Genomic DNA, 72,089 nt, shown 5'->3' with positions numbered 1-72,089 from the left:
TCGTTTGCGCACGACGAAATCAGTCGTTTACCTGAAAATAGATAACTCGTTTGCGCACAACGACATATTCACACACATAACACGTGTAAACATATTTCGTCACAGACTGCAGTACAAATTATCAAATATATTATCTTAATATTATCTTATAATCGACCGTGTAGACTGTATATTATATAAATTTGAATTTTCTAAAAAACTTTTAGTAAAGTTTCAGTAGGTATGGACTATGGATATAGACGGTACAGTGGTGACTAGTGTGTTGACGACGTAAACTTTAATATGGACGTAGAAATTTCTAATATTTTTGAATCTCGGTGAGGAAAACGATGTTTTAATATTGATGATTATAAATTTAGTGAATACCATGTTTTAATGAGTAGATTTTCAAATTTTAGATGCACTAATAAAAAATGTCCTGTGAATGTTATTGTTAGTACGAGTAAATCAAACAAAATAATAAAAGTAACCAACTATCATAATCACAAGTATAATAATTGATGATAATAAGGAAACGAGTTCTGATACTAAGGATTTTCGTCGCAGGTAGCCAAAATATATGTGCGCAATTGAGTTGTGCACTTTTGCGCAAACGAGTTGTATAAAAGATAAATGTGTGCAAATGATTTGTAGCCGAAAGATCCTTCTCAGTTTTAAAAAGAGTCAAGAATTACCAGTAAACAAATTATCTAATGAAAATATGTCATAGTTGTCTCTAATATCTATTGTAAATATTTCCCTAAAAAGTATAGGTTGAAATGATATTATTAAAGAGTTTGCTGCACAAAAAGCTAAAAAATAGTTGTAAATGTTTTATATTGAATAAATTTGTATTAAAACGTTTATATTTAGTACCTACTAAGGTCTATAAATTTAAAAACCACCGGTGTTACAGTATGTTTATAAATATAAATTAATTAAACAATATTAACTATGTTGTTGTTGTATACATGGGTACATACATATATACAAATATATATATATATATATATATATATTGGTTTGTGGAGGGGGTTGAAGGGCGGAATTTTAAAATCTGCCCCCACGCGGAAAATTTGTTAACCCAACACTGGTTTTATGTGTTAAATAAATAAAGGATCGTATGAACCCATCTACTGATTGATCAAATGTTTAGCGATTATTCATGCTACACGACATTAGACGAATGTATTGTATAGTACAATAATTAGAATAAAAAATGAAGCTATAACCAAACATCCAATCTTTTCCACGATTCTCATCATAGACCTATGTATTAAATAAATGTTATAAAATCATTGATGTGCCCAGTTATGTGATTATACGAGTATCATCTTTATGACGGTCGATGAAATAATTAATCCTACGCAATACATATATGTATCACTCAAATATTTTGCGAACAAAAAGAAGTCTCCGTCACATAAATTATAACGTTTTCTTTTTGAGAAGCATATAGAAAATATTTAAAAATGAATAAATAATGAGTAGTAATTTTAAATTCCATGTTTTTTTTTTTTTTTTTATAGCAAATTTCAAAAATTGGTGGTCACTTCAATGTCAGCTTCATAACTCAATGTTAAAAATGAATCAATGAAAACTTACATAATGTATCTATAATCTACTTTGATGGATACAAATTGTGAGAAACAGTTGATTTATATAATTTTTCTTCAAATTGAAAGTAAAATTTGATGATCAACAAATTGTATATTTTCAATTTTTATAACTTGAACATTTCCTATACTCATTAGTAATTATTTATAATTTGTAGACATTTAATCTTGAATTGACAAATGTATGCGTTTATAATTGTGTTATTTTATTAGATAAACAATAAAAAAATTAAATATTATTAACAAATATGTTTATCATATAGTTTTAAGTGCACTTATATACAGGGTGATTAGAAATTCTTGTTGCTAACGTATCTATGATTGTATAAGAACCGTTTGAGATTTCTATTTGTTCGTAACGAAGATTCACGATCGCTCTGTAGATATCTATACAAATTATACACATTACACACATTTTTTTTATAGATATATATAACATATATTATGTATATAATACATATCATACATAATATAGGTATGTATAAGTAAAGAATAGTTTTGTCATTTCATTTTTTTTCTTTTCATACGACTTACTATTTTATGTTTAAGCTGAAAACGTGTAAAACATTTGATAGTATGAAACATTGATAATGACAGAGTTTAATCGTTATAATATTAGCTGTAATTGTTATCGTCATTTTTTAATTAATTTTCAATACATTTTTTAAAATCTACATTATGACATATTATTTTTATAGATAAGAAGAAACTAGACGCAATCTTCTTGCGAGTGCAAGTTGATTCTATGACCTCTAAACCCGTTTACTTGGTACTGATTTAAATTTGGTTGTAAGCTTTATCATCTTAAACTATATGTATGTATTTATTTTTTTATGAAACAAAAAAAACATTGTACTATTTACGAAACTTAGAAGCAAATTTAAGTATTATCAACATACTTTGTATAATTTTTAAAATTAATTAATTTTTTTTTTAATTTATACAATATTTTTTTATTTGTTTTTATTTTTATTTGAACTAGGAAAATATAAATTTATAAATATTTAATTACAAAAATATATGTACAATCACATATTTAAATATATGTTACTATTTAAGTTGTATTATGTCGTATCGTACTTAAATTTATCTAAAAACATAATTTAAAACTAATTATTACAATATGCCAAAAACCAACTATTATATCTTATTTTAAAATTCATGCATAGATTACAGTTAAAAATATTAGACCAACATTTGGCATAAAATCATAATGTTGTTAGCATAATATTTTATAGAACTTGAATATTTTGTATAAACATAACTACTACCGTGTCTATATTTTATGATACTTCGTACATATAATAACTCAACATCTTAAATTGCTTCAAACAATATAATACCTAATATTCATTATGTTAACATAAACAAAATTATTTGTTTACTTTACTCGATAAAACTATTTTACAACCAATACAATAATCTTTCTTTCAAAGAAAATCATTAAAATTTATAACATTCATAACTTTTTTTTTATGCTTTTATTTAATAATTTGAATATTTTTACTCTTATTTTAAATTATTTAAGATAAACAAAATTAATTTTGTTTATTTGTTGTGTTAACCATTTCAATTTGAAAAGTATTTCTTTAAAAATTACAAGTGGAAAACAATTTTTAATGAAACATATGCTCTTGATATTACGTGAACTTTTTTACTGAAATATTATTGTTTATATTATTATTTGTTGTTTATTTTAGCTAGGATAAAAATAGCTTAGTAATATAATATAAAAAATAATTTACTCATGAATCAGACATTTGTACGCAGTCTTCGTATTTACATATCAAACTCATAATTACAAGTTATAACCGTAACACTATTTTAACATAGTGTTTTCCGTTTACAATTTTAACTTATGAATTTAATTTTTACTTAATATTTTATTTTTTAACCATATTATACAACCAAACATTATAATTATCCATTATCGTACTAACCAATTCTAATACAGCAAATGTTGAAATGATGAAATACGACACAAATTATAAATGTAATATGTAATAACACTTAAACATTAATAATATAAATATCTATAATATAGTATTAGCTACTAGCTAGACATAATTAATAATTAATACATTGCAATAATTTTTACTAATTATATTATAATATTGTATTTAGTATTGCATTGGTAATTTGTCAGATGATATAATTTATAATAATTAATAATATAACTACTAGATAAATTGTTTCTGTGTACAGTAAAAAAACTAACTGAAATAACTCACAAATGACTAAATGAGTATTAATTTCGAACATGTAGTTTGACGTTTTGTTATAATGTTTAATTCAATAACGACATAATGCATATTATTATACGTTTATATGTCAATATAGAGTCGGAAAGGTACTAACCATGGTTATTGGTTATACATGCATACATTGGGTAATAATATACAAATACAATCCACCGTATTTATTTATTATTCGTCATTATACAAGTGTTTCGCATTTCACTGCCCGGACGTTTTTACCGTAAAACCCCATGTAATAAATATTATAATTTGTTATCAGACCGATCATCGGCGAAAAACATTGAAATGTCCGCGTTTATACATCTATGTATACGGTGCAAGTAATATAATTTGGCAATTCCATACTGCTGGTTTAAGATATCTGCTTCTGGATTACTATTTAAACGGATGGACATCAACTTGTTTGCCGAAACTCCGGAATAGTATATTATCAACACTTTTTTGGCCCATCATGAAGTTCGAAAGAGTTTCCTGTGGAAAGGCATCGGCACATAATAAGATCAATGATTTCAAAACACGTCGAAATCGTTACATCGCGGCAATCGTCATATAGCCATCAGCATCCACGTATTATATTGCTTTGCTGCAGGAAGTATAACATTAAAGTATATTTCTACCTTTATAGATTCGAACTACAAAAATGAATTTAAACACTGCACATACAATAATATATAATGGTATATAATGGTGGGTATAAAGTATAATATCTACACGAAAGTAATAATAATATGAAAAAATATTAAAGATTATTGCCCAAAGTCGCGTACTCTTATCGAGTGAATCATCGGAAAATATGTTTACAATTGATACATTTGCATATCGAATGTACTGCAATACACCTATATGGCTGTATATCACACACCTGTGGGATATGCCGGGGGAAAGACCAGGAGTCAACGATACAAACATACATATATTATTATGCCCTATCTAAAAACATATTATTCATTGTTTTTTTTTCTAATATTTTTTTTTTTTTGCCAATGGCAGTTTAAATTTTTTAACCGCAGAATTATTAATGAAAATACAACAGTATAACACATCGATGGCGTACAGTGATCGTTACTTTTGATTATTGTTTTACAAATAGGTTCGACGATTTTGGTATACGCGATCGAATGTTTTCGAATAAATTGTTTATGAAAAAACATAAATAATTACATTATTTATTATTACTTCATGTGGCCGCCGAGCGTGTGTTATTTTTTATTATTATTATTATTATTATTATTACACAAATGCATCAACGGCACATTTGTCAACAGCGTCTGTCTTTTATCGCATATTGAAAAATTGAAAAATATTAAACAATAACAATTATTCCGTATGTATATAGGGGGACACGGCCACTGTGTAAATCGTTATCGTGTATAGATTAAATAACGATTTATTACGTTGGCCGTATGTTAGCAAAAAAAATATACATGTATAGGTACGAGTTTATATTTACAGAACGTAATAGTAACAATAAAATAAAATACCACGTCTAACGACTAAATTGGATATATATTGCACTCGGTTTGTTATGAATTATTGTTACCATATTTATGGAAATTCATGTGGTATTAATAAAAAGCTACAGTATTAATTGCAATTCTTATATATTTCTTCACAGCTCAGTAATTACATATATAAATAAAAAATATTAACTTATGACTTAAAAGAAAATGTGGAGTATTTTTTGAATTCACGCATAATTTATTTTGTTTTTCAGAATCATCGATCTTTACCAGTTGTTGACCAATCGGACAGCATCTTGGAGATTGCTGCTCGGTATCGGTACGTTTCGATATTATATTTATGAACGAATAGGAAGGAAACGATATTCATTTTAAAAATAAGATCCCACCTCAACCTTAGGGTCCTAGTTATTTGCTTCTGCACACATACAAACACTGAGCATTTCTTACAATTTAAAGACGAGATCGCACAAACCGATGTGTTTAATCCGCTTTAGCGATGTGTATTTTAGCGACCTAAAACGCTCAATATATTGTTTGTTTTTACTAAATATTAGTGTTGGATTATGCAGCATAAACAATAAACAGTAACAGTTTTGAAATAAAACTTAACGTAATCATATCTTATCTGTATAGGGTGGTGTAAACTTGACAACTGATTGATGACAACCCAAACCTTTTATTGTGCAATATTTATAGAATTTTAATGAAATCATACCATTTATTTCACCACCTAGCATTTAGTACTTACACGCATGTACAAAAGCCTGGGGGAAAAATAAGTGATCGGGTTTGAACATTGTAATTGTATATGTTCATTACAACATGCAATATGAACGACTACAAGAGTATTAATATTTACTTCAAGAGTAATATTTAATCATTAGAAAAAAAATATAAATATTTATCAAGAAAATGTTTCAATAAACATTGAATCAATTATATTATAAAGCTAAATATTAATTATTTATAAAATAATAAAATATTAAATAAAAATTAAAAATTAGTAAATGGTTAATAATAATAATGGTAAATACTCGTAAATTAATAAATAAATAAATAAACAAATAGTTTATATTTAGAAATAAATGAATACATTTTAGCCTGGAATATTATTATATTTGTAAAGTACGACTGGTTTCAAATTAAAAATTCATTATCGGGTGAAAAGTCAATAAAATCATGACTAAGGATAAGCATTTATTTATTTCTATGTTAAATATTCGTTTAACTTTTATTAAAAATTGTATTTAAAAAAAATTGTTACGGGCCATATTCAATACCTTTGCGGGTCGGGCACATCTGATCTATCATCATTGTTATTAGAGGTCAATAATAGAAAATTGGAAACAATGGATAAATATGGTTATAAGTCCAGTGTGATTTCTTAATATCGACGGTTAGGGTTATTATAATAAATAGGATTTAATTTGCACTAAAAAGCTATACTAAGCGAAATGTTTTCGTGATAAATAATAACATTTTACTAGAATGGCCAATTGAAATTATATTTCTCGGAAACGGACGGCTGTTCTCTGTTCACTGCTATATTGTTAACAGGTACTATAAATTTCGCATATCAAATATTCGTTACTCGAACAAATTCGTACTTCGAACTTATAAAGATAGTAAATTTATCATAGCTCATGAATAAATGTTCCACAATGTTTAAGAACACGTTTAGTTTATACGTTTTGATAATTCGAACGAACGCGTCGGTACATAATATTATGTGATTATTATATAACACGAATCGTCGCCGACCGTACACCGATCGTAAGGGGGTAGGGCAGAGCCAAATTAAACATTTGTGAGCCCCTAGGCAATTAAAATGTTGGGCCCTACAGTATAATTTTTTATATACATTTTTAACATTACTATCCAATAATTAAAATAAACAGTTTTAGTAATAACCAACTATTATTTATAAACAAAATCGTATTTATTGAATTTTTTTATTTGCAAAAAAAATCAATTATTATATTATTTCTATTTTTTTCAAAATAATTGTATTATTATTATTGCCTATAACGCTTACAACTTAATATATATATTATATTTAATAATGAATTTTGTCCCGTAAATTCGTAAATAAAATACATGTATTATTAAATAAAAAAATAAATATTTTCCCGTTTTCACAGGGCCCCTTAAATGAGTGAGGTCTTAAGGGGGGCGCCTACTCCGCCTAATGGGTAATCCGGCTCTGGGGTAGGGGATAGGAGGAAATAATATATTAATAAATATAACGTGTGACATATATCCTATGCAACTATCGTATACAGACTAGCTGACCCTATGCGATTGCAGATGAACCGCGGTAGCCGACCCGGTCCACCAGAAGAGTCGAACTGTACAACAGCTTCCGTTAACATGAAGAACGAAGAGACGTTGCAGAGCCACCAGCAGCGCAACATGTTAGCCGAGGCGATAGCGTCGCTACCGCCCGTGCCACAGAACCTGTCGGCGATCGCCCTCTTCCATCAGCTGCCCATATTGTACCAGCAGCACTACCAGCACATGTTGCAATCCCGGATCCTGCCGTACCTGCAGGAATCGTTGAGATTGCAGAGTACCGCAAACATTATCGACAAGCCGCAGCTGTCAACGGTAAGCGCGACATCCGATGGACGACTCATTGTGGTCCATTCTCTACGGATTTTTGACTCGTTTCAACCGTCCCTATATCACCTATGTCTATATAAGTAAAAACAAAGTAGTCCTAGAAAACGTTATCTGTAAAAAATAATAAAATCGCAACTTTTTGCAACATTTGTAAAAGTTGCGATTTTATTTTTTCATATCCAGTTGCAATTTTATTAAATTTGTACATACCTGATGATGAAGTTTAAATTCGAAATAGGCCATGCTTTACAAATATAATAACACTCCAAGCTAAGCTTTTATTTATTTATTTATTTATATGTATGTAAACTATTTGTTTATTTATTTAAAATGTAACAGTTATTTTAAACATAATTATTCTCTAACCCCCCCCCCCAAAAAATCATTTGTTGTCTATGACCTTGACTACGTTGTTGATGACGGTTCCACTGCACAATCGAATATTTTGGCGACTGCTTATGTCCCGAGAAAATAAATTTTATCGCAGTATGAATTTTAATCTTATTATCATCCTATGAACGTTCCAAAATAAAATTCCATTCGCGTTACATGGTTACATTCAAACATCAAAACATGTTACAAATAACATTCAATACATGTTAGCAAATGACAAAAATTCATTTAAAATAAACTTTAATTATTTTTTAAATACTTCTTTTTATTTCGAGCTATTTATTTATTTTTTTTTTTTGTAATTAATTAGATTAAACCATTAATTTTATAAAATTAAAAGTTTTACCTTATACATAAGAAAATAAAAAGTATACATTAATTACATCAAGTACCACATTATTGTTATTATATTTTAATATACACTCTTCTTATATTGTGAATTTCTGTCATCTGTCCTCTAACAATACTAACATAAATACTGAATAAGTATAAAAAAAAAGCATTATAAAGGAAATATTAAAAAAAAAACAAAAAACAAATATGAACTGAATGATATTTTGTATCTTGTGGTATATCGGACTCAATCAGCTAAAACTGTTACGAATAAAGCATCATTATTGTAATGCTTTGGCTATTTTTTATACATCCTGTTTGGAAGAAGTTAGAAAAAAATATTATTATGTGAAAATTATGCTAGTAATATTTAAATTTATATTTACTTTTTGGTACAAAAAAAATTATAGAACCACACAATTTAATAAAAACACCTATTCTTCATATCACGGTCTAAGACCAATGTATAGCAAATTATTATTAAAAATTTTAGCGGTTATCGAATTATATTTAACATACCATTTTATCGACAAAAATCGAGCAACTCTCTTAATGGTTTTGAATTCGAAATAAATAATTTTTTGCCACGAATTAAATTTAACGAATACATTTATATCATCAAACAACATACAGTCGTAAACTGGGGTGGCAAGGGGGGATTTTCCCTCCTAGAATAAATTAGTAGGACCAGTGCCCCCTCTGATATTTAACATACCTTGTTTTAAAATAAGTACAGAACAGCTGGTTATAGTTATTACTGTACAGTTTTCTTTTTTAAATCTTAATTTTCAATTTTAGCTTATCTAACATAATGAATAATATTATATGTATAATATATTATATGTAGGTAGTAATGCGGCGTTTATGTTTAGAAGTTATAAAATATTAAAAATGTCTATGCATTGTCTATATAGTAATAATGACGAGCACCTAATACTAATATATAACAAAAGGTAATGTTAACATATATTTACAAGTAAGTAATGTAAGGTTAACTATGTAGACTAATTGATGTGTAACTATATATTTGCACCCCCCCCCCTAATAAATGTTCAAGTTCCGCCCACGAAACGACATTTTATACCGGTAAAAATAATCGGATAAAATTTGCTAATGCGCGTGTATTATACACTGCAGATGCCGACGGTTAGTCCGTTCGACCAGCCGTCTTCGGAACAGAACGCCGTGTCGGCCGCAGCGGTGGCGGCCGCGGACATGGCGGCCGCCGGATGCAACGAGAAGCCGCCGTACTCGTACATAGCGCTGATCGCCATGGCCATCACGTCCACGCCCAACCAGCGGATGACGCTCAGCGAGATATACAATTACATCACAGAAAAGTTCCCGTACTACCGTCGGAACAGACAGGGCTGGCAGAACTCCATCCGGCACAACTTGAGCCTGAACGACTGTTTCATCAAGATACCCAGGGGTCGGACCGGCATGGATGACAACATGGGCGGTGGCAAGGGTAGCTACTGGACGCTGGACCCGGTGGCCGCGGCTGACATGTTCGAACGGGGCAACTACAGACGGAGACGGATGCGTCGGCATAGACCGTACCAGCAGCACAACCACCATCATCAGACGGTAAGACGGACAATTCATTAAACTCATGTTCACTGCGTGACCGGCGATTTTGGATCGTCGTCAGGGGTAGGTCTCCTTGGGGCTACGATCAAGGGCGCTTTGTAAGGAATAAAGGCGAAAAGTACACTTAGGGCTAACTTCACCCTTAAGTTGTGTTTTGACTGTTGATACGCATCCGCATTACGCGCATCATTCACTCTTACCAATCTCAAGTACGTCCAATAATCTCTTCGGTTTACTCCGTTTTTCTCAAAAACCGTCCGAATCGTATAGACTTATTCGCTATCATTATTTATCAGCAGCTAATGTTACTGCTAAAAATCTTATAAAGCACTTTTTACACTATATACATGAAGATCTAATATTTTGTTTTCCACGGTTTATCTGAATTTCGAATTATATCTTTACGTAAATGAACTAGTTATTTTTTTTCGACGCCACTAAAATCAGGATTTTGATAGCTGCACTTCCTCCTCGTATACATGATAATTTAATAAATAATAACTTTGTATTTTTCTCTGATGAGAGTAGACCCAACCAGACATTAAGTCGCTACTACAGCAACCACAGGTACCTCACCACCATCATCACCATCATTTTGCGGTGTACCCCGAGTTCCAATTGTCCACCAGAAATGCGATAGCCGCCGAATCATTGACAGATAAACAGCACGCGGTCGCAGACACGGTGTCCTCGCACAACTTGGCGTTCCACATCGAAAACCTGATACAGAAAAAGCACCATGTAGGCGAGCTCTCCCAAGAAGAGATTGTATCCTCCAGTAGCGTGCATAACAACAACGACTCGTCGCATCCGGGCGACGAACAGCTGATAGTCGAGTCTAAGCCCAAATTGATCATCATCAACGACGAAGACGACAGCAACAACAGCGGTGGCAGCAGACATTAGAAATCCTATAACAGTGCATGTATAAATTATAATTTTGTAATTACAATATAATAATAATAATAATAATAATAATAATAATTAAGTAGGTACACGGGTACATGCACTTGGCCGAATGTACAACATGTGACGTCATGTGCAATGAAACTGTATAGTACTCTACGAGTTCTCAATACGTATGTGTGCGTGAGTGTGGACGACGTGTGTTTATCTTTGGTCGAGAAAAACGATATCGCACCAGCTAGTATTAATTTCGTAATAAAAATATATATAATGTTATTGTTATTATTATTATTATAAATATGCTGTGAATCGTTTATGGTTTTATTTCTCTTTGTACAAAATTTTTATCGAGCTGTGTATTATGATGTTGACGAAACATGAACTCAGAACTGTAATACGTTACATTATTATATTATACTATTTGATTGTATACCTATTTGTGTCCACGTGTATGTATTATAACTCGTGTAATTAACGTCGATTTAATACACACACGCATTTATAAATGTTTAATTGATGCCAACGTCGATGTAACATTATATATTTCTTTGACAACCACCTATCGACTTACTTCGAAATAATAATAATAATAATAATAAGATAAATAGGCAATATGCGTATAATATATTCTACAATGTTATACTTTTGGATTCCACCTGGTCGCGGATTCCGATCTCGTCATTTGAATATACGAGTACCATGTATAAGCCACTAGTTAGTGGTGTAGGTACATCAAATAAGTATTCTGTGTTAAAAATAATTTGAGAATTTTTTAAAAAACTTTCGTCGTGTACATAATTTGCACTCATTTCTATGTCCATAAGTAACACTCATTACTCATATTCTTTATCGGATGTCAGTTGTTTTTCAATCGAAAAATCATTGATTTCGTTTATTATATCAACCTAAACAGTATATAATTACATACATGTGTATGTAATATTATATAGGTAGATACAAAATGTTTTTTTTTTTTTTGATTTCACAAATGTATCTTGCGTACTAAATAATTATAATTTATAGCATATTATAATACACTAATATTATATTAGTCATTACGTGAAACCAGACTATTTTTTATTTTATTTTAACACGTGTTTCTACTAAAAATTAACATACCTAAATCACAATCCAAAAACATACGTCTAAACTTTGGAAAACGTGTTTAAATTAAAATCATGTTTATATTACAGTAGTTCTTAAATATTATATACCTTATACCTAAGTCTAGTCAGAAACATTGTTTTATAATTGTATTATTATGATCATGATTTATGTGATATTAAATATATTTTTATAAAATGATCCATAGTTAAAAAAAAAAAAATATGTCTTTTAAAACATATTGTTCAGCATGAGCATCGAATTATGAATAGTCTATAAATTTTCATTTAAATAATAAATCATAAATAGGTACTAGCTTGTATAATAAACAGAAAACACATTTTATTGTAGGTAGGAATAAAAAAAAAATTATTTATCAATAAAATTGTAAATTAGTGTAATATTTTTAATTACATTAATATTTTAAAATAAAATATCATGGTGACAAATGGAAGAAAATGTTTTAATTTAATGAAAAGAAATATCAAAAATCGATATTTAAAGGGAACCTAACCAGTTTATTCGATAACTCAGCAGCGTTAATTTTTTAGTTTATGATAGCCAAAATGTATGTCCTGACATAAGCGATTCTAGTTAATCTTGGATAATCATTAATAATATTCAACTTCATACCAAATTATTGCTGATACCAATTCAAAATACTCTTGGATTATCTTTCACTCTGAAATATCCATATCTTGATGAGTTAGGAAACAAGTAAACTTAAAAAAGTATTTACCTCTGGCTTAATTTTAAGTACAGTCAACTCTCGATTATTCAAACCTTCAATAATTTGAAACTTCAGTTATTCAAAGTAAATGCATGGTTCCTTGAAAATCATGAGGTAATTCAAATAAAAATAATGCATTTAAGTACATTAGATAAATCGAAATTAAATTTTGGGAAACTTGCAACTAACACGTGACAATTCAAAGTATCATACGTTAAACACTCTGCAATTCGAAGTATATTCAGCAAATTTATTCTATCGATATTCTTATAATTTTTTTGTTAAAAAATTACTATACAATCGTGTAGAAATTTAACATAATATTTTCAATAACTATAGAATTAATATTGTAAGAACCTTATCGTATTATTTCTTAATTGTCACTAATCGTAATATATCTTTTCGATGGCCATCAGTCAAATGTAGTTTTATTTTAGTTTCGTTTGGTCTATTATAAAATTCTTGTATTGAATCTAATTCAAAAAATACTATTGAAAAAATTAAACTAAATTCATTGAAGCAGAAAACCATTACAGATTTCTTCAAAAAATAATAATTTTATTTAGTTAGTATAATTATATAATTTAATATATAATATTATAGTATATAATTTACATTTTAAAAATAATAAATAACTAATACCACCTAATTTGCTGAAATAAATAATAATTATGAACAAAATTTTTTTCTAAACTCAGTAATTCAATTTTTTTTTTTTTTTTGCTCACTCGTTGCTTCAAACTACTCACAATTAAAATTCTCGGTAATATAACATTTTTCAACAGTCCCGTCAACTTTGAATTATCAAGACTCGACTGTATCTACTATAATAACCTACCATAATAGCTATTCAAAGTATATTTTTTTGTTTAATATAACACTACAAAACGAGACATTTTGGAGAAATAATAGAAAACCATTTTAATTAGTACAATAACTGTTAAAATATATCATTCATAGAAAGCAATTTATTTATGTTATGGTAATAAATTAAATTAAATTACATTTTATATTTTAAAATCTATAAGTGGGTTATTTAGATTTCAATCAAAAATTTGAAATGATTCAAAAATAAATATTAACGAGTCATAAATTAATTTGATTATTTTCATATATACATTTAATTAACATGATATGCCAAAGATAAATGTAGTAAATAGTTTCCTCAGAACAATGCATAAATTAAAAATCTACAATGGTTTTGAATTATAATTTATGAGATAAGGTTTATTAAATGATGTAAATAAATAAATAGCAAAAATTGACGTTGATCTTTTTATTTAAGATTCTTTTTGTTTTTTCTTTTTTTTTAATTGACATTGATAGAACAAATTATCAATAATCAAATCTAAAATCTTTGTAACTTGGATCAAATGATTGTACCCTAATGAAACCATCCTCTCCGCCAGTACTGAAACTTTCACCATCTGGATGGAATGCCAAAGAATTAATAGGACCAAAATGACCTTTAACTCTTGCAAATTCTTCTTCAAAAATAACATGGAAGAATCTGGCATCGAACTTTCCTGCTTGTGCTGCTGTTGTTGTTACATCCATGGCTTCTTGACCACCACCCAATACCACCTTAAAAAAACATTATTTTTTAATTTTATATCACAACAGCAATTATAGTCATATAGAAATATATAATGAACTTACATGATCATATATTGGAGAAAGTGAAGCACTATTGACAGGACGTTCAGTTACATAAACTTTGTGCACTGATAAATCATCAACATCAAACAACTTAGCTGTATTGTCCTTTGATGCCGTTACAAACATAGTACCTTGTCGGTTCTTTTGCATATCATTAATTGATCCTTGGTGGTCTTTAACAGATTCTATACTTTTTCCTGTCTACAATATTAATTATTATTCAATATACATATAGACTAAGGATGACAATAAATTTATTATTAATAAACTTTCAACTACGTACTCTCAAATCCCATTGAGTAATGGCACCATCTTCATGACCAGTAATAATAGTGTGATCCAATGTACCCCAAATTAAAGAAGTTACTTTGGAATCTGGTACAGCCATTTTTAAAATAGGAGCACTGCTTTCTGTAATAAAATAAAATGAAAAATACAAAATAGAAATATATAACAAAGGCATTTTTATTTTAACTTATAAATTGTGTGTATCAGATAAAAATTACTTCTGAAAAAGCTAATCAACTATTAAAATACTCAAAAGAAAATATATCAAATGCGTGTTAATAGGTTACAATGGTCAAAAAGTAACTTTTAACTTTCAAAACTAAATGATTATACACATTTTGTTATTTTTCAGCATCAATATTTATAATATCTAGTAAGATATAAATGAATTACAATACATCAATATTTTTAATAATATTGACAATTTTATAGATCATAAAAAATGTACGATGTAGTCAGTGGCGTATTTACAGGGGTGGGCGGTCCAAAAGGACTGGATCCTTCCCAGAACCTCTCTAAAAAATAAAAAAATAACAAAAATGCTTACATATTTGCAGAATTGGCTAAACATTCACAGGGAAGTTAAAATTACTGTTGATGAAGTGACAGAGGAGTTGGCCAAAAAATCAAAATAACTGGAATTTATTTTATAACAATACTTTATAATATATAATGCTAAATACAATATATAGGTACATTAATATAATATTACATAAGACTATAAGATTATTACATTATATATTTAGTTCAACTTCCTCCAAAAACTGCATAAGGACGTAACTATTACAATATAATATATAGTTTATATTAATTATGTATAAACTGTGGACCCCCTCAGAAAAAATTGAAAATACGCCACTGGATATAGTGAATGTGTTAATTTATGTGATCATTAACTAGTTGATAAAAATTGATTGGAACAGAAAAAAAATTATACTATAGAAATCAATATTCAAAATAATATTGAATAGAATATATTTTATACAAAAGTTTTAAACAAATTATTATTTTAAAATTAATAATAAATTACATTCAACACCATAATAATTAAAACATTGCTTACTAAAAGATTCATCGTCACGAGCATCAACAACAAAAATTTCACACTCTTGTTTCATGGCTTGATCTGTTGAATAGCTGGCAAGATCAGCCGAGTAACTAAATGAACATGTACGTACAGCTGAGTTACTACTAATATTACCAATCTCCACTCCTAAAAATGTTGAAGTAATTGATTAACAAACAATATCATTGTTGTTACATTGGAAATTAATAACATTACCAGTAGCTACATCCCAAAGTCTTAAAGTGTTGTCAGCAGCTCCAGACAAAAACTTTGTTGTTTTCCAATCGACATCAATACACCATACAGCTCCAGTGTGACCATTGTACGTACCAAGGCGCTCTCCATTTAATGAGTACCAAACGTTTGGAGTTACGTCCTTAGCGGATGAGAATAATAAATCACCTTCTCTGTTGTACTTAATTTGAGTGATGGCACGCTCGTGCCCTTGCAACATTAAAGGTTTCTGCAAAAACAAAAAAAACAAACGATTTAGAATATGATAATTATGTTACCAGTGGAAATTATTCAAAACCAATTAATGATCATTTACCATAGTGAGTTGTTGAAATTGTAATACTAATATTAAAAATAATAATAATTAAAAGCTTAGATACATTATTCTCTAAGGAAACCCAAAAGTAAAGGACCGGAGTATCACGTGATGCCGCGCGTCAGGCGTCTTCGTTGTCATAAAAGATAAGAAGTAATGATAAATTAATCAGTTTGACCAACATAAATTTGTATCACAACGGTTTGAAATCTGGTTTCCCTATCCAGTCGCGTCCTATGTCCATTGTTCCAAGATAAAATGAATGCCCCTATGATTGAATATTAGTCAAAAATAATAAACCAGAAATAAAAATGTTTGAATGTAGCACAACAGTGATGGCGATTGCCGATTAAATTTTTTTAGGATGATCCAATAATGAATGCCAATTTATTATATTACAATATAAAAAAATATTATTTGGAGAAAATAACTAAGAATAATAAGAGAATAACTATTTGGAGGACACTATTAAAAATCAATCTATATGGTTTATCCATTCAAATATACAACACACTAAATTTTTGGTTATAATTTTAAACAAATAATATGTACCCATATAGGTATAAAATTACGCCTTCTATAGTATCACAGATGAAAATCTTCGTGTATTACTTAAAAAAAAAATCATTGACATATTTATGTATATAACAGGAATTTTCAAGTCAGCCAATGTACGGATATGTGACTTCAGGTGGTCCTTTAATAACGCATTTATTGTTACATAACGCATTAATATACTTGTAGATGTATTCAGGGGGGTTTTTTAAGTTTAAAAAAAAAAAAATTATTAATTTATTTTAAATTATTACCTATAAATTACCTAAGTTTTACTATTGAAAAAATGTACTACCTAATAAAAATATTACCAAAGAAATCTAAAACAATCTAAATAAGTCAATTTATTGCGTTTAGGTTGCTATTACAGTCTAAAGACAAATAAATTCATAATTTTGGTATCTTTCAGGAGCTTGATATACCTAATATTAAAATGTCGACCAGCTAGCTGTAATGGAAGATGGTAAACTGCGGCAAAATTGATTTTTTTCTAAAATTCGATGTGTAAACTGCGGCAAAAAGAAAATTAAGATTATAATCTGCGATAAATCCTATAAGATACATTATACAAACTGCGGCAATTTATTATATATACCTTCTATATATACTATATATATATTTTTTGTTTGATGTTATTATTTACTGCTTGACGTTCAATTGTAGAATCCGATTCATGACTATGATCTAAAATTGATTTTTCTTGTAATAAAGTTTTTTCCGTGGGAAAACCAATTTTGCCTTGCATGTTTTTTTTTTTTAGTGCATTCCCATGTTTGATTATCATTTATTTCGGATTCATATTTAAATTTGAATTTAAAATTATTTAACACTGTTAATTCCTTGCCATTCTGGCTAAACATTGTTGTAAATTTCATGACGTTGAATAAATATTTAACTTTATTTCTACTAAGCTCTAACACTTGTAAGTAGGTAATAAGAAGTATTTTCAAAAGTAAAAAAACCTATATTACTAATATATTTCGTTAAAACTTAAAAATACATTTGGATTTATTTTACCACTCTGTACGCAAGACGCAACATTTCATAATTAATTAAACGATATACGTACATAGGTACACATAGGTAGCTATATATGATGTAGGTACTGTAATAAATAATATATATATAGAAAGTATGTATATAAAATAAATTGCCGCAGTTTATATAATGTATCTTATTGAATTTGTCGCAGATTGTATAATCCTAATTTTTTTTTTGCCGCAGTTTACATACAGCCTCCATAATTATATGACCTGCATAAACACACACTCAAAATGATAAATTATAACTTATGAGTCAATTTTTTAAATGATGTTTGGTTGCATGACTTATTTTAAATATCATCGGTTTAAATTTGTAAATATAAACTGACGAAATCAATATATTTCACACGCGTACTTATTACAGTCATCAGTCATCATCCATCAATAATTCAACATCAATATAAGCATTAAATGTGAAGTACTATAATCTCCACATAGGTATGTTAGTCATTCCCACTAAAGAAGTAAAAACTTATCTAAATGAGTCAAAGTTTTATTTACAAAATAAACAAAAAATAAACAAAAACCGCAATTACTTATTCAGTTATTCTTAAGCATGCTGCAGCAAAAATAGAAATGATTTAAAATTATTTAATATATAATTTTTAATGTGATGCATGATACATAAAAATTGAGCATCTATTTAATTAGATATATATTATACGTAATAATAAATATTCTTAAGCCTTATAAATGGATTCACTGACTACTGACAGAAAATTCGATATTTACATTAAAATTTAGCACTCAATTAAAAATTTAACTTTGAAAATAATTTTCTGATTGGGAATAATTTCATCAAACTTCATACTGTATATCAATTAATGATATACATTATCTATCATGGTTATTATATTAAGTATACTCGTATTAGACATAAAATGTTACACGATTGTATAATAGTGTGTAGGTGTAATGTGTGAAATAGGTTTTTATACATTATTAAATTATATTTTATTTCTAATTAATTAATTATACATGAAAACTTATATTACTCATACAATTTGTATATATTTCTCTAAAAAATGTATTCTATTAATTAAAATCTGATAGTTTTAATAATGATATAAATTATTAAATACTGGTAGGTACTTCTAAAATATTCAGTGCAATATGTATTCAATCACATGCATAGAATTTTAAGACTAATTATTAAATATTATAACATATAACATGATTGATATTTTGAAGGTGAACTAGTCCTACAAAAATCAGCTAAAAGGATTATTTATTCAAGTAATGCTTTTAACCGGAAATGTGTCATGAATTCCAAATACGACTTATTCCACATTTTAACAAGTATTTATACTCAGTATAATTAAGCTAATAAGTAACTAAATTATTTTTTAGTTGATATACCTACAAACAGAGTAGGTAAGACATTATCAAGATAAAATTTTGCCCAACTTTTTCTACAAGTTACAAGTGTTATAAATACTTAAATTGTTATTTAATATTTATAAACCAAATAAGTAGATAGATTATTAAATTTACATTGTTATTGTGAATCATTTTACAAATAATAAAATAATAAAATGTTTAAATATCTATATATATATATATATATATATATATATATATATATTAATACATAATTTATTTAATCTTTTATTTTCTAGGTACAATGGAAATTGTAATTGTAATTATAATGGATTTTTATGTAATTAGTAGGTCAGTAGCGTACCCAGAATTTTATTATTGTTGGTCAACCTATTTCAGAAGAGGCCATGTCGTGTAGCATCAACCATATTTACTATTCTATGTATTACAAATGTGTTCACTTCGCTCGCAAGTAACGATTCACTTTACTTGTACCTAATATAAATCACTTTTTGCAATAACAAATTTCGATTGTTTTACCAATAAAACTATAACTTAGATATAAAATTTGAACAATCTACTTGCATACAATTTTTTTTTTATCTAAACAATTAAGATCATTTGAATTGCGAGTAGAGCACATATGATTATCATTAAAATTATAAATATTTTACCAAGTTTTAATACTTGCCACAAATATATGTGTTTACTAGTTATTTTTAATACTTTCATGTCTATCACAGATTATATAGGTAATAGTTTTTAATCAAATACTCTAATACGAATATTAATTGGCAGTAAACACATGAAAGTAATTACGGCTTTCATGCGGGACGGTGGACGGATTTTTTCCGTACGGTCACTATGGTACAGCAGTGTCGGCGACTGAAAAGTACGGCACCGGATCATCGGCATCTTAAACGCAATTTAAAGTCAATCCACCAGTGCATTTTTTAACTAGTTAACTAGGCGACGCAAATGTCGCCCAGTGATTATACTCTGTCGACACTATTTTAAAAGATTGAGCGAAATAATGCAAAACAAACGTGTAATACTATAATCGTATTATGGTATTATACATGGACTATTTTGAGAAAAACATTTTTTGTCGCCCAGTGAAAATTCCTCATAAAATGCACTGCGATCCACACATATCGGTAAAGTGACATGACGTAAATGACCTTCAATGAAAAAAAAATATCGGTATGACGAATGTGCATGTAAACAAAAGGCATAGATAGACGGCGTGTGTTCAGACGTAGCCACTCAGTAAGCTCCGGCGTTCACAGTGCTATGTGGTATATGCGATAGAAAAAAATTTACATCGTCACCGATATTTTTTTTTTTCACTGACGTCAAAACACACATTTTGATTAGCCTATTTTGTGTTTATAAAGAATATTTACGTCCTGAATTCTGAACTTTTGATTGAGTTGGCACGCAAGAAACAGGTTCTTTAAGACTTGAAGGGAAGAGTATGGCAGGAAATTGGTGAGAAAATGAAGATGTTGCAAAATTTTCTCTCTGTGTTTTGAAACATCCATATAAAATAAACTCAGTGTCTTCTTTTTCTTTTTTTTTCCTCGTTCAAAAGCAATTACAGTAAAATCTTTTATACTTACTAAAATTCATAATATAATTCCGAATAAAACAACATACAAACTAAACCTAAGTCTTCTGGGGGAAATACATTTGGGCGCATTTACCCAAAACAGAACACTTTAGGGCGTAAACCTATAAAACTTTTGGACGTAATATTTTCCTTTATAATAGTACGCTTGGGCACATTTATTTCTTTACATATATTAATATATCGTAATAAATCTGAACTTATTAGCGTTACCTAGAAGACATCGTGAGGAGGTTGGCTCAATAATCTTCCAAAAATATTTTGAGATTTTTTTTATTTATACGTCCTAATTTAATTTTTGTTCATTATTTATTATTTATTATTTATTAATATTTATACTATATTGTGATCTTTTTATGTATCAGATTTTATGTAATTTATTATTTTTTTTCCTGCAAAACGTGGTCCTAATTTTTTTATGTAATTCAATATACTTTTTCAACTTTATAGGTTTTCCGACATTTTTTTACAAATGTTTATCTTTCTTCAGTTTCGTTTTTTAATTTATTAGTTATTTTTTTCATTGCTGTTCATTTTTAATTTGGTCTCCGTTTGAATTTCAATCGATACGTTTATAAAATTTTGATGATTTGGATGTTGCTTATAAAATTGTTGGTTATAATTTGAATGTAAATATTCCAGTCTATTAGTTGTTCTTGGGTATGTTGTTAGCTTTTCAGCTCAAATTAAATATGGAAATTGTGAATCTTTAGATATATAATTGTCAAGTATATAATCAGTAGTCTGTCACATCAGGTGGTGCTATAGATATAAGCTCAAAAAAACCAAATTCAACTTCATCAGACGATAAAAAACTTAAGCCAAAAAAATGTTGAAGTCAAACCCTAGTATCTGTATCCTCGGTGTAATGTTTTAACAAATGTTTCCTATTTTGTATTGTACGAAACCAACTCTATTACACAAGACTTTCGATTACTAGTTAAAGAACCTATTGTGCCCAAAGGTGTTTTCATATATGCGCCCAAACGTGTCAACAACTTTCAGGTAAATTTCTTATACTGCGCCTAACGGGTTATCCCCAGCCTTCTGGACCACTGCGTAAGCCTTGGCAGAGCCTAATCACTGATTACGAGGAACCACTGACACAAAATAATACGGTATTATGAGGATGACAGCGAAAAATTCATCACGAATACCACTGAACATGGAAGATGGGTTCAAAATAAATTGTACAACTCGTTTGAATCGACATTCATTTATGTTAGTAATGTTATTAAATTAATTATTTGAAGCAATAACAATAATATAGTATAAATGGTATATTTTTGTTAACTTTTTATCAAAGACGTTGTTATTTCGTAGAAAAAATAAACATCAATACTAAAAATAAACTAACAACACCGCCGATCAGGACAATGTTTATGATGTCGATTACGCGTCCAGATCATGGCGTTAAAAGAGTTAAATATTATAAATTAAATAAGAAGGTTAACTTTCAGTAATATTACTTATATTAAAGAAGAGCTTGCCAGCTTAGTGATCACGACGCCCAATGCACACATATCTATCACACCCCTCTAGGCTTTAAAAAAAACAAAATAGGAGAAAAAAAGTAAAAGTATTATAAATTATGTTACTTTTTAAATTTATTAATTTCATTTTCGAACATTTTCAAATATAAATTTCACGATATAACTCATACACTTAAAAGAGCGTGCTGATCAAATTAATCTTTACCTATAGAATGTACTTCAATCTGTAATCTTTTCAGTAATCAATAAAACATTTGAAAAACAAATTTAATTTTTACCTACATGTATATTGTACCTATATTTATTGTTTATTATTTGTTATGCGTAACAAAATAACATTATTAGATATTATTTAATTGATATTATTCGTACTTTTATATTTGGTGGCCCGTTCTAAGATTTTTGTTTATAAAAGTGTCCCACCTAGAAAAAAAGATTAAACATCACTGGAGTATACTGTACTCTTAAATATTTTAAATTAAAAATGTACGAATTCTAACTTCGATCTTTGATATTCGTATTATTCAAGTAAGTGAGGAATTTTAAAATTTTAAAATTTAAAATTTTAAAGATTTTTAATTGAATCAAAATCATTTTTCCGACATTTCACCAAAAAATCAGAAAAAAAAAATTAATTTTAAATATTATTATAACTTAAGTATAAATATATTATATTTATAAGTATTTATATATTATATATAAATCTATAAATATCACTTAAAAGTCGTAGTAGAATACTCGTTTCACTCAGAAACTAAAACTATTTATAGCGGTCAAAATGTATTATTTTACTTTTTATATGAATATTTTATCATAAATAAGGATTTAATTTATTTGAGAATCCTATAATGTATAAATGTATATACATACATAAGTAATATTAAATTTATTCATTCTTTTTAACACAAGAGGTTTTTATAAATTTAAAATAATGTTTTTTTCAGAGATTTGGTGTTTAATCAAATTTAAAGGCACAGAAGAAGTATTATACAAAATATAATATGAACAAGTTTTTTGTATATGTAAAACCTGAAATATTTAATTTTATCATTTTTAGAAAGTATATAATATTCTAATTATTTATTTGATTCTGTTGTAGAACATGAAAGACAGTATGAAGACATTCAGTATATATTCACAATATTTTGTTGTTATGTGTGATCAATGAATACATTAAAAATGAAAATCAGTGAAATAACTATTCAGTGAAAATAAAAACTGGTCAAGAATATGATTATTGAACAAAATTCAAAAATTGTTTTTTTCATTTAGTGTGAACTCTGTTACCATATCGATAACTTTCTATAGTGATCACAGTTCAATGTGAATGATTTTTATTCATATTTATTTATTTATAATTAATAGCTTTTAAAAATATATGTAGACATAATCCATTAATTTAATCGTTTTCTCATTTCAACAATAATTAGTATTTATTTCATATTCGTAAGTTTTTTCTTAGTAGCATGGAAACTTATACATTCAAAATATCAGTAAGAAGTTTATCTAAATGTAATTTCCAGTATATCCGTTCAATACTTTCAGAACTTAATAATACTTTATTGTAGTTTATAGGTACATTACTACAAATGTGCTGTTATAAAATATTAAATAGTAATATTTATTCCGGATTGATCCGATACATTGATATTAAATTCTTATTTTTTAGTTTTTTGTTTATCAGAACTAATTTTATATTAATATATTTAAAAAAATATGTCGTTAGTCAGCCACTGTTTAGAATTGAGCCTTAAAAATACTATTGTCCTTTGGTTAAGTAAGGATAGGATCTGGACTTAAAAACTTATCTACTAAAAATAATTAACTTATATAGTAAAAATACAATATTTAATTTATAAAGTATCATATTAGTATCTCCAACAGATGTGCCATTGGCATTACTAGGGGGGGGGACTTAGGGGAGCTTAGCCCCCTCAAATTTTTTGATTATTTAAAATTTAATGATAATTTAAACACGGGATAGTAAGATACATACTAAATAATATATGACGTACATGACGCAGAAAATTATTCAAAAGTAAATTGCATAAATATAAAATATTATTATTATAATTTATTTTGTATTCCTACAATCCTATATAGTTAATAATAATATTGTTTTCTAATAAATGTGACGGATGACGGTGGACTATTGCGGTGGTGTTATGTCATATTTTATGTAAAACATACTACATAGAAGTAGATACATGATTTTTAATAATATAGTACGGTAATAATATTTTATGATTGTTTTTATTTCAATTAATAATTGTTGTTCCGTGTCTACGGCAATGGGGGTATGGGGGGCGAAGCCCCCCATAGCTCACATTGACTAAATTTATTTATAGGGCTTCAGCCCTCCCAATGTTTTAGACCTAGTTGCGCCAATGACCTGTGCCATAAATCATGAACACCCCCATCTTCTACCCAATCAGAAACTAACATATGCAAAGGCTACAACCAAAACATCACAAGTCGATCAACCGTTCCACATCATCAACAAATTTATTCAAAAATTGAAGCTTACTCGAAAGCATGCAACATAAAATTGATTATGGGTGAAACATGAGTCTGTGTTATCGATGCCAGTAATTTTTTTAATGTTTGTTCTTGCACTTTAATAACAGTCAAATCGAAACACAGGTAGATGGGAAATTGAAGTCACTTGTTATGATTGAAATTCTTGAAATGTAAACAATTTCACCAATTTCAAGAGAATCAGAAATTTCACCTCAATTATGTCTTTTTCTAGTATTTTACTAGTATCCTATTGCCGTTGTACAATTTTGGTGCATCTAAAAAAAATATTATAATAATTAAATTTTAGCAGGATTCAACGAGTTAAAAAATTTAACTGGAAAGTCCATGTGATCTTAAATGCGAACAATGGCGGATAATATTTCCAAAGTCATTATGTAAGATGTTGAATAACTAAAAAGCTAAAAACCATCTATGGAGAAACAAAAAAAAAAAAACCAATATTATCGGTCACGTAGTTTCTGAAATTAACCGTTTCGAAGAAAGTAGTTTCATTGTTATAAGTTAGTTATACCTTGTAATAACATGTAATATGTTGACACGTTGTAAGTTTAAATAAATAAAACAGTTTTGAACAATTATTGTTTGTATATGTTGTGCATTTAAGGTTTTTTTTATTACATAGTATACACCAGGTTATTATAGTTAATTTCATCTAATGGAATTGTAAACTTTTTATAGATATAATTTAGGTTGCATACGGTTGCAAAAATCAACAAATTTTATAGTTTACCGAATTTTTCAAAATCGCTTTAAAACGTTAGTTCAGTTTCATAAATGTATTTTGTGCCGAGTGAAATAATTATAAAACTATGATTATTATTTGAATCGTTGAAGACTTTAATTGATTGTATATTTACAAAAAACGGACATGAAACCATGATTCGGACGAATCCCGGATCTTTCGGTCCGAGACGTTTTAAACAAATAATAATTGTCGGCGAGGTGGAATAGAGTTATTCAGTGATTCGTATGATGATCGCAGGTATCCGGTGAACGGGCAGTTCAAAAGAAGGCGTGATAATAACGTATTCCAGTATCCGTAACCCGTAAGTTATAATTATTATTGATATCGCGTGTCGAGAGAGCATAGTGAAAACGATAATGACAGACGACGAACGACGGCGCAGTGCGGTTTGCCGTCTCGATACCGCAAAACTCGGCTATAACCATTCCCCGAACGTTTTGTCACGTAAATCCGCGTCAACACGCGTCGTAGTTAAGTGTTATAACTGCGGTGGCGCGCGTCTCGCATACATGATCACGTGGGATTTACAGTGCTTGACTTGAGGGGGGACGCAGGGGGACGGAGTAACCCAACTAATTTTCAGAAATTTTAGCGTCCCCCTACTATTATTACGTTATAAATGTAACGCTTAACAAGTCTTGGGGACGCTATTTTCTTTAAACTAAACAGAGTTCCCCTTCTTTATTTTTGCCAAATCAAGCACTGGGGATTTACGACCATCATCGGACGGCTGGAACTTCGGTAGAGTTGCGCGGATCACGTGCGGAACCGAATCGTCCGCTGCGGACGACCAAAACGTTGCCTCGTCTTGTAGCTTTCGCGCATTGCGCATAGGATTTCGCGGACGGGTGACGGCACGCCCGACACGAGTGCAGCAGCGCACTTGCTACGATAAATAACTCATTATTAATAATAATAATATCACGTCCGCGTAACCGACGGTCCGGGCCGGTCGTCGGGTGCACGCGGGCGCGCTCAGCCGGTCGGGGGGACGCGTTCGGTTTTTCGCACGAAATGTTAATATCGTTCAATCGATGGGACCGCGCGACGCCGCCGCCGGCCCACGCGCCTGCGGTGGGAGAGCGACGCGGCGGCGAACAGCTGTCTACGCACGCGCCGCGGCCGCCGCTCGTGCGACGATTGCCCGTCGCCAGTCAATTGTTGACGCGACGCGCCGCCGACGTTTGTCGTGTCCGTTAAACGCGTACCGATGCCGAAAATGCGGTCCGGTTCATTATCAATAATTATCACACAATGTGCGCAATAGGAGTACGTCTTTTCGACCATGATTTTTTATTGTTTGAATATTTTGTTTTAACCAATGCGTGGTGATTTTCACGCTCGTGAATGTTTTTACATTTATACGTTGTACGCCGCCGTTGTATCGTATTTGCTTGTTTTTTTAAATACGTTTTTTTTTTTTTTTATTCGGTTACATTTTTTTTTTTTTAAATTTAACGTGCGCACGTTGTCGTATCGAAACAACATAACCGCCGTTGTAAAACCTATTAAGTGTTCGTCGTGTTTCGGTGCGAAGTATTTGTTGTCTCCGTATTCTCGTGCGAGTGACGGTTATGCGCTACGACCAACTATGAGTTCGCCAAAGCCGTCTGACAGGAAATCGGGTAGGAAACAGTCGTTTTCGCACCAGCGCTCGTCCAACGAGGACATCTACCAGCAGGACGAGTATGATACTCCGGTAAGCGAAACGGATTACATAAATACATAATTATAATTATTACGTGCGGTGGTACGCCGAGTGTCCGAGAGAAGTGCGTGTTGTTTTCCGGTAAAATGTCATTGTCGTCGTCGCTTGTTTTCTTTTCGAGAGAACGCGCCCGTGCGGCGGTAGACCGGAGGAGGGTAAAGCGCCCTCGCGACGACGGTCGATAATCGTGACGGCGGCAGAATTGTCTATATTTAGACACGCTCAGATAACACTGCGTAACGTTATCATATCTGTTGGAGGAAACGTTCGCGCCACTTTTACCATATCTCGCCGTACGAGCGTTTTTGATTTTAGCAGCGGAACGGCGTATTTTAAACACACACACTGCAGCCAAATCGATGACAAAAGTTCATGTGATCTCTCATCGGTGTGCGTGTGTGTGTGTGTGTGTGTGTGTAAATGTAGTTCCTGATGGGATATTATACGTACCGCGTACGGTGTATCGCGTACTAATGTCGGAGAACGATAGTGCATTGTTCCATCGACACATACGTCTTCGATTGAATGCATTGATTATTAGGTAATGTTATGTGCGGTCGCGGTTTTCGCTTCGGACCTATTCGATAGGTTTCCGAAAATGTTTTCTAGTTTTCTACCGCTAACCGACATTTTGGTCGGAGAACAGCTCTGAGACAACGAGGAAAGTGTATTGCTTCGATTAATATTAACACGGTTCCTACATAATAAATTAATAGGTTTGGAAATCGAACACGAAGGCGTTGAATCGTAGATATACTGCTTTAATTTAGAAAATAAAAAATGCATCTCAGTTATGAGGGCATAGTTTCACTATGAATAATCTATGTATTGCTATAATCCATGTTTTTTCAATTTATCTTTAGCTTCTTATTAGTTTGAATAAATAAAAAAAAAGTTTTTTAATCATTTGTGTAATACCATAGATAATATTATGTTACTATGTTAAAATTTTTGGTTGTTACTACGAAAAAGAGTGTTATTTTGATTTATTCTTAAAACGGGTATGATCGTTTAGGTAAGTAATTTGGTAGAGAAAACTATTATTTTTTTTTTTTTTACAAAAAGTTAGGAAAATTAAATAACTTTTAGATTTACAATCACCTAATTACATTTATCAAAAATGCAGCTACACTAGCCATCTCTGGAGACCCTTCTCGTAGTCTCTAGTGCAAATAGTACAGAGACCTCCTAGATAATGATCCTTAACAAAAAAAAACAATAAATATCTATATATAATTAAATAATCAAATAATAAAAAATCAAAATAAATAAAAGACGAAAGTATCATGAATGGGTAGCTTCTTCTATTAAATTGTTCAGGTTTTCTTTAGTTACTTAGCTCATGCTTTTGATATGTCTGCTGATTCAGATTGTGTATTAATAATATAAATAAAAATTAATATAAAAACATTTAGATTTACTTCTTAAATGTTGTTAACTATTTTTTCATTTATACTTCAATCAAAACATGACCATGGGCTTAATATGAATTTATGTTTAGTTTTTTTTATGTTCCTTACAGTTACTATTTAGGGTAAGACTTTTTAAGATTTTTCAAGGACATCACACTAAAATATTATTAAGAGATCTTAATTATAACTAAACAAATTTTGGATATAGTACAATTTTTAAACGATTTATGTTTTTCATACAGAAATAAAAGGGATAAAGGTACTATTCTTTTGGGTGAAACTTCAACACAATATTTTAGTAACCAAATTTAAAGCTTGAGTTTAATAAAAGGGTGATCAGTAAGTCTATTTGGTCTGCACCCTATGCATGACTCATCGTCATGACTCCCCTAGTCGTTGCGACTGCATTGAATATTTGTCACGTCAATAATGATATGAATTTTAAGTTATAATATTTAATATACGAATTCTTATTGTATGATATTAATTATTTTTATTCTTGTCATGTACTCATCGTTAATGACTAGAAAATGATATGACCTTTAAAATATTAATATAGGTATTAAATTACATTGGTAGGTTCACTTAGAATAGTTATTATATCAATAACAATAATAATTGAAATAAACATATTTAAACCAAAAATATATTGTCCTTTTATACGTCAATATAAGTTTACAGGTTCTATACGTTTTCAATTTTGAGCAAGTACTATAAATGTTTTGCTTTAACAGAATAATTTGTATTCAGTTACCTACAGACCTATGTATTTTTTTTAATAATTATTTTGTATTATAATTTTTATAACAATATAATTTTCCGAAGCATTTCACCAAAAAAATTATTTTAAGAGAAAAATCAATTTTTAGAATTTTCCGGGGCATATTCATTGATAGCACACTAAAATGTATATTAAAAAACCGAACTCACTTTAAATTTGATTTTAATCAAATCAATTTTGACTGTGTTATGTTTATTTACTAAACTCGGAAAATTAGTTTTTCAAAGTTTAAATTTGAATAACTGTAATTTTTTTTAAATACTTAATTCATTTTTGATTCAGTTTGAATCAAATTGTGTGCAAGATCGTTTTTCAAATTAAAATAGTTACCCAAGAGTCTTAACCCCAATTATACGTAAAATACATTTTCTTTCAAATGTTCACCTCTTACAATTTAATACATTTTTTTAGTTTTATATCTTTTCATGTTGTCAATTTTTATTTTTAGATTAATAATTAAAATGTAAAAACAATCATATTTCTAGATTTGCTGAAATATAACTTAATCGAATGATCTTTGATCAGAAAGTTCTAAGTTCATGCTTCATAGGGTTAGAAGATTTTAAGAGTGATTTGTTGAGTAGGTTTGTTACATACCTAGTATATTAATTTTAGCGTATTATATTTCTAATTAAATAGCTATTTAATACCTATATACAATCAATACAATTATAGGATAAAAATAAACATATTGGAATTCCATGAGTTTTTTTTTCAAACATCCAACGTGAATAAACATTTTTTAATTTTAAAAATATTATTGTCGATTTATGTAGCTTAATAAAATAAACATTAAATGGTGTCCATGCTATGTTTTGTGTGTAATAAAATGGTACATCAAATTACCGCTTCCAATCCCCTTTAGTATCTTTTATTTTGCAGTAATCTATGGTTCTATGAACGATATCAATCTATTTTAAACTTTATTAACAGACTTCATTACAAGCTTAACTTGTAAGTTCTAAATAACTCAAAATAGCATAATTTTATTATTTGAAATATTCGACACTTATTTGTAAAAACCGAATATATTTGGCTCATATAATTACCAATTGTTTTTTTATAAAGTTTAATGACGTTCAGCAGACGTGAGTTCATTAAAAACAAAAATTGTCCAACTATTGTCACTTACAATAAGTCTGTATCTATACAAATAGTAAAATATTATTGCTAACCGTTTTTAGCATATTTTAGGTTTTTTAGTCTATTATAGTTACATTTTTAGTCTTTTTTTTATTGTTAGTTAATTTGAATTTCATTTATATTTCTGATAATATTTAACAATAGATTTATAAATATTTCATTATTCTAAAATATCAACTCCAAGGTCAAAATCACTTTACTTAGGTAAACTTTTTAATTTAAACTATTAAAATACATTAATGTTTAATAATTAAATAATTATTCATTAAAATGCCCATTTTTATTCTTAATGAAGAATATTTATAAATTATAAGTGAATTATTAAAAGTATTTAAATATATTTGATTAATAATTAATCTTGAATTAATTTAAAATCTAGAATTTAATATACTCAAAACTATAAAAACAATAAAAATATAATACTCATATATCTCCATGTACAATGTCTTATTAAATTATAATTTTAACAAAAAAAAATAACACGAAAAAATCATGCAAATTATATTAAGAAAAAATTTAGTATTTGTCATGAATATACATATTTTTAATTTTTTACGGTACCGTCATTGTTGTAGTATTGTTTTTCTTCTAATATAGGTATTTGATAAGTCACTGCTTTTGTTAGTTGTTAAACGTAATATTCTGTGTTTACAAATGGAGTGATAAAAATTTATTGCTTTAAATTATTTCAGGTGAAAGAAAACATAAATTAAAATCTACAAAGAATGACTCGTTATAGTTTATAGATAAACATTATGTTTACCTACTATTAAATTGGGAATAAGATAAAGTTTATATTTTTTTTATATTATTAAATATTTATTGATTCATAATAATATCATAGTAAATGTTATATATTGCGTCAAAACCTAGTTAAAAAATATTTTAAATTTAACTTTTATTGTTTAAAATAAAATTTTCAAATCTAGCCGTAATAACTAAGCTTTAAAGAAAGTAAATGTAAGTACGGTTTGATATAATCCATACTTGAACTGCGCATTATAAATTAGTGTAGTGTTTTATAACTATTATGCAAAACCCCTGTGTACCTTCAAATATTTTTATCTGTTTTTGATGCGGCAAATGAATATGTATGTCTATATGTATATATATTGTTAGGATAACAATTTATACTTTTTTTCAGCGGTTATAAAGAATATTTCGATGATTACTAATTCATTTATTTTTTACATTTACCTTGTTTTAAATTAACTTATATTGAGGTATTAGTTTATCCGTGAAAATATTCATATCTGATATTTTGTATTTTGTACTGACAATTGTTTTACTATATTGTTTTCAGATCGGTACGTATAATCGTGTTGATAGTTTTCAAATCTGAACTTCACCATTTATATCATGTATAAAGCAAAACATTAACTTTAGTATTGTAATCTATAAATTCAAACCTAAGTATTTTATTCAGTTCTTAATTTCAAGAGTGTAAAATTGATTTTTATTATATCTAATTGTAATGATTTCCCTATAACGTAAAATATGTTAAACTTCGTTTAAAAATGAAACTGAACTGTTAACTTGAACTGTTGTTATTCACTGATATTCGTTTTTTTCACAGTTTCTTCTGAAATTACAGTGTACTATTCAATACGACCGTCGAATACATAGTACATAGTATATACGAGTATATAAATGGTATATGTATATTTAATTAATAATGTTTCATAATATATTCGTTTAATCACTATGGATTGTCAAAATATAAAATAGAGAGTCACTGAGAACATCGTTTTCTTTATTTTGAGTTATGTCTGAGAATAAATAGGAGAATAAAGTTCTTTTAGTCAATTGGCAAAACGACACACCCATATGTGCTTTCACTCTTTGACGATCGTCTCTAACACGCAACTACCGAACTGGTAAAGCAATTAACAATACACCAAGGACTTGGTGGATATTTTTTCATTGTTGTACTGTTTTTATTTACAATTTTCCCATATGTGTATATATTGTATATATATATATATGTTGTGTAATTTATCACTTATTATGTTTTCACGCGTAATGATTTCAAACTATTTTTGTTGGTGTTCATTCAAATGACAATATATAAGTCATATATATTCCGTCAGTGAATTATATGTAATAATAATAAATGCAACTTAAATAATTATACATTTTCTTTTGTCTCTATAGTAAAATTAATTTAATGAGTAATGATAGGAAGTAACATTGCTTTGAGATTTTAATTTATAGGATGGTGGTAGTTGTTAAATTATTTTATGGGTATTCAAATTATGATTTTAACAGCTATGATAATTTATTTTATATGGACTACAGTATTTATTAGAAAAAAGTGCCTATATTTATATTGTAAGCATTATTTAAATTTAAATCTCAAAAGCCCATGATTACGTTGGGAAAACATGGTATGAGAGAACGTGGCAAGCAAGACTAAGAAAGGACTGGAAGATAATATAATTAAAAGATAAAATGGAGGCAATTATGCTGGAGGATAAGGTTTTGAATGCCGAATATCACTAATAAGAAGAAGTTATTTACATTCATAGTATACATTTTTATGATCATGAGATTTTTTAGTTCAACGTTTTAAAAATACAACTTGTGGTACCTACTTGTATAATTACTTTAAAAAGAACGTACGTAGTCTGTGATGCACGAGACCAAAATATTGCGTGAGAAGCTGCATTATCTAATGGTGTAATAATATGGTGTTCTATTAAAGAGGGTCATTTAAAATTTCCTGACTAATTTTTCCATCATTTAATATTTTCAAAAAATGAATTGTTTCTGTACTTATACGTACATATTAATATAATAGTGTTAATTGAAAAAATACATTTATTTTACAAACATTTAAGGGATTATTTTTATTGTGCTAAAAGATACCAAAAATACTTTTTTAACATACATTTTAAAGAGTAATATTTATATTTAAGTACCTATTCATGTTTGTAATATATAAAAAAGGTTTTCATGGTTATAATATTTTTAAAGTAAATTCGCTTAAAAATATATTGTTTTGATTATTTATTGAACACGGTCAGCAATACGTCAAATGCATCTTGAAATAAATAAATAAACATATATACTAAACCATAGTTGATAATTACCTGTTTTTTTTTCTTTTATTATTAATGAGTCAACTAAAGAAACTGTATTTAATCACTATAATTATCAAGTTTAATTATAAAACTGATATTAACACATTATTTTTGAAACAACACTTGAGATTTTTTAAAACTGCTTAATCTTTTTTGAGCTATTTATTGAAATCAAATATTTAAATGCATTTATCTTAATTGTTAGTATTTAATAATAACATATATCTAATTTTTTTTATAATATACTTACTTTTATAATAAAACAATATTTTTTAGTGAATTTTTTAATATATAAATTTAACAATAGTTTATTCAATACAGTACAATACCAAATTAGGTTATTAAAGTTATTGAATACTTAATGGTAAAGTAAATATGGCATAAACTGTAATACAAAGATTCATATATCATAATTGTCTTTTTGATATGAAATCTATTATTAAAAATCTTAAAATTGCTTTCTTCATACATTTTTACCGATTGTAATAAAAATATAAAGTTGATTAAAGTTATGAAGTACTTATAAATAAGTAAATATACTATAAATAAATAAGTACCTACTATAAAGTATATGAATATTATTTGTACAAAATTTAATTTATTTGCTTATAGCGATAAATCACCTTGTAGAGGAGCAGACATGTCTGCTATACATTTAAAAATATATTATATTCTCTATCAAGAGATTACTAAAGCGAATTGTGAAGCGTATTTTTTATTTTCATTTTAACCTTCATTTTGTATACTAACTGTAAGAAAATGTATACTCTGCAACAGAAAAACGCGATTTGGTCAAGGTCGAATTAAATTTGTATAGGTATATCTACATTTTTTTTATCTTTTTTATGTACAAATTTATATTGAAATAAAATATAAATTGGTATTATACTATATTGTTGTAAAATGTTCGCAGTTGTTCTATATTCAAAAACAATATATTTTTATTTTGATTATAACTTCAACATTAGTCAAATAAAATTCATATTTATTATCAAGTATAGTTTTATAACTTTGAGATAAGCATTGATATTTTAAAAAATTCATAGCTTACGGAAATATAAATTGTATAAAATATCTCCATGCATATAAATTAAATTATAATTAAATTTATTTATTCATTGAAAGAATCATAAATGGTTAAATTGGTTGTTTGATAGTCTACTGAATAATTTATTAATTATTGATTTTGATATTATTTTAATCTAGTTTCTTAAGAATAGTTATACAAATTCGAAGTTAAATTTATTATCTAAATTTAAAATAACATCTTCCACATTTTACATGTTTACTACATAAATTAATTATAAGTATTTATTTTCAATCATAATATAATAATTGATTTTGCTTTAAGTTATCCTTTATAATTTAATTTGATAAAATAATAATTGCCGTATCTGAAACTGATTGTTTAACATTGTAATTTTATTGCATTGCTTAGTTTTGCATAATATGGAAATTAAAAATTATAGAAATTGAAATGTAGCACTTTCTCTTCTACGGTGGCTGACCATAGCCAGTGTGACACTGTCATCCTATTATAATTGGCATATAATGTCATCTTTTTCAATTTAAAAACCGAATATCAAATAAGTGTGTCCACCTTGTGAATATTATCTATCGGGGACGTTTAAATTTAGAAGCTTGGCGCCTCACCAAATGACTGCAACGAGACAAAAACTTTCTTATTCAACGCATTATTTTTACTTATAAGTTATATGTATTTTAGTTATTTTGTCTGTATAAGATAAGCCACATTTGGTTTAAAACTCGTTATCTGCAGTTTATGCTTTTGACAATAGTTATATGCAAATTGATAACTGGCGACAGTCTAAATATATTTTACTGTAAATCTAATCCATTGAATTGAAATAATTGAAATGTGTATTATTATTTATTACAGTATAAAATCTGCAATAAATTTTCCTAATTCATTCGTTTTAAATAATCACCTCACTAATATATTATGATTTTATAATCAAGTATTTGTCTATAACTAACAATTTAAATGATTATTAAAATGCTTAAATGAGATCGTTGAAAATGGTTTTTGAAATTTTCGTTCTTGTATTCTTTGTACTGCTGGGATAAAACAAGTGACATTAATATGAAACGAACTATATAGAGCAATCTTCTTTTTATCATTACAATTATATATAGTTAAGACATTAACTTGTAGTTGGCAATTATTTATTAATTTTATTTTGCACATGACATATTAGTTTTTTATAATATTGGCAATTAATATTCGTTGTATTAAACTAATTTTTGTATAATGTATTTTGCCAATAACAATTTAAATAATTTTACTTATTTGATAATTTTACAACTTAAATGTCACCATTAATTATTTTTATCCATTGACATTAACCATATTACAGATTACTAATATTCTGAGTTCAAAACAATTTATCATGTAACCGCACTGATTTCATTGTATTTGTTTTGATACTGATATTATTATTGCTACGTAGTATGTATATATATAATATTATTATATTGGTTTTAATGTTTATATTATTGTATAAGTGTGGACATTGACCATTGAACATTGAATATCATTAACTATACAATTTTTTTAGAGTATAAAAAATTTAGTTTATTTAATTTACATAAATATATTATTATTATATAGATTTTAATGTTTATTTTATTGTAACACCTTGAACATTGAACACATCGTAAACTATACAATTATTTCAAATAAAGTAATAAAAAAAATGGTTAAATTATTCTAATTTATTTACTTTAAATTTAATTAATTGAACTGTATGGAATATATAATAAATGGCTACTCGAATATATTTATCTACATGATAATTTAAAAGGATAGTGAAACATTATTTGATTTAACTAGTATATTATTATTATTTAAAATGTCTGGTTGTTTATTTTCATCAAATATCAGAACTATTTTTAAGTATGTACTTCGATAGTCAGTAAGTGACCATATCAAACGAAGTATAAAATCGTTAATTTGAATATATATACATATATATTCTAAAGTAATAATTAATTATTTTACCAATCATGTCTAAATTATTGAAACTATTGTTTTCTTTATAAAACCTACTGAGAATGATTATATATTGTTTGCTATATATGTATACGTATTATATACACATCCAGAGGATGTTTGTCATTGTTTAATTAATCTTGCGTATATGTTTAAGGCAATGTACTAATGAAATGCCCGAAAAGTCAAAAATTATGTTTTTGGATAAATATGGAATAATTTATCAAAAATTTCCTATAACTATTAAACTTTTTTTTTTCATATTTTTCTGTTAAGGATTAAATATTTTAAATTATTTTAATTAATATTAAAATAATTTTCAATTGTTATCTATAACAACTATTTTAATTTTAAATTATGATTTTATCAATCAAAATAGTCCAAATCAAATACAATTATTATGAATAATTGGTGTATGATAAAACAAATTAAAATTTAGTAAACAGTAAAATGTAATGCACTCATTTATCTTTGTTTAAATTTTAACAAATATATGCATAGTATAAATTGGAATAAAAATACAGAACATGAGATAATGAGTAATAGAGTAACTATATTTTCTTAATGTTAAATAAACTATTTATCTGTTTATTTCATAAAGGAAAATTATAGCTTTGACATAATAATTTAAATTAATGTAGACATATTTAATATTTCACTGATTAATAAATCGAATGGCTTGATATTATGTACTATTCAATAAATACAATTTTTGATTACTTTATTCCGAGCTTTATTCTTATAACGTAATCATTTTGTATCAATGATAATAAATTATACCTGTTACTTTATCTAAAATTCTGAAGTATTATAAGCAATTTAATATGTTTAAATTAATTATTTTAATACTGTTTAAATTAAACATTTTTTTTAATTAAATATTTCTTAAATAAACATTATGAAATTTAATTTAATACATTTATTTTAAAATTTGATAATAAGTGTTCGGTCTAAAATTGTACAACTATGAACAACTATTATTGTACAATAATGAATAATTATTTGGGCTATATATTGTGTGTGATTATAAAAGACGAATTAATATGTTTTGTAATCCAATTGCATTTTAAAACCAGATTGAATTTACGAGGTCAATCAGAGTAAACTAGTTTAAATAAAAATGTATTGTAGAGTAATTTCCGAGTTGAAGGGGAATTAAAAACCTAGTTGTCTTCTTGAATCATTTGAATGCAACACGTGAGTTCGTTTTTAAGTATATCTACTACTTATTTTATGTTCTTCTTGACGAAGGTCGTATAGAAGGTGAAATTAAAATAAATAATACATATTAGGAGTTGTATGTAACTGTATTATATGCTAAACTAATAACTATATATGTAAAAACCTTAAATTATTAATATTGCTTATTAATTATTTACAAATAAAAAGTAGTTATTATAATTATATTAGGTTTAAATATTATGAATCATTTACATACTAATTCGATATAAATTTTATTATCCTTTGTGTACAATACCGATTTTTTTTAAAAATATTTGAACATATGTTTTCTTATAAATAAAAATACAACTATGTGGAGAAAATATTTGCTTGTTATATGCTCTCGTGTATATATGTGTTATATATACATAAATTGATAAAATCTATTGAATAAATATATGATTTCCACATATTCTTATAATAATTTCTGTATCACTAATTTATTAATTTATTATAGGGTTAGGTGATAATAAGATTTTACTTTATTTTTAATATAAACGTAAAATGATATAATAATATACTTATGTGAAAAATTATGAAAATAATTTTATTCTTATATCTTTGTAAAAGGACACATTTATATAACTATTAACAAATGTATTCATATAAATTTTTTTGATTTTAATTATAATAATTATTTAAAAGTTATATAATATCTTATTTGTGTGAGATTATAAGACACGCATTAGTTTGACCAAAACTCATACAAAATTATACAATATTAAATGATGAGTGAAAAATTATATGTTCCTATTTGAAGAGTTCAGTTTGATGACATAATATTTCCTATTGTGTATATAAAATCCAAAAGTAATTAAATCTGGAACAATGTTGTGTTAAATGTGTGGGAATATGATATCTAATAAGATTTGATTATTTTATGAAATCTATGAATCTGGCTTTTGCTATTTATATTATTTTAAATTATTAGTGTTTAATTGTATACATATTATACACATTTTATACATTTATTTTATGTTTAAGTATGATGAATATATTTTATGGTAGTATTGTCAAATATTTTTAAGTTTAATTCTGTTGATAAACAATTTATATAAGTCAAAAAAAATAAAAAAATAGATTAAACTTATTTTGTCTTAAAACGTTATGAGGACAATATTACATAAATATTAATTAAGCTTTTATATTTGAAATTTAAAACATTGTTTCGTTTGCTTCAAGAATACTAATGTAATGTTTTTACTTTGTGAAATGCACGTGGCGTCATTAAGTTTATTTTTCTTATTTTCACTATTCATTTTCTAATCAATAAAAAGTTCACGTATGAGTTTAAAGAATAACAGTAATAGTTTTAACTCCTTTAGTTATTTTCTAATTCAATACCTAACCTATAATTTTTTATTTTTATTATTTTAAATAAATATGTACAATAATAAAGGTTTTATTCATTCTAACATAGGCCTAATCAACCTGGCTTTGAGTTTTTTCCTGTTACACTTTGCTAAAATGAGAAGTCCAAAAATACCTCAATTTTGCATATTAATATTACTACATAATATTTATAATCGATTATTTTATATTACAAACTAAACCAAATTTACGAGTATTAAAATTCTTAATAACTTCGTGTATATTGACTAATTATATTTATTCTAATAAAAAATAAAAAATAATTTTTAATTTTTTTAATAATAAAAATTGTTGTTTGCTTGCATAAATGTTATGAATGATAATATTTGAGGGACCAAAATTATGTTTAGGATATAAATATTGATTAGAAAATTTATTTTATTCCTGTAAAAAAATATTACTGTAAATCAAAAACTAAATACTAAAAACTGGACGAAAAATGAAATCAATTCTTAATAATAATAATTTTTAGTGATAAATAATAATTATTAACTCATAGAAGTTCACCGTAACTGTTTGACTCGTATAATTTGATTTAAATTGACTGGGTTGATTTTTTAATATTATATAGTATATTATAATGACCTCAAATAGAAGTTAATTTATTTTTGTACCAGTATTTTAGAAAGATTCGACCTTATTGAGAATTATATTTTGAGTGTAATTTAAAAGTAATACTTATAATTTGTACGAGGTAATAATAAAATGGCAAATGTCGCCACTAGAATAAAATTATGCTTTATTGCTCACGTCTATTTAAACATCACGTTTGCTATAGAATATGCTCACTTTTTTTTTGTTAGTGATGTATTATTATTAAGTAATATTCTTATGTGTAGTCTAATAGAATAATGGTATAATGATGATATAACATACCTGTCTCTACTCAATTCATTGTTGCCGGAGGCAACTTCCTTTCGGGCCATCTCTCTTATTGCAGAAAAACTAGTTTTGATCTAACTATAGCTGAAAGCATCGTCGATCATATGTTCAATACCACTATCAAGCATCTACCGCATGAATATGTTAAAATGATATGTATGATATGCTAATTTATACCCATACTGTAGAACATTGTGTTGATAATAAATAAGTAATTTTCAAAACATTAATCATTAAACAATAATGTACCTATAATATTTTCATAGGCATCCATTAGTCGTTTCATATTTCAACATCGTTCATTAATTTAAAACATAATTGTACTATTATAGTTACTGCGTTTTCAGTTTAATATATTTTTAGTATAAATGAACTTACCTTATACTTCTAATATAATATCAATTATATGTGTAAAATTATAGTTATATGAACTAATTTGTCTAAAATAAATATATTCTATCGATATATTTACTAATTATTTAGAAAGTTTCTAACAATTAAAATTCTCTATGGATTAGAGGTGTTAAATGACCTTTATACATAATGTGGTATTTAACTCATTTTTTTTTTTTTTTTTAATTGGATGACTTTCATTATAGAACATAATTGAACACTATTTGAGTTCATATGTAAATTAAAGGGCTTGACTATAGAATAATACAATTGAAATGTAATTTAATGACCTGCCTTAGTTACATAAAAGTATTAACTTAGGTGTGTTTTAATTTTGTTACAAACTATTTATTTATGTTTTAGAATCAAATACTTGATCGCGTGAAATGTGACCACGTAACTGTAACAAAACCAGAAGAAGATCGGCGAAGAAGAACCATAATTGTTGAAAAAAAAAATGGAAGTTACGGCTTTATGCTTCAGGTAAATATTAAGTACATTTTAAATCTCGTTATCAGATCTTCTACAAATTGTTTTTTGTTCTTTTGTTTATTTCACCAAATTTTCAAGTAAATATTATGATAATATTTATCAATAACATATTTATCATCATTATTGGTTTAAAATATAAGATATTGTTTATAGGTTATCATATAATTCTTATAATTTTTAATTCAGTAATTGAGAATCAATTAATTATTTTTGATACCTAGTTATTATTTTATTACTATATATTGATAATTTTAATTTTAAAGAGTTATGGTATTCATTATAAAAAAGAGCAAGAGATTGAAATGATAACATATGTAGACCATGTCGATTATGATGGACCAGCATATAGAGCCGGAATGAGAGAAGGTATTAATTTAATAACAATTACATTATAACAAATAATGATATAATAATTATTGCTTGATGTAATTTAGGCGATGTAATATTGTCGATAAATGGCGTTGACATGGAAAAGGCTGACCATAAAGCATTAGTTAATTTTATAAAAAGCTGTGATTCACGAATGAGAATGGTAGTATTATTCGAAGACTGTGTGCGAAAAGTAAGGCATTAATTATTAAAATAATTTAATGTATCAAATGTTATCAACATTAAAATTTACCGCAAAGGTCGACTTACATATGAGATATATTCAGCTACAACGTACTCTTCAAGCCAAAGTCGAAGAACTTGAAAAAGTCGAAATCAAAGAGAGAGAACTCATGGAAGGAAAATGGAAAACACATAGTTTACCCGCAAGAAAAAAGTCTAGTCATTCTTCCAAGGACACTGCCAATCAAAAAATATTGACTGAAAACGGTACGTAATTAGCAATAAAATTATAATTATTTTTTTCTCTTCACCAATTAGTCTTATTCATTGTACTTTCGAGTGTAGCTACTGGGTGTCTTATGAACATATTATATTTGTAGAGAGTAGATACTAGTCGCAGTGTTAAGGTTCGAATCGGAATCACAAAACCCGGGATAATAAACGGTTCTCAACTCTCAATAGACCATGGTTTCTACATTATTATTGGTGTTACAATTATATTAATTTAATATCTTATCTTATTAAGTCTCTAAGATTTTTTTTTAGATTTATTATAAATATCTTATTACATTTTAGCTGATTAAATTTTAATTTGAGATTAATTTGGGTACAAATATTTTTAGTTTTTGGTTTTTGTTTTAAGTACAGGTGAAGTAAATATCCGTGATTTACTAATCAAGCATATGAGAATTAAATAACGGATTATTAAATTTAAGTACACTTTAACAAAAAATACGTAATCACGTGAATCTTAATTCACGTTCAAATTCGATAGCTCTACTATTTATGTGTAATGGTGGATATTACCTTTTAATTAACAAACAACATGCTTACCTTTATCAAATACACATATTATATGTATATATAAAAAAATGTTATTCTTACATACATATATGATGTTACATAATATATATAAGATACAATTTATTTACTTCTTATCAATAAAAAGTTTTTTCATTATTATATTCAATTTTGACTTATCATCAAGGCGCTTCTCATAAATCAACTTTAATACTATAGATTTTATTTCAAAATGTTCTCATTTTATATTTATTGTTATTTGAACTATAATTTATTTAACACGCGATCAATTTAAAATTCTTGAAAGTTTTTCTAGTCTTTTTTTTATTTTAACCTAATAAAAAAGTATTTAATGATTTAAAAATTACAGGTGAAAGTTCTATGTCTAGACCTACGTTATCCACTGAAGACGTAGCTAAAGTTCAGCAAATTTATGTTCCCAAACAAAACTTCATGCTGGCATACCGACCACACCACTTCATTGACCAGCACGGACGTTCCTATTACTTACATCAGCCTACTACTGCCATAATCAATGGAGATTCAAGTTATGTCGGTTGGCATAGGTAATTTTTTTTTCCACGCACTTACTTGTTATTTTAAATTTTAGGTTCAATATAGAGTAATAAAGCATCTTTATTGTTTACCATCAATATATAAAAGCTATAAAGCTCGTGGTCTTTATTTGTTGAAGAATTCTTAGTAAAAAAAGTCAGTACAAATTAAAAAGTTATAAAAAATATTTGTTTCCGCGTAAAAAAATATAATGGTAAATGATAATGAAATATATAAAGCTACGGAAGTATTGAAGTATAAATAGTTTGTTTTTTATTCAATTCACTAATTAGATAATTTATGGAACTAAAATAAAAGTAAATTAATTACTTTCACTTATATATTAACGGTTAATGTTACACTTGTTTTTTATTATGTGAAATAATTTGTCTAGTTCTGGGTGAACAATTAACACAGTTATTAAAAAACTGCAAATTGTGTATTTTATCAAAAACAATACTGTAGGTTAGATTCATATTTCGAACAGAAAAATAGGAAATAGTAGGTCACATATAATAAACTATTCTACCGAAAACTGTTTCACTAACAGTAAATAATAAGTTTCTAATAATAAAGTAATAATGGATTTATTTAATAAAAATATTATGTATAAATAATTCGTGCGTGATAATTAATATACGAAAGTTTCGCAGACAATTTGTCATGTTAGATTGGATTAACTATTAGAATTTACGATTTATGTCCTCAACGAAATACGAATGCAAGAAAAAAATTGCATTCGTATAATTGAGATTCTACTATTTAGTTGTAAATCGTCATCGACCTTTTTCAGAAACAGCCTTTGTAATAAACAGAACGAATCAATTTTTTGTAAATGTTGTAATGACTTGTAGAAATTATGTGTCTCGATATATATTTTTACTTTTTACATATTTTTTAGCTTCATCCTAGACCAAGTGTAAGACTATCTGCCAATTTACGAATACATTTTTTCGGACCCTGTTGGTTTAGGTTGTTGGATTAGGTTACTGTTTAATAATATTTTTGTGTGTTTTGGACAGCGAGAAATTTGGTAAGTTTTAAAACGGATAACCACATTGAAATTAGTTAGTGACGACCTCTATGGTTCGCTGTTCTTCTGCAGAAGGTCTTGTTATTTTTTTGAATTGTATTCCTCGTTCATCGGATTACATTGCTATACATTTACATGTATGGTAAAACATTACGGTTTTAGCGTGCACATCCATTCAATGGTGCTTTGCGATTGTACATTTTCAGCAACAATCCGAATTACAACAAAAAGTACGAGCAACAAGAAAACTGGGCTCCACCGGCGGATCAACCGGTCCAGCAGAGGAGACGATCGCATTACGTGGTCGAAGTCAGCCGTCGGTGCAGCACATCGTCGGACGGGCCGAATCGTTCGCAGCAGCAGCAGCAGCCAACTGCGCAGCACTGCAAACAGCACAACTTCACGTGCAGAGCGTCGCAGAGGTCTTCATCACAAGGTAAATATGTAGCACATGTACGTGCGCGCACACCGCCAATAACATATGCATAGGCGTACACGTGGTAGTAATTATACTGCACGCGCATAGCGTTTTGCGAACCTACATGTCGTACGAATACGCGTCAGCCGCGTGCATTTGTATGCGCGCAACAATACCGCGGTAACGAGACGAGATATCGTCATAACGGTGATCAAATATTAACTCGTTCGATGATACGCGTAGAACGCCATTGCGCGCGCGCGTAACATTAACACGGTGTTTTGTTTATTTAGTTGCTTTTACTGAGTGCTGCATATATTTCACTACGCATTTGTACACACCTATAACTAAACTGTAGCATAACGTTTTTCGTCACTGTCGCTCACTTTCTTACGCTACTACTACAGCTCACCCGCTAACGCACACACACACACACATAGCGCGCGCGCATTTGACACGTCTCTTCTTTGGTGGATTTTTTTTTTTTTCTTTTTTTCCGTTGTTTGTTGTTTCCTATATGCTTTCCGGTGTAGGCGATAATTGTCCGCGATGGGGTTGCATACGCACCGGTGGCGGCGCTTCAGGTCGTCGGCGGAACTGCGGCGACGAAGCGGACGTCGACGACGACGACGACGACGACGACGACGACAACGGGGGCGGCGTCGACGACGACGAGATCAGCCTGGAGGCGTACGATCTGGCCGCGAACGGCGGCGCGGCTTGTTGCCCGGGCTCGCAGTGCGTTCCCACCAGGAGACACCGGCGGCGTAGGCGCAAGTCGACACACGGCGGCTGCGTCGGCGGCGGCCGCGACAAAAGCCCAGGCAAGCTGACCATGCACGATACGCCGCGATCTTGCTGCTGGCCGGACTGCTTGTCGCTGGTGTTCAGCGGATGCCGCCCGTAGTAGTCGCCGTTGTACACCGCTGCGAACCGTTGCGGTTTTCTTTGCTATTGTTGCTGTGCCGCTCGATTGGCGTAGAATGCACGCGCACGTCCGTCGGCCACGAGTGTAGACTTTATACCGACGTACACGTGTATAGATCCAAGAGTGTAGCCATATGCTGCTCACCTACACCTGTATCATCATGTTTTCTGCGCTTTTTTTTTTTTTATTTTTGTTATTCATTTAAGCGCGCACGAACGGTATTATTCCGATCTACACACGTAGTGATCCTTGTTTTGTCCACTATTCGCTTTTGAAATCGTTCAACACTCGCAAAATGTTTTTTTATTATTATTATTTTTTTATTTTGTACCATTATTTTCATTATTTTGTTTATATCATTTTTTTTTTTAGTTTATCAAAAGACTGATAAATTGTATTTCTTTTTAAATTGTATCGTAATCACATGCGCGCTCTTATACGTATCACACATAGAACATATAAAGTGTATGTGTTATTACGTATATATGCAGCGGTGACCATCGTATGTGTATTTTAACTATGGTAACCGAGTTTTGATATTTAATTCAACGAATACAAATATTTTTGTCGCGCCGTGCCTATATTTCTGGCTGTCCCCTGTGACCATCTCAAATACCGAGGAAAGCATTCCTCGATTGTCATGGTTAATTTAGAACTATATATTATGATCAATCGCATTGTTTTATATTATTATTATTTTGCATACGTATATTTATAATCATTTTTTTTTTTTTTTTTTTTGTATTACGTTTTACGTTATTCGTATTACGTGCATATTGTTCATAAACGAAAAGTTTTATTATTTTGTCTGATACAAAATCAACTTAAAACATCAAATGCATGTATTTGTACATTATTTTTATTTATTATCTTTTAGTTATCTCTTGCATGACTGTAGACTGACTGTTGACGATGTATAAATTTTATTATTTTTATGTAATATGTAGATTGTTTGACATAGGTATTTGTGTTATACATTATTTTATCTGAACCACACGATAACGACTATTGTTGAACTAGCTCCTATTTTAAATTCCTTATGCATGTAGAATTAATAAAACCATTGATTAAAATTGAATTCAAAATTGCTTAAAATCAATATTTAATTAAATTTTTAATGAGTGTCTTGGTATAAATGGTATTCACGTATCAGACATTTAATGGGTTACCTATTTTTAAAATTTTATTTGTCTATTTATCAAGACGAACCAAATGCTATAGTAGGTATATAGGATTGCCAACAATTGATGCGGTATTCGAATACGCTGCCTGTTAGATGACCTTTATGACCGATTTGTTGTAAAAATTATTTAACATCAATAGCTTCTCTTACATAAAACCATTTGAGGGGCATACGGTTTAAATCGTATTGCAAGTTTGCAAATAAATAAAAAAACTAATAACACATGTAACGTACTCCCTGACCATAAGTATATATGAAATTAGAAAGTTATATTAACGAATAAGATAATTTCGAAATCAAATAAATGAAATTTTGTAAAAAAAAAATTATTGTATAATGATAAGAGCGATTAGGTTATGATTATTTTTTAAACCAATTACAGTTATTACTTTGATAAAGAGTACAACAAATTTAAATTATATTAAATTCCAATAGAAACTCATTATGTGGAATATTTTTGGTTTACTACAATGATTATCTATATTAATTTTTATCAATGACTCAAATATGTAAGTAGCCAATTGTTTTTTCAACACTTAAGTATCTAATTAGAAAGTTTTTATTTGTTACGTAATGTCCTATAAAATTATTAAGTGTTCTTATTATTTTAAATAACGGGTGAATAATATTTTGTACAAATTTGTCGCCAACTAGTGATTAGTCGGGTCAGCCTTCGCCAGAACTCGATATTGGATATTAGGAAAACGATTATATTATGTAAACACACGCACTAGAATTAGTTTAGTTACACGGATACAAGGGTGGATGTGAGGGAAAATTTCGTTAAACCGTGTTGTGTTTTAAAAACTACTAATGTTTTCGCTTGATTGAAAAATTCCTCACGAAGATATTCAACGAATACTGTACATGGTCGACGCAGTTGAATGGCATCGGGCTTCGTAATATTTATAAAATAGACGTGTTCACGAGGGAACGAGGTTGTAAGCTTTCCCCCCCCCCCCAAAATAATTATATTACCATGTTCCCATTTATAGAAAAAAGTCCTGATATTCGATATTATTTCATACAAACATTCGTATAATCACCATTGCTTATCACGATTCAATTTTTTTTATTTTGAGTAGAACAATTTTATATATTATATATTATATATATAATATATTATTTTCATCTTAGATTAGCCCACCTATTTTACATAAAACCATATAAAAATAAAAAAATTATTCAAGTTGGCCACCCATACGCTACTCGAATGCTGCAGCGCAACTACTACCCGTGTTTTCAGTGTTTGAATTCGATAGGAGGAGGGAGTATAATTCTTCTTATTTTTCCAAGTGATATGCTCTTACATTTTCCCCCGAGTCGACGAGCTAAGCTTGTCGAACAAGATAATATACACTACGTACAACGTTATATTGTAGTTAATATTATTGTTGTTGTTGATGTTGTGTACTTTGCCGCGTTAGGTGGTACGACATACGATTATAATTTGAGCATTTGGCTGTGTTGTGTGTGTTCGCAGAGTGCAAGTCGGAGACCTCGTTTTGCCGGAAGGGACACGAGAAACGGCGTAACTCGTCGCGAAACGACGTGGACGAACATAAATCGCAGCAACACGGCGGTGGCCATGGCCACGGTCACGGTTACGCTAACCTGGTGAATGACAGGTACGCGTCAGACGAGCGGATATGCCAGAGTACGTCGACCGGCATCTGTGACGGCAGGCCCCAGAACAGCCTGACCGAAAACAGCCCGGCGTCGTATACGACGTCGCTGAGTACGGACACGTTGTACTGGGACGAGGACCCGATGACCGCGGCCATCGGCTCTCACTCGTCGTCCGTCGCGTCGCGACAACACTCGGTCAAGTCGCAGTCGTCCTCGACGTATCGGCGCGAGAACTGCGCCGTGAAACCGGTAAAATCGTGGGACAACCTGACCACCAAGGCATTCGGCGGTTACGGGTTCGGCTACGAGTACTTGGACCGTGATCAGATCGTCAACAACAACAACAACAACAACAATAATAACAGTGGAGGTGGTGGACAACAGCAGCACATGGTATACCTGCAATTGAAGAACGTCAAAGGTGGCCAGAAACACAGTCACGGTCACCACCATCACCATCATCAGCACCACAAGAACCATCATCACCATCACCACCATCATCACAACGGCGGCGGCCGGATGCGACACCCGACCAAGTCCACGGAAGCGCTACTTTCGCTTCCTCCGCAGTATCCAATAGCGGCCGTCGAGTCGTCGGCCAGCTGCGAATACTTGGACTCGTGTTCGTCATCGGCCGGCGGCCGTTACTTCAGTTACATCAAGAACGACAAAGCGAGTCAGACGGATTGCCGAAGGTACGCGGCCGCTGCGGCACATCTGCAACCAGAAGTGACGAGACTGTGATGGGTGTCTCTCGAATTGTCACTTTTACTTCGTCCTGTTTTACCCGCACACTAATTAGGTTTCTATATTTATTCGCGGCGAAAACAAAACAATGTAATCTCTACCTGTAATAACATTTTTAGTAAAAACGCGCATGTTGCAAAATAGTTTTTTTTTATGTATACATCATATAATAATATCGTAATCTCTTCGTATTTATCTCTAGTCAATATACATATGCGTTATAAAATAAAAATCCCCGTGTATCAAACATCATGTCTGATTTACGACTATTATTATTTTATTATTATTACTATTATTATTATTGATTATTATTATTATTGTTCTGATACCATATATATTTATATCCTGCGTTGTATACGTTATCAAATATCGCAGTGGATCGAACAGTGAGGGGTTTCAAATGTCTATACGTTATAGAATATTTACGACGACGTTATATTTCCGTCGGATATTTAGGCACGTGTAGGTACGGGCGGCCGATGAAATAATTTGTTGTTTCGTTTAGTGCTGCATAGTATTACGTTTTTTCTCGACGGGTTTTCTCTGCTTATTCACGGCCTCTGGTAGAGGCTTAAATTATTTCAAACAGTTTTTCGTTTGAAATAATTTAAATCTCATTCACGGCAGACACAGCAGAACCTAATTTTAATTCCGAAAGACTGCTGAAATAATATTATGCTACCCGAAGAGTTTACCGTATTTATGCGTCCATGGTTATTTTTAAAATCTCTTTTAGGGGAAAAGGGTGAACTCCTTACTGCCCAATCGTACTGCTTTATTTGATTTATTTTTTATTCGCGTGTGAACGTATTTTAGTCATTGCTTTTATATAAACATAAACATTTGTTTTTATTATCATAATTTATAAACCGCTCGTGTGTATTGATATTTATTTAAATTAAAGAAAATATAAATAAGAATAGTAAAACAAGAATTTAATACATTTTGTGAATTTTATTGTTTATTGTCGAATATCACTGTATGTAATATACATGTTTTTCATTTTATTATAACCCTGCAAACGTACGGTTATGTTCAGTGAACTGCAATAGTTTACTGCAATTTGAAATCACACAAGACCATAAACTAAAATAATATCAGACGGACATTTCCCCGATTACAACAGCGTTTATATAGTATTACAGTGGTTAACATTTGAATTTCGTACATGAAATCCAGTACAGTAAATGCGATTTTTATGTTTGCTTCTGCTAAAAGTAAAAAATAATTTTTTACTTATCGACTTGTTTGAACAGCATTATTTCATGGTCGTCGTGACAAGATATGTTCATGTTATAAGCGACTCAAACAGCACGTATAGATTAAATTCCAACTTATCATTTACTCTTATTCAAAAGTTACAATATTAACATAAATTAAAACCCATGTTCATTTTCTGATGATTGGGGGGAGTAGGGCTTGGGTCGCATTGTCGTGAATCGGCGCAAACGAATTGCATCCCAAATTCAAAATATTATTTTCCCCCCCATTTTAAACAACAAACTTAGGACTGTCGATACCAAATCATTATTAACGGTAGGTTATTCAAAATACTGTTTTTTCTCGTTATACTAGAAATATGTAAATTAAATTATATTACATTTTAATGATAATTATATAAAAAAATTAAAAGATTAAATTTAGATTTAAAAATTATAAGACTGGTGAAAACTTGAACCATATCTTTTTAATTAAATCGAGATGTGTTAATTGTTTATTTTCATACTTATCGTGCATTCGTTTAGATTAGGCCTGACGGAGTTCATAATCGATTTTTTTTTATTTTGTGAAGCAATCCGTGTGCAGCCGTCGTGAATCATGTCCAGGCCTCTGTCTCACACGGGCTATGTAATATTATTAATATTATAAGATAAACTTGATTTGAGACTACTATCTCAACAAACATTCACCAGTCGCTGTGGGTGTTGATCGAATAGAACGATTGCAACATAGATAATAGAATAGTTCATTATATTATCTATAGATTGCAATAGGTACCGGTAACGGATTAGCGGTCACAGCATGTTATTAGATATCATGTGACCGTTCTACTCAGTAAGCCCGTCGAGGGTGCCAAGTTAAAATAGTGCGGTGTAACATTAGTATGCTAGTCGGTATTGTTACGATTCGCTAAGGGTATACCGCACCTGCAGTAGTTATTAATTCATACATCTTCCATTGACAGTCAAGCAGCTATAAGTTAAGTTACACATAAATTGCAAATTGAATTATAAGCATACAATTAATCTGCATAAAAGCCGCCCCCCCCTCATTTTAAGTCCGTTGCACATCATATCTTTTACTCTCACGCATCTTGCATAGAATCTTCATATTTTCCTCAATTTCTCAATTAACCTCCAAAACACTCTTACAGATAAATATGTTGAACAATTTATTGTACGAAAAGAGAAACTTGGTCTTCGATCAACTGCAGAGAATAAAAAATAAAAAATAAAACATAAAAAATACATTAATTAGTACAGCTTAATCAAAACATTAAATCAACATTCACTGTTACATGGCGTGTATAAAGTTTGTAGTTCAATTTGAGTATTGTTCCTGGATAGAGGTTTGTTAAATTTCATTGCTGATATAATACAATAATACCGAATGATAATGATAATTTACAACGGTTGTTCAACTGTAAAGTCTGTATAGAAGGTATTACTCGACAGAATATCCTAACAAAACTGCGGTAAGGACTATAGCGTTATCTATTGCGAGATGTGTTGATACGTTCAATATCATTGAACACAGTTACCTAGTTATTAATCATTATTCATTGTCATTAAACACAAGGTTTTAACATAATCTAAAAGTAGGTTTGCACCTATACGGCTAATAGAATAACTACTATTTAATAATTTTGAACAGAGAATAATATGACAGTTATTATTGCAGGTATTTATTATTTATATATATATATTGCCTTTAGTAAATTAAAATTGGTATATTATGTTAGCAATCGAAAGTTAGGTAAATTAATTTATTTGAAACGTATTTTATTAGATTAATTATCTTCTTCTGTAATTGAATCTCCGTTATTTAAGCTTTCTCGAGCGGCTAAGTAATTTTTTGCCATATCTTTCGCCTGTGGAAAAAAACAAAACAAAACACTAGTAAGATAAAATAATTTTAAAAAAACGCGCTATAACAAAATATTTTTGGTAACTACCATCGGTGAATTTTCCAAAACACATTTCATCATCGCGTAACCGGCTTCGCAATGAGTGTTCACTTCTGAAATTTGATATTAATCAGATGTGAATAATTTTTTTAAGAACATTGAATAAAGTGATGTTAACAGTTGAATTAGTACACAAGCAACGCCACAGTGATAGAAATACGTTTGTTAATTGTTAGGATCCAGTCGTCATCGGATAAGACAACGGTCAAATGTTATAAATATTGACTTATGCTATTATGTGTCAATGATAATTATTATTTTTTTTGTATTCAGTAACCATTGCGCTTTAAGAATTATATGTACCTAATAATATTTTTAATGGACACTTTATAACTTCTCATATTATTATAAATAATCAAGTATTTTAAGTATTTTTATTCAATTAGCGACAATTATTTTGGTTCCTTCAAGTTATGAGATCTGTTAATGTAAAAGCCTTAAACACATATGTACATTATAACAAATAATAGAAGTAAGTAAGAACACAAAAAATAAAATAAAATAATGGACAATCAAACGTTTGGATACCTACTACGTATAAATGAATGATACGCGTAAGTGATAACTACCTACGTTTTAACGTGGTGCTGTAAATACACGTAGTTATGTAACGTTATATTGTCTACGCTGAAACGATTTTATTATTTGCCATTTGCGTCCTCTCAAAGTTGCCCAGGTATATCCGTATCAGAGGTATTATATTATTTTTGCGTGTTTAACGTGACCCCTCAAAATAAGCAGATTTCAAATTATGACATATAAATATTCAAATTCATATCGAACGATGTCAAAATTATTTATACATTGTGCGTGTAATGTGTTACACACATGTACGTATATGTACAAAACTTCGCGTTGTTTACAGAAATTGTTGTTGCGCAACGACGTACAAAACGTATAGGTACATCGAAGAAAGTGTTATTTGAATGAACGGTTTAGGTACCAGTGTTGACGATGCAACATAATAGGTACTATGAATATCGAGTTACAGAGCGTAATTTATAATAAAAAAAAAAAACCCGTCATTTGCGCGCAGGTACATTTCACGTTAACCATTTATATGCATGATAATATTGTATTATTTTTTTAATTTATTTCTATTTCACTGCGAGCCGGAACGATTTTCGTCATCACCGCGGGTATATTATTGTATTAATTTAAATTATACTTTTAGTCGCAGCGAATCTCATCCTTGAATATCTCATATTCTGAAGAATTCACTATTGCTATTGATATGGTTATAGTAAAAATAATTCCACTATAGTATAATACATACACTACATGTATTCAGAATTTTCCCGGTATGTTTAAAAAGTTTGAAATTTTTCTTATGTGTTTTTTTTTTTTCATTAGAAATATTTCCTAGCTCGGAAAACATCCTTTTAAGTATATTTCGTTGGTGTAATAATGCACCTCGTAAATATTTTATAAATTTATAAATAATGTAACATTGTTGATATGCCACATGCAGACAGTTTAATTAGTATGATGCATTTATATAGAACGAAAATCAATTAAAATTAAATAATTTTGTTATTTCGATTTTATCACGATTTTTGTTTTCGTTTCCAGTGTACTAAAATAATCGAATTCATAAATCGTATATAATAGTTATCCGTATTTACCGACGGTTTTAACTAGTTTAACGGTACAAATCGGTTTCTATCACCAAATTTTTAACGAATAATATAACTTGCTATAATATTTTAATAAATATATCACCATCTAAACAAGCCATTTCCATTATTTTAGTTTCTTTTTTAAGCATTTCGTTATCGAATAAAATCGATAACTCTTTAAATCTTGTCCAGTTCCATTTTCCACTGTCCACATTCATCTAAAATTTCAACAAAATACTTTAAAGTAAACGTATATACTTATATTATACTCTAATGTTAAACGTAGTACAAATAACATTTTCCAAATGCTTGAAATTATTAAAAATTGTCAGTATACGCCGTTAATTTATTTACAAAATAAAAACATTCTCCACCGTTTCTATTCCTTTCTCATATGCTATACTTGGTTCAATTTTTAAAACTTCAATATTACTTCAACTTTTATTCCAAGTAATTAAATTTGGGTATTTTACAGTGGCGTAGATACAATTTTTTTCTGGGGGGGGGGGGGGATTAAGAGTAAGTTTTTAAGTGTTCTTAGTATATCATAAAACGAGGTCATATGTAATAATATTACATTTAAAATGGTATTATATATATATATATATATATATATTGTTCCGTATTTAATGAAAATTATTTTGTTACTCATTTTTTAATATGTACCTAATCATAGTAAAATCAAAATATTTTACTATAATATGTAAATATTAATAAATAATAATCAAATATCATTAAAAAAAAATCTGTGGGGGGGGGGGGGGGAAACCCCTTACACCCTCCCCGTAACTACGCAACTGGTTTTTTATAAGTATACTACTTATGAAAACTAGACGGCATGCGTATGCGAAATAAATTTTGGCTAAAATCGTCTCGAAACATGTTAACGAAATTATGATAAATAATTAATGATCGGTATCAAAATTACGATGTTATCAATTTTGTAATGAATTGAAGGCAACATAGACAGTATAAAGACAATATATTGACAATACAAAGGTAAACATAGAAAATAACAAAACTTTTTATAGAAATTCGGAAAATTGAGGCTCGTGGAATTTATGGGTAGGTAAAGGTTTGTTCGTATAAATGGTCAAGATTAACTACTTTATGCACTCCTCAGCCACCTTCAATCTAAGTTCTATATCTATATACCAATTTTATACATACCGTTCCCATTTTTTTCGCCACACACGGACCAAAACACTGAAATAAAATTAAAATATGATAAAACAATAAATTATTAACTAAAAAAAAATTAAACAATATATTATTATATATATTTTCAAAATTGTAAATAACTTCGAAACGTATACGAAAAATTTTAATTATTACATGCAAACATTGAGAATGACAATTGAATTAGCAAGATGATAATTAGAGGTATAACTTTCATTAAATCATACTAATATAGCTTAGTGAATTCATATAAATGTAAATCCTTGGTTTTTACTTATATTTCATTAATTTCTCTTTAAGCTCCTATTATAGAATGTATTAATTTAATTTTCGAAATTTTATGATTTTTTTTTTTAAACAATAAAATATATACCAACGGTATACTAATATATATTTTTTCTTAGTATAATAACTTATTAATAATAAGTTTCTTTGGATTAATTTTTGTTTAAAGAGACCGTTTTTGATTTATCATTTTCTAGCCAAAAAATAAATAATATTTAGATATTAGATCTAACCTAATAAACCTAAACTAATAATTTTTGATAAACCTAGTTTTGTCCATTGAAATTAAAATCATACTACGCTAAAATTTATAATAATTATATAAAATCTTGTGTGTGCATACTGATTAGTGGTTACTAACCAACTCAAGGCTTACAAAACAAGACGAATATCCAATACAAATTTTATGTGTACACTGTATATAAAAACCTATTTAATTTTTTATAGCATTGCATTACTGAAAAATGTGCCAATCTTAATTAATAAAGTATCAAATATAAGAAAATACCTGCCTTACAACCATTGTATTTTTTATCACTGTGGTCTTTATCCTTCATTAATAATTCACTGCAAATATCTATTGGTAAATTATTATAAAATATAATTAATTTAAAATTAATTTTAAGTTATTTTTTTTATATTCTCATAATTAAATAAATAATATTACCGATATTTACTTCCAGTTCTTGCATACATATGAATATATTATCCAACATATCATCCATCACTTCACTTTGGTTGTTGTACTTCCTTTCAGGATTTGCCTGGTTCAGTGAAATAACGTTAAGCAATTTTAAATCATAGGTAGGTATAAGGAGAGATAACATATTTTTTTTCTCCATTTATCGTACATTTTGATAACAGATTTGTACATATATAGTATGTTTTATACTTAAACACTATAAAAAAACAATACAAAATATAAAAACTCCACCTTGTAACCTTAAGTAATTTTAATAAAGATCAATTGATTGTGTGACTGGACTTCAACAATTAAAAATTAACATTTTACTATTTAGTACTTACTTAGATTACGTTTAATATGTTATGTTTAAAATTTCATGTATGAGATTTTTTAATGAATATTTAATCGTACATTAACATAAAACCATAAAACCATAAGTTAAATCAAAATAAATTTTAAGTTGCTAACAATTTTACACCCAATTGCTATAGACATATGTTACTAATATATATTGAATACATTGAACATTGATTCTCGAGTATAGGTTTAAAGTTTAAACCTATACTCGAGAATCGAGTTTAGGGTTTAAACTTTAAACCCGTTTATACTGTCTACATGGGTATTATAAATTCCAACGTCATAACATAAACATCTAGTGATTAGATACGATTCATGTAGTTTTGACCATTATTAGCTATACGATTATAAATAATGGCAAAAAGCAATAACTGTGTATGATATAAAAGCAAGTAATTGATGTTTGGAATAATACACTGAAAACCAATGTGACTCTTTCAAATAAAATATTATGGAGTTTTCTTTATATTGATTTCTTTAATATACTCGTATCAATATCTATAAAAATAGATTTTTATTTTAGTTATCTTTGTTAGTATTATACAGTCTTCTTGTGTATGCTGTTCTTACATCTGTGTTGATGCGATATAAAAGTGTTCACGTTTGTTGGAAACTAATACCATCATGTCATTAAAATCTAAGAAATATGTATAAATAAGTAAAGTCGCCAAAACATGATTGTTAAATATCGAAATAAAAATGTATACTCCTCTCTTCGTTCGTCGCCTAAAATAGTGATTAGTGACAAATCATTTTTACCTCTAATGAATAACTCAGAATAGGAAAAATAGAGCTAACATGCGATTTGAAACAATTATTATTGATGTGTTTAAGTATACCAAAGAATTCAATAGATTTTTTTTTTCTATTAAAAGAATAATTACAATCTATACAAACATTTTATACAATAAGTAATTTTTTTGATGGAGAATAGCGTTGATATAACAGAGAGGGAGGGTATTCAGTAATACCACCCGACAGATTAAGCAAGGAAATCTCTAGGCCAAGATCGTTTCAATCTTCTTTTAGGATTATCGGGAATTGTACAAGAAGATAGACGTTTAATTAATGAATTATTATGGTGATTTAGCTTATAATGGAATGAGAGGAAGTGAGATTTAGTTAGCTGAGAAAGTGTAGGAACGTTTAAGTCATTATGAAGATTGGCGTTTTTTATATACCAAGGAGCAGAAACGATTTGACGGAGACATATAGATTGGAAGGCTTGTATAGTTCTCAGGTTTAAGGATTTCGCGGAGTCCCATATCTGAATGCCATATGCTCATACTGGTCTTAAAATAGCTTTGTAGATTAACAATTTATATCTGGTGTTTAGTTTGGAGCGAAGAAGTGGACGGAGCAAGTGAAGTCTAGAGTTTACAGATTTCCTTTTATTTTTGAGATGTTGAGCCCAGGTGAGTCGTTTATCAAACGTTAGGCTCAGGTATTTGACTACAGGGGTTGTTGGAATTAAGTTATTATTAAATGAAACTGGAGGACAGTCTCCAGGTCTTAGTGAAAAGGTAATAAAGGAAGATTTGGAGTCATTTATTTTTATTTTCCATTTTTTTTGACCCGATCTGAATCATGTTTAGGTGATTTTGTAACCTATCAGACACAGTTTGAGGGTTGTTATTTGAGGCCAGGATTATTGTGTCGTCGGCGTAAGTGCCTAATGATGTGTGTAGAGTTTTCGGAGTGTCATGTGCAAATATAGTATAAAGAAAAGGCGCTATGTCGGATCCTTGGGGGACGCCAGCCAAAATAGGAAAGCTAGCCGAGTAGCTGTTGTTCACTCTAACTGAGAAAGTTCGATTTTCAAGATAAGACTTTATGATAAGGTAATATGGAGCAGAGAGAAATTTTTTAAGTTTATAGAGTAGGCCATCGTGCCACACTCTGTCGAAGGCTTGGGCCACGTCTAGCAGAACAGCAGCACAGTATGCTTGGATTCCATACTAGAAGATATTAAGTCGACAGTACGTAGGAGTTGGTGGATGGTAGAGTGTTTAGCCCTGAACCCGAGTTGGTGGTATGGAATGATGTTAGCATTGTCTGCCAGTGGGAAGTCTGCCAGAAGTCTTTTCAGGTCAAGTCTTTGGCCCATTAGCTCAGTTGAATAGATTCTTAAGATTTTTTTTTAACATATTCATCAATTTTAATTTAAAAATTATCATTTCTATTCGGAATCGTGGAAATGTTTTAGTCTTAAGATAATATTCAAATATTAGTGACGGTCAATTTACTCAACTCAATTTAATGCATCTATCCTTGTTGATCAAATTCGGAAATTAATTTCCATAAAAATTGTTATAATACTAGGCCTGGATAAAAATCTGTCAGAAATATAATATATATTCACAAATAAATACAAGTAAAATATTTAAGTCATATAATTTTTTAATTTGTAGGTAACTCAATATTATACAGTACACAACAATGGTGTATTTAGGGGGGGGAGATTAAAGAGATACATCTCCACCATTGGTTTTTTGTTTTAACATTCGTGTTTTATTTAATTTACATAAAATAAGACTGAAAATATTATACATTTATATTTATATTATTATGATTAAGTTAAAGTCATTTCCAAAAATTGATAATACCCATGTATTAAAGAGAAGGAATAAAAAACAATAGTCATATCTCCCCATCAAAGAAATCCTAAATACGCCATTGGTTTACAATAGGTAATACTTACTTATTGATCTTTCATTTACTGAGTTCTATTCCAATATATATTTAAAGCAGTTAAACCTAATATAAAATATTATAAGCTAATTTAAAGAACATACTAAAATAATACTTTGATGAGTCGTATACGCATGTACATATTCTACTTTTGAGTACCTAACTAGTTTATATGTTAATACTTACTGTCACTATCGACAAAGACGCCAAAAAACAAATAATCAAAAAACTATACATATTTTTTTTTAAGCAATATTGAATTTTACATGAACGAGATAGATTCATGAAGATTTACTGATTAATGGAAAAATAAAAAATGAAATAATCCTCTTTTATACATAACATCCATATTTGACAGGAAATCCAAATAATTTTTTCAAACAAAGCATTTTTGATTATATCATAAAATATAGTTACGTGTATATTTTAATACTTCAAAATATTATGTATATTAAACAAGTATTATTAGTAGTATACAGGGTGTTTGAATATTTAAAAAACTAAGTAATTTTTATTTTTTTATTGAAACAAATAACATATATAAAATGTTTTGATTAAATTTAAATTTATCTTATTATATCTGTTATTTGTTTTTATATGGTATACATTTTAATGTTTTTCTTCTATTGTTGTTTAAATTATAATTTAAATATTTTAAAATGTTTAAAATTCGTTTTAAAATTTAAAAAATATTTCAAACACAATACTAAATTTTTCTGATATTTAATTAAGATTGGCTTTTAATTACGATCGATTTTAGCTAATTTCACTAATTTCCCAATTTAAAAGTGGTTAATTAATACGTAAAAATATTTTAGATTTTTTTCCTTTTAAACATAAAACTTTACTAATTGAATAAACTCTTACATATAATACTATTAATTTATAAATTATATCATAAAGTATATAGAATTTATAAATACATTTTCATTTTAATTAGGTGTATGTTCGTCGATCTGAACCAAATAATATAGCTATTTCATTGAATATGATTTTCTAGAATTAATCTCAATATTTTTTTTTTTAGGCTTAGTATAGACCATTAAGGTCCTTTGCCGCAACTACTTACCTATACAATTTTATCATTTTATTTAATCTCAATATTATTTTAACAAAATTATAAGTATAATTTAAATTATTTTATACTAAACAATTTCAAAAATATAATCTGTTAACAACAGTGGCTTCAATTTGACCGATATTTGCATATTTAAAATCCAATATTGTAATAATTTGGCCCACTTTATAAATTTATTGGCCTAAATAATTGACAATGGCTTACGCTTAACTAATCAATATATTTTATTTTTAAATAAATAATTAGTTTTTATTTTCTGAATCAAAAACAAATAATTTATATAGATACAGTTCATAATTATGAAAATTAAAAACTCTTTAATATTTTCCACATTTTTAATCATATTAAAAAAATTCTAAATTCTAAATTCTAGACTTAAATATTTTGATCCAAATTCCACTATTTTAGAATATTTTTTAACACATTTCATATATTTTATTATAAATAAAGCCAAAATTCTTTCCAAATTTCAATCAGCAAAATCTTTGTTAAAACTATCCGATCATATCAACTTCGAGACTACTTTATCGAAACTCTCTTCTGCATTTTCCGAAATTTTCAAATTACTTTCAATTATTTTAATTTTACTTAATACAACAGCTTCTAATGAAAGATTCTTCTCGTCCTTAAAAATAGTAAAAAGCTTTTTGCACTTGATAATGGATGATGACAGATTAAATGATTTAATGGTTATCAACGTAGAATCATATACTGTACGCAATTTAGATATGGATGAAGCTGTAAATAAGTTTGTAATCATAATGATGCATTGGTATCCTTTTAAATATTGAAAAAAAATATATCTGTAATTATACCTAATAAATGATATTACACAAAATTGATTATCACCTCTTTCTTTAATGCTTTTTTTAGTTACATAATTTCGTAAATACCATTATTATATTCTACTAGCTTAATTACCCGGCTTCGCACGGAACATTCTTGACCGTGACATAGGTTTTATTATTTTACACTATTTAAAGCCAAGTTCGGTATAACTATTGGTGGTTATAAAACAAATAAAATGAAAGTTCAAATGAATCAGAATAATAATTTTGGTGATACCTCTGAATTACCGTATTTGCTGGTTCCAATATTTTTTTAAAATCCCTTCTTATTGCACGTTTTGTATATTGGAGAGACCACCATGTCAAATTTCAAGTTCATATAGTTTTGAGATGTAGCGATGATCAATAAGTGAGTTATAACTGACGTTGTCCGTTGAAAAAATTTTAAGTGTTCAATTCTTTTTGGGTGTTCCGTTGAACCTATACCTTCTTATTTTGGATTATTATTTTTTTATTTATTCATTTTATTGAGAAAAGTTTGACAGTTTGAGGTTCCAAATAAATGCTATTTATTAAAGTGTTTGTGGATTATACAATATTTTTTGTTTTTCCTTTTGTGGTGTGTACATAATTTGACACGTGAGTAGGCCACACACAGTTATCCATGTGAGAAGTATGAATTTTCAAAATTCAGTCCATACACTTGTTTTAATTGTCCTTGTAATTTGTTAATGATCATTGAAAAAGCGAGTCGCACTGGAAACTGCAAAAGTTTGAATTCCAATGGCTTATCTGTTGGAGTCATTGGGATGCGTGGTAATAGTACATGTTCACCTTTAAATTTTCCGTTTAAAATTATGACTTCGATTATGTTGTTATACAGTTTAATAATTTACATAATTAAATTATTAAAATCAACATATTAAACAAATCAAATATTTCCTTGGTAACCAAAAATTAAAAAATATATGCATCCAGTCCAAAACATTGTCGACCATTAAATATGCGATTTTCGAAAAATCCTTTCTTATTGCACGGTGAAAATATGAGAAGAACCTATATTCCAAATTTCAAGTCCGTACCTTGCGTAGTTTTTGAGATACAGCAATCAGTCAGTCAGTGGTATTTGGATTTTATATGTATAGATTAATATAATATATGGTATTATCATATTGTGGTAAAAATATCAACATTTTTTTTATTAACATTACTCTTGGACTACATTACTAAAATCAATTTAGCAAAAAAGTTGTTTTTGGTAAATTTTACTATTTCACTCGATATTTCAACAGTTTTTCCTCACGCCTAGAAAACAACTATTGAGAGAAGAGAAAAATTATGTTTAAGAATTATTTACATGCAATTTCCATAGAGTTGCCGGATCAAACATTTGGACCACTATTACTACCCAAAAAACTGTTTAAAAAATAAAAATAAACATCATCGTCTCATCATTCAAAATCTAAAAAAAATTTTAGTTAATTATTTTAAGCTTTGTTTATGGTAAATATAATAACGTAACATCGGATAGGGAAAACTAGAGGCAAGGATGTATGTCGGGATGGTTCTAGTTGCCGAGATTACCGAAGAAGAAAAAATTAAATAACACCTACTATTAAACGAATTAGTAAAATTATTGTTTGAAAATATGTAGATTATTTTATTTTTGTTGTGTTTAAAATTCTAGATAGGCTTGCTAGTGGTTTCTAGTTGGCCTGCTCTATACGCCATGCGTATTAAAAAAAAATTTAAGTGATACCACTGGTTAACAGTGTAAACCATTCTAGTTTCAGCTAATAAATAATTTATATATTAATGAAATAGGCAATACTGCATAGGTTGACTATTTAATCTACCTATATAATACTTGACATATATAATTCAGATATTTCTCATACTGTATAATATAAGTATCATATTTACGGTAAATTCAGTGTAAGATATGATACGTGATAATAAATGTAATGTATAATACATCGTTTGTAGAATCTAGTGTGTAAAAATCATATACATTCAAAAATTTTAAACAATGGTCAATGTAACTTGACGTTATTGAAAATAATAACTAAATGAGTATGAAAACCTTCATTTAAATTTGTTTCTCCTTGATATTATTTCATTCAACTGTACACGAAAAAACTCATTAATAGCAACAAATTAGAAGCATCACTGTGTTTATTTAATAGGGATTTGGGCTATCCATAATTAAAAAAATATACTTCTTTTATTTATTTATTTATTTATTGTATGGCAACTTATTCTTTATATGATCTTAAATTTTATATGCAATATTATTTACTTGTATTTGTGTAATTGTAAATACCTTATAATCAACAATTTTTTTTATTTCACTGTAATTATTGTTTCAATTATTTTTTAACAAACACACATACCAAATACGATCAAAACAATTATTTTAATTTTCTCATGATTTTTTACGTTTTTATTTCTATGTTACTTGTTAAAATATAATACTAATTTTCAACTATTTTATTAATTTTACTGTGCAGTAATACTACATTTCATATTACATGAACAACAAATCAAATCTAAAATTATAATTTTAGTTATTAAACTACCTATAAAATATTTAATCCAAAAAATTAACCCGCAGATAGTTATGATTAGAGCCCGGATATACATGCATTTAAAAAGTGTCAAATATGATGCAAATATGTAAAAAAAAAATAGCTAAATATGCAATTATATGCATTATGTTACATTTTATAAAATGTGTTTTTTAAAAAAAAAAAAACCACACCAAATAAAATTCTAAATATTTTATCAAAAAAAAATTATAATATCCACTGCTTTACTTTTAAAATCATTTAAATCAATTTAAAACTTTTAGGAAACTTAAAAACGAAAATACAAATAAAATAAAAAAACTAAAAATAAATATTTTAAATCATTTGAAGTTACCTATTTTCAAATAACTAATAGAAAACTTAAAAAAAATACAAATCTTTTAAAATAATAATTTTGAAACTTAATACCTATCATATCTATTCGTGCTCTATGTATCAAGGCCGTAACTGGAAAAAAATTTCGGGGGAGGGGGGTCTAACATTATTATTTAATACAATTTATAGTTAATTAACTATATTCATCGCTAAAATGTTTCTACTTTTGAAATTTTCGGGGGTAGGGGGGTCCGGATCCCTGGACCCCCCCCCCAGTTACGGCCTTGCTATGTATTGTATATGTGTGCTCTATGCTCTTGTATTCGAAGTGATTACAAAATTTACTGTAAATTAAAATAGTTAATTTAATAAAAACTCATTAAATACTTATGTATGTTATATTCATTTATAAACAAATATGCAATAACCCTCGAAATATGCAAAATATGCAATATAAAATGTAGTGTTTAAATTCGGTGTGATATGAATTGTGAACATTTTAAACCTCCAAAGACGTGAATACACTTAGTACAAATATGCAAATGCATATAAATCTATTTATGACTACATAAAGTTATTACCGCTATTTCATACAAGATGTGTTCCAAAATGAAATATATTTTTTTTTCGAAAGATTTACTAACAATATCGATACATTATATTAGAAATTTTCAAATTATTGTCCATGAGCATCTATACACTTTTTCCACCGACTCTCCCATACCCGGTACGCTTTTTGGAAGGCCTCGACGGGAACTTCGCTTAAAGCTGTTGTCACGGCCGCTTGGATAGCTTCAATGTTGTCGAAATGGTGTCCTTTGAATGTGGTCTTGATCTTCGGGAATAAAAAAAAAGTCGACTGGAGGTACGAAGACTATAAAGTGGTTGCTGTTACGTTGCCACGTTGTGCTTCGCTAAGAATTCACGGACACGCAGAGACATATGGCTGGGCGCATTGGCACGATGAAGAACCCAGGTAGGTATCTGTAATGTCTTTTCGTACGCGGATGACTTTTTTTCTTAATCTTCTAGATCATTAACGTAGTAAGTAACGTTGACGGTTAGTCCTTGAGGTAGAACTCTTTGTGGACCACACTCCTGACGTCAAAAAAGACAGTTAACATTGTTTTTACTTTAGGTTCCCTCATCCTCGCCTTTTTTGAGTTCGGGAATACCCGAGTTGTGCCATTCGGCACTTCGTTTCTGAGTTGTACTCAAATGTCTACGTTTAATCACCGGTAATAACATTTACTAAATAATCAGATTCAATTTCCACGCGTACCTTCAGTTCACTCGCGATCAACACTCTTTTGTTCGTCCGTCAATAATTTGGAGACCGGTTTTACGCACACCTTTCGCATGTTTAATTTGTCCATAATTATGCGATCCACAACGGCATATTTCTATTCATAAGAATAACAGTAAGTTATGAAATTATTTAAATATAAAAAAAGTTAAATAAAATGTAAATATTAAACAAATACCTATTTTGTTTACATTATGTTAAATAAACATAATTAAATATGTTTGGTAACATGATTTTTAAAACAGTATTTTTTAACAATAATAAATATAAAAATTTACGCATTTTTTATGAATTAAATTGATTAAAAATGATTTTATTATAATAATAATAATATAAAATTACTTTTTATAAAAATGTTTAACCATTTTATTGATTTCAAATAGTATCTACAAAGTGAATGGAGAAGACCTTTTCAAGCTTTTATTTTATAAAAACTTGTAATCTTCCCATATTTGAAGATATCGTATCACAACAAATACCTTGAAAATTTTTTATTCTAATCTACTAATGTATTATAAACTGTTAGTTTGATCTTAACACGTTCCTGATTTTTTGAAAGACACACATAACAAATATTCATTTCCATCGAAACTAATTACTGTTGGAAGTCTATCGACATTTTCTTTTACAGATAGAAATGGTTATAATTGTCCATCAAACTGGACCACAACTGTACCAACGTCTTTTTTTTTAGAAATTTTTACGTAGGTTTTCGCGAGTTCTGCCTTTAAATATTTACGACAACCATAAATTGATAAACGATTTATGATTAAATACCAGTAACATCAGCTTGTGCCGAAAGAAGTTTCTCGAAACTTACCTCAAAATGTACTTGCGAAATAATTTAAGCCAAGAGAAACTTTCAGTTCTTGCACTTATATCTATTGAACAAGAAATATCTAACAACATTAACTAACAAAATCTATTAAAAACTTTCGCTTTTAAAAATCAAGAAAAAAATGTTTTTAGTTATATCCAATTGGCCAAGTAATAAGTAGGTACACTAGGATATAGTATACAAATAATATTCAAGTGTTATTCTTATTCTTATTATTATTAAATCAATAAAAAAATGTTTAAAAACTTCGTATTAATTTTCTTTTCACAATCACTCCTATGATAAAGATTAAAATAATTTAAATTTAGGACTTCGTAATAATATATTGTCCTAGGCCTCGCCAAACCTGGAGCCATCCCTGCTACTGGTGACATGATCTACTTTAAGTATGCGTCCATGACGTCCGTTGATGTTGAACAAAGCAATCCATCATAAATTTGTTTTTTAACTGATCGACCGTCTTTTGTTTGAAAACATCAGACACATTTTAATTGTGTAGTGTAACAGTGCAATATCAAAATGAATTACATTATTTTTCATATATTTACTTTTAATAACTGTACACGTAATAGGTCCATATAATTTAAATGTATACTATTGTCTATTAATATTACAATTCATATTTTAAATTACTCTAATACCTATACCTCTAATAAAAATTATTAATTTTAAATTATAAATTTTTTTCTCTTATTTATGTAAAATTTTTTAATTATTTTTTATAGTTTCTAGGGGATTTTGGTATGTTTTTAGATCATTGACATCCTAACTCTACCGATAACTAACATAGTTGCATATATAATAAAATAATAAAGCTGTAATATATATAAGCTTCCTTCTTACCTTCATACAAAACAATCATCAATACTATACATTTTAGTATGCTATATTAACAAACTGTAACTGTAAAGAACTAGAACCAAATTTGTAGTTTTATTAAAAGATTTAAAAATTTTGATATTATTTTTACATCACTGCACATTTAAAACAGTAATGCAGAAAAAAAATTAAAATCTGATGATCTGAATTATTACGTAGAAGTGTAGAACTAAAACCAAAGAACTGATTCAAAATGGACAGTCTTTCAATTTATTTTATGTCATTATACAATAATATGCACTATAACTTAATTTTTCATTTGGTCACCACTTATTTTTGGACAGATCAATGATGAAATTAATAAACAACTGATTGTTTTGAAACAAAACCTTTGGTTGCATTTAATTCATAAGATATACAATAAAAATAATTACACAATAATTAACATTCAAAACAGTTACAACAGATTGTAAATACATTTATACATGAATATTGACTTTTTTTCATTAATTATAAAATTATTCATAAGTAAACACAATATAAAATAATAATAATATGTATATATATTGTGATGGTATTATGTACACATAGAAGAATCAACCGCAAAAAGTTGTTATATCATAGTGAAGTTGAAATATAATAAAAGCATTTTACACTTCAATATTGGTTGTTTATCTACCTTGAATTATATTTTTAGTATAATATAAATTATAAAACCATATTGATTGAAAAAAACATACAAACAATAACATCAATTTAGTATTTATACATACATAGTACCGTATATTTATTTCATATACATTTAATATACACTCATAAAACCATAAACAAGCAATATTAACATTAAGTAAATTACATATATTCTTAATAATATAATTAAGATTTATTGTTTATATGGTTTAAATGAGAAAACATACTACATTAAGAAATATAATATATGTTAAAAGCAGAGGTCGAACAAAACCCTACAACAAAGTTATTGAAGTAAAGTTATAAAAAAAAAAAAAATGAATAAATGTATGTGATTTTGTACAATGTTACAAAAAATAATAACTGTAAAAAATAATAATAATAAGAACTATGATATTAATAATAATAATTATGATAATGATAATAGTAATAATAATAATAATAGTAATAGTAGTAATAATAATAATAATAATAATAATAATAATAATAATAATAATAATAATAATAAAAATAATAAAAATATAATAAATAAATAATTAAAGCTCAATTAAAAACATATCTTTTTTTTTAATTTTAAACAAATTAAACCTTACATTATTGATGTCAAAACATAAAATGATTGGATGTGAAAGACGGTTCTACCAAAAGAACAGTCATTTTCAGTCGCCCATTATTTAGTATGATTATAATTATAGTTTAATTTTTTTTTTTTTTTTAATTTTATATACAAGTTACATATTGAATAAGATTAAAATCTGATCTACAATACATGTTTATTATTACATGATTTTAATGATATCTTGTCTGAATTCAGCAATATACACAAACTAAAGTATTACATTAACAATGAGCGCATACATTATTTATAACATAGAGAAAAGGATATATATATATTATTATATTCTAATATCTAAATAATATTGTTCCCCCTGTAGAAAACATTAATTTATCATTTGAATATCAATAATTAATAACAAATGAAAGTTATAACAAAAAAAAAAAAAAAAAAATTAAATAATAATAAATAAAATAATTTTATTTTACATAAAACCTTATGGGGTAGCACACTTTATACAATTATAAAGTATAATAATATTGAGATCAGTTATGACCATAATAAATTAGGAAACATTACCACTACAACATAAATTTGAAAAAAAAACATTGTATAAATCACTTAAAACAGGGAAAAACAATAAAAATGGTTTATAAATATATCAAGAGTAGATATATATATATTTTTTTTATATAAATATTGGGATAATTAATTAAGTGTAAGACTATTTGACCAACTAAAATTATTTGATATAACATTAATGCATCATCTGATCATGAAGAAACAAGGCTATATATAGACTGATAAGATTTGATACATGTTTTTTATCTTCTTCTTAAACTAAGGGCCACTAGACCGTTAAATATTGTGTCTATTTTTCCAGTTCAATCCTTGTTTTCATGTCACTTTTTTTAAGCAATCTTCCCATCTCATATGGGATCTTCAAAACAATATTTTTTTGATTTATAATAGTACTTATTACTGCCATGGATCTGTTTATATATCTTGATGTGTGGCCTTATATAATACTTCAAAGCTTATTAACTGCTGCAGCAACTTATGCAGTAGTTTTTTTATACATATATATATGTTACTCCAAACTAAACCATAACATAAAAATATTAGATATAATTTAATTTAAACTGAAGGGTTGGTACAAATTATGTAATATATAAAAATTTATTTTTAGTAGTTTAACCTTTTATTTTAATCAAGACACCAAACCAATTTAAAATAAAATATACCTAGTTGGTATGGTAATAACAATTATAAATTATATATAATTAATGACAGACAACATAAGTAAGATCAGATGTTTTTGAAAGAAAATTAACCAGATGAATCTAAGATCCATATATTGAATCACATGCCAAGGAATAAAGATAATGAAATAATTAAGATTCCAAAACATATTCCAAAGACCATGCATTTCAAGAGAAACCGCAAAAAGGTTAATGTGGGCCAGGCATGCCTGAAGGAAAAATAATTAAATTATAAAAACAGTAATTAAAGAGGTTAAGGTAGGAATATGACCACTAGACAGACCTTGCCTAAGGTGGGAAAATTAATTGAAGAGAGAAGTTAAGGCAGTGGATCTAAGTAGAAGGAGGTAGCCGAGGACAGAAAAACGTTAAGGACAATTTGTTATATGGGATGGTTGGGTTAGGTTAGTTTATAAAAGGTATTCCCAGCAGAAGTGTGTATTCTAAAAATGTATATTTTATCATATAAGACATAATACTTACATGAAGTGTTAATAACATTATGGATTGTTGATGATTACACATAATTATTATGCATAATACTAAATAACATTCATGGATTTTAATATTTTTTATATCTCTTCACAAAGTAAGCAAAATAATTCTATGAACTTAATATAATGACTTCAATCAAATATAGTTTTTCAATCATCTTTCTTTTCTGTAATAAAGTAAATATGATATTAATATAAAGATAAGGTTTAGAAACCAAATTAGCGTAATAATATAAAAATTTTTTATAGATAACTAATTATATTGAATTAGTCAACCAAATGTAAATAAAAGTTTAGTTATATAGCTAATCAAAACTAGTCCAATATATAATTAAAATCTTTCTATATTTAATATTATATAACTTAACCTATTCAATATAATCTGATTATTTATTTGTAATGTTTATAGGTTTATATTATTATTAAATTGGTAAATAGCATTTATTTTTTATTTTATTTTATTTTTCTATTGCTTTTATCTTTACGATATTATAGCATGACAATTATTAGAATTTAAATATGAAAAAAAAAAGATATTACAAATAAAATAAAATAATAGTAATACTAATATAAATGATTAATGCAATACTAATTAGATAACAACAATTCGTGGTAAGTATTTTAAATGCGGAAACCAGCGTTAGAAATAAAATGGATGATGAGAGTGATGACGGAGGTAAATCGAGAATTGAGGATGAGGAGAAGGATTACATCAAGAGAGGTGTAACCTAAGGAAAAGAGCTGTGAGAGTAATGAATTGCGGAGATGAATATAAGACGGGCAAGAGAAGAAAATGTGATGAAGATCACAAACAACTTCATGGTTGTGGAGGGTGCAAATGGGAGAGTAATTAAGTGATAGGAGAAATGAATGAAGAGGGAGAAGATAATGGCCAAAGCGAAGACGAGAAAAATAAATGATTGTGGATCGGGGTAGGTCCAGACTGCGGAACCAAGGAGAGTCAGGTATACAAGCGGATATAGATCTGTGCCAAGTAGCGAAGTTAAGGGGAAGGGAAGACCAAAGGTCAGTCCATGCTTTTTTTAGAGTTTTTTTGAAAAATGGGAAGGAAATCAGAAGTGGGTATTTTTAATGAAGAAGGAATAGTTATGTTTTTGTAGACAGTGACGTAGATACAATTTTTTTCTGAGGGGGGTTGTTTAAGAGTAAGTTTTTAAGTGTTCTTAGTATATCTTAAAACGAGGTCATATGTAATAATATTACGTTTAAAATGGTATTATTATTATGTCCCGTATTTAATAAAAATTATTTTGTTACTCAATTTTTAATATATACCTAATCATAGTAAAATCAAAATATTTTACTATAATATGTAAATATTAATAAACAATAATCAAATATCAATAAAAAAAAATTGTGGGGGGAGGGTGGAAACCCCTTACACCCTCCCCGTAACTACGCCACTGTTTGTAGATGTGGCTAGTTGATCAGCTATTTCATTACCTAGGATATCAATGTGACTTGGAACCCAAAGGAATTCGACGGCTTTCTGTGTTAAGAAAAGTTGATACGTTAGAGATTTTAGATTGAACAGAAAGTAGGCATGATTGAGAATCGGAAACGATTAGAAATTTTCGGAAAATTATAGAATAAATAAATTGAAGTGTGTGAATGATGGCGTAGGCTTCGACAGTAAATGATGATGCCGATGGGGGGAGATTGGAAAAGAACGATATATTGATGGAAATCACGAAAAAAAAATCCTGAAGATAGAATAGATGCAGATCCGTCAATGAATACAAGGATTGAATTTGGGAAATCGGAAGAAATAAAATCCGCGAAGAGGAAGTTAACAAGGATATTAAGAAGTGAAGCTAGGGTTTTTAGAGTGTAACCGAGAAGATTGGGAGAAATAGTAATAGGTGGATTGAAAATTAACGCAGAGAAGGGTACATCGTAGATTTGGGAGCGAGATTGACGATGGAGTGCTAAGCTTGAAAAATGAGAAAGTGATAAAGTGACTGAAGCTAGATTGGGAATAGATTTTGATAAGTATTTCCATGAATTTTTAATTCTTGAAAAATCTGAAAATAGTGTAGAATTGAAAATGGACATATTTTTAAAAATAAATTTACCTGCATGTAGTCTACTGAGGAGTT

At 28.2% G+C, this 72,089-nt stretch overlaps 4 protein-coding genes across 9 annotated transcripts; 2 read left to right on the top strand and 2 right to left on the bottom strand.

Annotated features, from left to right (window-relative positions):
- The first annotated feature begins 1,528 nt into the window (after nt 1-1,528).
- Nucleotides 1,529-11,775, top strand: LOC112693406 (forkhead box protein C1-A-like). 5 transcript variants are annotated; one of them, XM_025568461.1, is made up of 6 exons: nt 1,529-1,621; nt 5,568-5,632; nt 7,624-7,923; nt 9,802-10,254; nt 10,786-11,178; nt 11,250-11,775. In XM_025568461.1, the coding sequence occupies exons 3-5, from the start codon at nt 7,624-7,626 to the stop codon at nt 11,161-11,163; spliced, it is 1,131 nt and encodes a 376-aa protein (XP_025424246.1). In that variant the 5' UTR covers nt 1,529-1,621; nt 5,568-5,632; the 3' UTR covers nt 11,164-11,178; nt 11,250-11,775. The 5 variants fall into 5 exon arrangements, with proteins under 5 accessions (XP_025424246.1, XP_025424245.1, XP_025424244.1 ...); XM_025568460.1 differs by having other exon boundaries at nt 11,247-11,775; XM_025568459.1 differs by having other exon boundaries at nt 10,786-11,182.
- Nucleotides 11,776-14,267: 2,492 nt separating this feature from the next.
- Nucleotides 14,268-16,676, bottom strand: LOC112693402 (eukaryotic translation initiation factor 3 subunit I). The gene is made up of 6 exons (XM_025568445.1): nt 16,561-16,676; nt 16,227-16,473; nt 16,008-16,157; nt 14,940-15,067; nt 14,657-14,857; nt 14,268-14,581 (listed from the first exon to the last, which is right to left on the bottom strand). Exons 1-6 carry the CDS (start codon nt 16,561-16,563, stop codon nt 14,333-14,335), a joined length of 978 nt encoding a protein of 325 aa, XP_025424230.1. The 5' UTR covers nt 16,564-16,676; the 3' UTR covers nt 14,268-14,332.
- A 10,356-nt stretch (nt 16,677-27,032) lies between these two features.
- On the top strand, nt 27,033-50,129 carry LOC112693424 (filaggrin). 2 transcript variants are annotated; one of them, XM_025568483.1, is made up of 9 exons: nt 27,033-27,586; nt 41,258-41,377; nt 41,650-41,752; nt 41,821-41,948; nt 42,016-42,205; nt 43,110-43,305; nt 44,534-44,763; nt 45,279-45,569; nt 48,340-50,129. In XM_025568483.1, exons 1-9 carry the CDS (start codon nt 27,209-27,211, stop codon nt 49,227-49,229), a joined length of 2,526 nt encoding a protein of 841 aa, XP_025424268.1. In that variant the 5' UTR covers nt 27,033-27,208; the 3' UTR covers nt 49,230-50,129. The 2 variants fall into 2 exon arrangements, with proteins under 2 accessions (XP_025424268.1, XP_025424270.1); XM_025568485.1 differs by lacking the exon at nt 45,279-45,569.
- Nucleotides 50,130-52,121: 1,992 nt separating this feature from the next.
- LOC112693423 lies at nt 52,122-59,524 on the bottom strand. The gene is made up of 7 exons (XM_025568482.1): nt 59,422-59,524; nt 56,170-56,266; nt 56,015-56,079; nt 55,209-55,244; nt 54,142-54,256; nt 52,408-52,472; nt 52,122-52,323 (listed from the first exon to the last, which is right to left on the bottom strand). The coding sequence occupies exons 1-7, from the start codon at nt 59,518-59,520 to the stop codon at nt 52,243-52,245; spliced, it is 558 nt and encodes a 185-aa protein (XP_025424267.1). The 5' UTR covers nt 59,521-59,524; the 3' UTR covers nt 52,122-52,242.
- Nucleotides 59,525-72,089: the final 12,565 nt, after the last annotated feature.

Source organism: Sipha flava, unplaced genomic scaffold (genome assembly GCF_003268045.1).
Source record: "Sipha flava isolate LNK unplaced genomic scaffold, YSA_version1 86_pilon_pilon, whole genome shotgun sequence".
NCBI classification, from domain to species: Eukaryota; Metazoa; Arthropoda; class Insecta; order Hemiptera; family Aphididae; genus Sipha; species Sipha flava.
This window is presented reverse-complemented; position numbering and strand designations above follow the sequence as displayed.

Bases quoted from the DNA above. Each gene is read 5' to 3' on its own strand.
- LOC112693424 (XM_025568483.1), top strand. From the start codon at position 27,209: ATGCGTGGTGATTTTCACGCTCGTGAATGTTTTTACATTTATACGTTG. The intron at 27,587-41,257 runs GTAAGCGAAACG...TTTATGTTTTAG, and splicing joins AGGACGAGTATGATACTCCG to AATCAAATACTTGATCGCGT. The intron at 44,764-45,278 runs GTAAATATGTAG...TTTCCGGTGTAG, and splicing joins GCAGAGGTCTTCATCACAAG to GCGATAATTGTCCGCGATGG.
- LOC112693406 (XM_025568461.1), top strand. From the start codon at position 7,624: ATGAACCGCGGTAGCCGACCCGGTCCACCAGAAGAGTCGAACTGTACA. The intron at 7,924-9,801 runs GTAAGCGCGACA...TATACACTGCAG, and splicing joins ACAAGCCGCAGCTGTCAACG to ATGCCGACGGTTAGTCCGTT. The intron at 10,255-10,785 runs GTAAGACGGACA...TGATGAGAGTAG, and splicing joins ACAACCACCATCATCAGACG to ACCCAACCAGACATTAAGTC.
- LOC112693402 (XM_025568445.1), bottom strand. The intron at 16,158-16,226 runs GTAATGTTATTA...CAACATTTTTAG, and splicing joins ACTTTGGGATGTAGCTACTG to GAGTGGAGATTGGTAATATT. The intron at 15,068-16,007 runs GTAAGCAATGTT...ATTTTATTACAG, and splicing joins TCGTGACGATGAATCTTTTA to AAAGCAGTGCTCCTATTTTA.
- LOC112693423 (XM_025568482.1), bottom strand. From the start codon at position 59,520: ATGAATCTATCTCGTTCATGTAAAATTCAATATTGCTTAAAAAAAAAT. The intron at 54,257-55,208 runs GTATGTATAAAA...TTGAAATTTTAG, and splicing joins TGGCGAAAAAAATGGGAACG to ATGAATGTGGACAGTGGAAA. The intron at 52,473-54,141 runs GTGATATATTTA...ATCAAATTTCAG, and splicing joins GGAAATGGCTTGTTTAGATG to AAGTGAACACTCATTGCGAA.